This window comes from Phacochoerus africanus, chromosome 1, assembly GCF_016906955.1.
Source record: "Phacochoerus africanus isolate WHEZ1 chromosome 1, ROS_Pafr_v1, whole genome shotgun sequence".
Taxonomy (NCBI): Eukaryota; Metazoa; Chordata; class Mammalia; order Artiodactyla; family Suidae; genus Phacochoerus; species Phacochoerus africanus.
Window position 1 is genome coordinate 240,943,157 of NC_062544.1, and position 72,089 is coordinate 241,015,245.

The window sequence follows — 72,089 nt, forward strand, 5'->3', positions numbered from 1 at the left end:
TCCAAGATCTTTCAGTATCAAAGTTACAGGCAAAAACTTCTGCAAATTCAAGACTGAGGCAATTAATACTCTCTATTATGAGGCCTTACCGAAGTACCCCTCCCCAAAGAACAAAATTGACCCAACCAAAAAATGATCAGTAAAACTTCAAAAAAAATTCTTGGGGGTGAACATGAATATATTTTTATTTTATTAATTTTTATTATTTTATTTTTATAACATTTTAATTTATTTTTGACATTTTTTTATTAAATTTTTTTTTCTTTTTAGGGCCACATCTATGGCATATGGAAATTTCTGGACTAGGGGTCCAATTGGAGGTACAGCTTTAGGCCTGCACCACAGCCACAGTAACACTCTATCTGAGCCACATCAGTGACCTACACCATAGCTTGTATCAATGCTGGATCCTTAACCCACTAAGCAAGGTCAGAGATTGAACCCATGTCCTCATGGACACTATATCGGATTATTAACCCACTGAACCACAGTGGGAACTCCTGAATGTACTTGACAATAAAATTGGACTAAAACAAGGGCTAACATAAGCCTTATAAAATAAAATGTAAATATGATTATATTTATATAAACTTTCTCTATGGAGGCTGTTATATTAAAATTTACCGTCATTATATTTTTATTCTAGTGATTGCTTTTACAATTAGATTTTTATATAATAAAATTTTTTCATTTTTTGCTTCTAATATTGGTGAGAAAACTGTTATTTATTTTTTGTCTTCTGTCTTTTTAGGGTTGCGCCTGCAGCATATGGAGGTTCCCAGGCTAGGCAGGGAATTGGAGCTGCAGCTGCTGGCCTACACCACAGCTCATGGCAATGCCGGATCCTTAACCCACTGGGCGAGGCCATGGATTGAACCTGTGTCGTCATGGCTACTAGTTGGGTTTGTTAACAACTGAGCCATCACAGAAACTCCAAGAAAGATGTTATTAATGTCAGTTTTTCATAAGTGATGATTCATCCCTGATGCTCTACAATTTTACTATAATGGATCTGTCTCAATTTCTTTCCTCCTGCAGTTCTAATTTAATCTTTTGTTAGAAGTCCATGTCTTAACATTTTACATATCATTTCTTTACTCCTTGGTCAGAATTTCTTAGCTTACTTCCAGATCGGTTATTTGACCAGCTGTATTTTTTGACTATTCAGCCCATTTGTTAACTTGGATATTTCCAAGATATCTAATTGGTTCTTTCTCATGATCATTGGTTCTTATTTCAAACAAGATGCTTCTAATATTAAATATTTTAAGATTCTGTTTCAATGTCAGTGAACTGTTTTCTTATTGAAAGTGCTTCTTCTTTTTGTCTTTTCTAGGGCTGCACCTGCAGCATATGGAGGATCCCAGGCTAGGGGTCAAATTGAAGCTGTAGCTGCCAGCCTACACCACAGCAACGTGGGATCCGAGCCACATCTGCAACCTACACCATAGCTCATGCCAACACTGGATCCTTAACCCACTGAGCGAGGCCAGGGATCGAACCTACAACCTCACGGTTCCTAGTTGGATTTGTTAACCACTGAGCCATGACGGGAACTCCAAAAGAGTGCTTCTGTTACGTATCAGCTTTCCTCAAGTTTAAGAAGTGATGCTATTTATTATACAAATAACAGAATATGTAATCTGAACAGGTGCTGATTTTAGATAATTTACATATTTACTTCATCCTTTTATTAACATTATGAACTAAATAATATTAATCCAACTTTACAGATGACTAAATTAGATCAATGAGTGAGGTAAATAAAAACTTATTCAAGGGAGTTCCCGTCGTGGCGCAATGGTTAACGAATCCGACTAGGAACCATGAGGTTGCGGGTTCGGTCCCTGCCCTTGCTCAGTGGGTTAACGATCCGGCGTTGCCGTGAGCTGTGGTGTAGGTTGCAGATGCGGCTCGGATCCCGCGTTGCTGTGGTGTAGGCTGGCAGCTACAGCTTCAATTTGACCCCTAGCCTGGGATCCTCCATATGCTGCAGGTGCAGCCCTAGAAAAGACAAAAAGAAGAAGCACTTTCAATAAGAAAACAGTTCACTGACATTGAAACAGAATCTTAAAATATTTAATATTAGAAGCATCTTGTTTGAAATAAGAACCAATGATCATGAGAAAGAACCAATTAGATATCTTGGAAATATCCAAGTTAGGCCGGTGGCTACAGCTCCAATTCAACCCCTAGCCTGGGAACCTCCATATGCCGCGGGAGCGGCCCAAGAAATAGCAACAACAACAACAAAAAAAGACAAAAGACAAAAAAAAAATTAAAAAAAAAAAACTTATTCAAGACCATGGAGCTAGTAAGTGTTGGAGCCAGGACACAATCAGTAGAGCCTCTTTTCTTCCCAGGTGGTACTAGCCACTTGAAGTCCTTAGGTCTGATGCAAGCTTGCACGCTCATTGTTTGCTTCTGAAAGCAATTACCCCATAGTTGATTGTTGGTCCACAGTGGAGGGGTAGGGTCATCCTAACACTTGTCTCTAGAGTCTTAATTACCTACATACCCTCCTGTTCTCTATGTCTACACCTCCAGCTATGGAAGGGCACATGGATTTCAGCTGTTCACTGTGTTTCTTTCAGGTGAGGCTCACATTTTCTAGGCCAGGCATTGTTGTTTAAGTTTAGTTTTGCTTTCAATTAGAAAACCCTACTGTTTTGTAAACTGAAGTATGTCTACAAGTTGTGGGGAGGAGAACATGAACATTAGTGAGACCTAAGGTTTTGCTACTTAATTTCTACTATATCCATTTGGACTGGTAGAATATACTAAATCCTGACTGGCTAAGTGTTGCTGGAACCACAGGAGAAGCTCCCACTTTTTTAAAAGTCTAATGCATCTACTTCTCCCTCAGCTTTCACCAAACTCATATTGATGGAACTAATGCTTCTTAGCTCCAATGCAATCTCTTTACACATAACTATAATGCAAAACAGATTTATTTGTATGCACAACAGTGAGATTAGGATCAGAGATGAAAAGGAAAGCAGTCTTCTGCCAGAGAGATAAGATCAAGATTTTTTAAGTAGCTGACTTTGGGACCTGCTGTGTGGGAAGACTTGCTGTGTTGCCTTCAGATGTTGTCTATTTACCTGATGCTTCAGATGTCTCAGCAGACTTTTCACCCTGTCCTTCACTCTGGGCTTCCTTTTCTAATTCCTTATGATATCTAAACTGATATTCCAGATAGTTTATGTTCCTGTTCTGTTCATCCAAGAACTTTTTCATGAAGCGTGAGAGCTGCAGGGAAAAAAAAAAAAAAAAAAAACTTGAAAGAACTCATTGACGACCTTGTCTGCAGTGGGAGATGATCTAAGATCTTGCTGCCCAAATTATAGGTTATGGACCAGCAGTCCTGGGGGCTTGTCAGAAATGCAAAACTTCGAGTCCCTTCCGGACTACTACATCAGAATCTGCATTTTAAGGGTTAGGTGATTCACATGCGTATTGAAATTCAAAGAACACTATATGATGTTCAAGACCTCCAGATGAGTACAAGTATCCACTTTCAATGAGTGTTAAGGCATCTCATCAAAAGTACCGATTCATTTAAGTAATAAGTTATCACCGAAATGGTTCTCCACCCTATTTGAATCACATGTAAGTTTCAAGTAGGCTCCCAGACCCCATTCCCAAGAATTTAGATTTAAGTGTTCTGGAGTAGGGCTCAGGAATTCAATCCTTTTTTGAGCTCCTTGGTGTGTCCAACTTGCATCTAGGTTGGTAACTTTTCTACTAGGGCATTTTCTTCACTTTGACTTCTAGAGAAGCTAAAGGGTTGGTGAGAAGTAAGTTACCACTGCAAAGTAGAATGTTCACTATTACCAACAAGACTTCAGAAAAGTCTATAGAACAGGTCGTCATTAACATTTGCTTTTGCAGGAGCAGCCTAGGACAAGGGTTCTCAAAGTGTGTTTCTTTAAATATCCAGAGTGCATTATTGCTGAAAAACTTTCTCCATCTTGTACCAAGTTGCTTTTCTTCCTACCAGGGAACCGATTCCTCCAACCTCCCAAGTATTCCAAGAAATAAGTTCATATACTTCCTTGGGGGAAATAAAACACATTAGATAATCCATTGCTTTAGGCTTATTTTCCAGAAGCAAGTCATAACCAGAAGTGAAAGATGACACTGGAGTCCCCTGGTGGCATAGCGTGTTAAGTATCGAGCATTGTCACTGCTGTGGCTTGGATAATTGCTGTAACACAGTTTTGATCCCTGGCCTGGAAACTTCTGCATGCTGTGGGTGCAACCACCTCCCTCACCCCCCCCCCCCCCCAAAAGAAGGATGACACTGCTTTTAAAACCAGTTTACTACTCACACTGGTTTCTTTATTCTTGGAAGCCAAAGCTTTCAGGTCTTGCAGGAGCTTGTTTAACGTGTTCTCCAACTGCAGAGCACACTCTATAGCTTGTTTGCCAATTCCCCAGTTTTCTATATCAGGCCTCTGTTGGAGAGAAACGGAGTCATTATCCTGCTTCCTGCGTAGAATTATGACCGTGTCCGCAGAGGCCAATAGTTCCCACCTTTCATGGCACCACGGAATCAGCAGAGCAGCTTAAATACTGACATTTGGCTTTCAACTGCAGACATTCTGACTTAACTTGTAGGAGGAGCAGGATTTTTAGATACTCTCCAGGTAACTTTATTGTTCTACAAAGTAAGGACACAGCTAGTACAGTTGTATCCACTGATCCATTAGCTTTAGGATTTCATTAGCTTTGGATGGTGGTTTAGTTCAATTACCACCAGACATTTAGTTTTCTTTATAGACCTGGAGTTAAAAGAACCCCTCTGATAAGTAGGAATGTTTCTAAATGTTTTAACACCTGCAATTAAGTTTCAGATTGTTTTTTTTGTTTGTTTGTTTTTTACTGTTCTAGTGGGGGGAAAGTTTGTTTTACTACATTGAAGAGGCAGTTGTATTAAATACCAGAGCATGCATGTGAATTAGTCTAAAGGTCTATTAGGATACTAATTGCTCTAGGAAGAAACCATTAGAGACGTGCTCCTCACAAAGGATTAGAATCATCTGGAAAGTTTAAGATACAGCTCCTTGGGCCCCAACCTTAGAAAGTCTGATTCAGTTTATCAGAATGGGGTTCATTAATTTGCATTTCTAATGAGTTCCTCGGGTGATTCTGGTGCTGCTGGTCCAGACAACACACTTCGCATCATATGGTTCACTGAGAAAAGCCAAACAGGCATTTAGAGGCTGAAATTTACTTCAAATGATTGGAAGAGACTACAAAGACGCGTTTGCCCTCAAAGTCAGTTGCTACAATCCCCTGTAGGAACACGAGCAATGGGAACAAGTTAGGTAGCAGCAAATAATTTTAGTTCTCTAGACCCAGCAAAGGCCCCATGTAAGGTCATCAAATCAAAGTTATATAATCACCTTAATCACCGGAAGGCAGACTTTACACTTATATTTTCTTAGGTATTTTATGAACTGCTTTGCATGCTCCTTCTTCACCTCAGCTTGGTCTTGGAAGAATGTGAGAAAATTAGGTGCTTCTGTATCTTCAATGTAATAACAGGCCTGGGATAAGAATGGGGAGAGACTGGAGGTGAGAGAAGCCGATTTTTTAAGACGGTAATCTCACAGAAACTCACTTTGTTGTCTCTGTGGTTGTCCGAAAGAGGCTGCCTTTGTTCAGTCCTGGGTCCTTGGTTTGTCCTTTTAATTTCCAGAATCCCCCAGCTGCTTCCTGAAATCAGGCTACCTCAAAGAGAAGCCACCCAGATTTTAATATGCTAGTGCCTAGCCATTGGCTATTGGGCCTCTTTAAGGGGCCCAGTACATGCTAGACTTACATCCAGTAATTGTGTGGACAACTGGCGGAAGTTCAGCATAAATTAAGTGATATTTTGGAGTTCCTTTCCTGGCTGGCTGAGCAGGAACAAATCTGACTAGCATCCACGAGGACACAGGTTTAATTCCTGGCCTAGCTCTGTGGGTTAAGGATCTGGCATTGCCATGAGGTGTAGTGTAGGTTGCAGATGTGTCTCAGATCTGGTGTTGCTGTGGCTGTGGTGTAGGCAGGCAGCTACAGCTCTGATTCGACCCCTAGCCTGAGAACCTCCATATGCCACAGGTTTGGCCCTAAAAAGCAAAAATAAATAAATAAAACCATTAAGAAAATTTTAAAAATTGAGTGACATTTTAAAGTCGATCTATTTCACTAATCCTACCACATCTACATTAGCTCTAAAATAGCAGATGGGTGAAAAATTTGCTTTTACCACTGTCTGATTCCTGTAAAAGTTTTGGGAATCCTCTGGAGAAAACTGTGGTTCTCCCAATCATAGCCCATAGTTTGAAATCACAGCTCTAAATCACTGGGCCACAGAACACCAAAATCCCAGTCACTAAATTCTTGCTTCATCTAGTATCAAACAACAAATATGGCCATGACCACAACTAGTAAGGATATATAAGATGTATTATCTAGATCTGAGATGAAAATTCCCTCAGAGTGGCTCAAGGATAGATACTAACCATAGATAAATAAGCATCACTGACATGCAGCTCATAAGATGCTATTTGATTAAGAGCAACCCTACACTCTTCACTAAGACAGACCTGTGCCCGGGGTCCCATCTTAGCTTTGGGAAAAACCGGGCATAAAAAGTGGTACCCACTAAACTAAGGGATTTCTTAAATACTAACAGGCATCTAGCCAGCCCACTTCTATCCAGCTGAAACCAAGATGAAACTCCATCCAGCTGAGATTAACAGCTACTAAACTACAAATGAAGACATTGTTTCTAAACAAAAGAACCAATCTGATCAGAGAAAAAAGGTGAAAAAGAAAGTTAATCCTCCTAAATAGTCCATCCAGTTTTTAGTATTCTCCCTCATGTTCACTCTGACTCAGATTTACTTCCTGAATAGGGAAGTATTAACAGTGTGGATGCATTACCTTTAATTTTTTACTTTTTTCAAAATGTCCTTATGGTATATCATGTTAAGTCTCATGGAGAAATCCAAGCAAACTGACTAAAATACTCTTTTTTTTTTTTTTTTTGCTTTTAGGGCCACAGGTGAGTCATATGAAATTTTCCAGGCTAGGGGTCTAATCAGAGCTTCAGCTTCCAGCCTACACCACAGCCACAGCAACATGGGTTCCGAGCTTCATCTTTGACCTACACCACAGCTCACGGCAATGCCGGAGGATCCTTAACCCACTGAACAAGACCAGGGATTGAACCCACCTGCGTCCTCATGGTTACTAGTTGAGTTCATTACTGCTGAGTTTTATGGGAACTCCATAAAATACATTCTTTTTTTGCCTTTAAGGGAGGTAACACCCATGCCATAAATCCTCAACACACATAATTGATCTTAAGGCAAGGTACAATGGGAATTCCGAATTGTCAAAAGCGGATTTAGATGAGGGGATTACTGCAGACTTCACTGAGAAATTGGCATTTGAAATTGGCCTTGGAAGGTGGGTAAGAATGGAGAGAAATGTAAATGGAAGAAGGGCATCCCACCTGGAGGACAGACACACACGGGCTGTAGGACAGACACACACAGGCTATAAGCTGTAAAGCTGGTTTTTCCTGACTGCAATAAGACTGTTCCATCTGGGAATCTTTGGGCTCTTTCTTTCTTAGGAAATCATAGGTGCTGAATCAACGTTTATTAAATAAAAATATATTTTACAGTGCAGTGCTGTAAGATTTCCCATAATCTGGTGTATTCTTAGTTTGAGCCTAGACCAGGTCTGATTGAACTGCAGTGGAAACAGCCTGTCACCAGAGGTCTATCCCTATGGGGCAGTGAGGTGTGAGGGAGTCCCTGAGGGAGAGTTCATCCTCAGAGAAGGAGCTACAACTTCTAAGTTTGGCTCCGTCCCAAAGACAAGTCTTCAAAAATAAGAATCATTATAAAAAGTTCTCCTATATGTCACTTCTGCTTCCCGACCTAATACTGCCTTTGTCCCCAATGAATTTATGCCTTAGGCCCAGCAAGGTCCTTTAAGTAAGTGTTCATCAATCAGCAATTTGTATATGAATCACCTAGGGCTCTTGTTAAACCTGATTCTGATACACAGGGCCTGAGAGTCTGCATTTCTAACGATTCTGCCAAATGCTGCTGGTTCATGGGCCATATTTTGAGTAGCAAGAGTCACAAGACATGGGACACAAATGACACTACTGGGGGACCTTCTGAAAGGAAAGGAGAAGAGAGCATTTGCACCTCTCTACACACCTGTGTAGAACTTTGGCATTTCCTGGACCTCCATGGCAGCATCCTGGGGTAGGCAGCAGTGCCAGGGAACTTGGCAACATGAAGGTTAGAGCAAGAGAAGAGGAAAGATAGTGGTAGCTGACTGGATAGTTAACTGGCTTTACTCATGGTACACATGAAACATTATTTGAACTCCCAAAGAATTGGGGGGAATTTTTCAGGAGATTAGGGTCCTATGTGAGTAGGTGGGGGCAAGTGTCCATAAAATCTGGATTATTACTGTTAACATGTCCCTGTCTACAAGGCGGTAAATATGGAAGATAAGTATTTTATTTATTGGGAGATGATATGAGAGTTTGGGTATATCAGGATAATCTAATCTATAAAATCTTCAATATTCCATGACTCTACCATTGCCTTTAGACCAAAACACAGAACTGGATACATATGAAGAAAATGTTCCTATTATTGTGGGTTAAACATTATTAGGAAATACTGCTATCTAATCGCTTAAAAACATCTTCACCAATATAAAGAAAAAAAGAGAAAGGAAACATCAATAACAGTTGAGTTAAAGTAGTAGCTTTATAGGTAATTTTTTTCTTTATCTTCCATATTTTTCAAACTTTTACAATTATATATATATACATATATATATATATGTATGTTTTTCATTTTGAAAAAGGAACTTAACAGATATCTTTCTAGAGAATTAACACACTGTCTTTCATTGTAGGGGCTCCATGTATGTATGCATGAACATATTTTTTTCTAATTAAAAAGGTAATGCATGATTGTTACAAAAAAAGTATTTCAAAATTACAGAAATAGGTGGCATTTATGCTGCAATGGTGAGCATAGCTGCCTTCCAAAATTGCAGATATATATATATATAGAAACTAAAAACCCATGGTTAACATTGTAGTTCCAATAAACATATTAAAACCTAATTTCATCCATAATGCCACTATTAGATTTTATTAACCTGATGAACTGACTTTTGAATTATTGGACATGATCAGACTAGTCCATGTACCCTCTTCCCAGGAAACTTCTAAAAACACAAAAATACTTTAAAAATTATATGCAACCCTTCTCAAAAAACTTCTTTAAATTGAATACTAACTTTCTGGCACTATGGTGTTAATTTACTTAACTCTCTCATGATTACGGAAGAAACAAGGGTGTTTTCTTCTCAATCTAATTCTGACCAAGAAATTCTCATCTTTAAATATAAAATATCTTTAGCAGAGATAAATATCTTTATCTTTTATATTTTTAAATATAAAATATCTTTATTATCTTATTTATTGTGTTCTTTGTGTATGTTTCCTTTATTAGTTTATAAGCTTCATGAAGCAAGGGTCTCATTCATTAAAAAAAAAAAAAGCACTCAATAAATTACATTGTCTGAACAGTTTCAAAGTATAAAGAACCCTAAAAGTTCAAAGTCATTGGCAGTCAACAAAGAAACAGTGAGCAGAGCCAAGTGAGTGCTTTGCATTTTGGAAAAGCAGATTCCAAAAGTTCCCAAAAATCATGGCAGAGGGAGAAAGCAGAGAATTCACTGAGTCTTTAAAATAAATCTTTAAAGGAAAAGATGGAATATAATTCATCTTGGCACTGAGTGGGTCCTTTAAAATGTTTATGAATGAAAGAGTAAAGGTAGTTCAATGGGAAATCTTAAAAGCTAAGATATTGGAAGTGATTCTGACGAAAATAAGATGACATCCACAGAAATCCATGTGCCTGCACACATGTCCTGCAGTCCAGACTTAGCATGGCTATCATATCTTCCAGAAGATGCTTTCTGATTTTCACAGTCTGGGTTTGGGATCCACATCTTTGTGCTCCTTGGCTGTGTAGAAATTCTTCGCACACGTTTGCAACTACTTGCTTACCTCTGTGTATTCTGTACTAGTTCATGAGCTCCTTGAAGGCAGTTGCTGGATCATGGCTTGGGATTGCCACCATCAAGCACAAACCAGGACACTGTGGGTTGTCAATAGATATCCATTCACTGCAAGTGAGTAAGTCAGTGGACAAACATAAAAAGATGGAAGACAGATGTGTGGGGGAAGAGGTAAAAAATGTAAAAGAAATAGGAAATGTGTTAGGTATCATGAACATAAATATACATTTAAAGCTTACACCAGCAAAAAGAGTTTTTGAGGAGGGAAATACATGGTAGGGTTAGGAGATGGAGATGTTTTTGACCAAAAAAAAAACAAAGTTGAGAGAGAAACACACACTAATGGGACAAAAAGTGCAATGTTAGACAAGGACAGAGAGAAAGCAGAGCAACTAAAATGGTATATCAAAGAGAAAGACATGTCAAACAAAATCTCAAATGTTAATAGTAGTAGTAGGGAAGGAGGAAGCAGAGGGAAGTCCAAATAGACTGTTAAGAAATCAAAGTGTACCTAGGTAATTTAAATCAGGGGTCATGTCCAGATCTAGGTGAATTTTATTCTTTGATTGGAATAATGTCCTCTAGAAATGCCTTAGGAAGTAGTATTGGCAGTGTTTAAAGAATATTGGAGAGAAATGCCAAAATACAACTGAAGAGTTTTATATCTTGGTGGAGAAAAGCTCAGATTGCACTAGGTGATAATATGTATATTTATACCAATTGGCATCTGAAAATCAAAGGTAGATTTTATTGGATTGGGAACAACGTAGCACAAGGCTTGGTGACATGTTACAAGGCATTAAACTCCACTTTATCTTCTTTCCAATTTATCTTTCTGAAGTCAACAATTTGGATGAACAGAATTTTATACTCTAATCAAACTTACAAAAATCACAAATCTGGACATACATGATGGCATACCAAAGGCCAAGAGAACTCATCTGGTTAAACCCAATTGACTGAAGCTAACATAATGAAACATAACTAAAGATGAGTATAAAATTCTATATTTCAGTTCAGTGAATCGATAACTCATAAACCAAGGGAGATCCTATTGAACAGCGGTTCATGTAAAAAAGACTTATGTTTTTAATTGGTTGAAAGTGCAGTATGACCAAAGAGCTGAGGGCAAAATAAATGCTATTCACTGTTTTGCCCTCAGACAGATAAAGAGCTGCTCTATTGGATGTTGGATCTATACAATTGCAGAGGCCACTATGTACAGAGAAGAGATGAGGAATTTTAGCTCTTGGTCTCATTCCTCAGAATCTCCTCTTGCTTGGCCTGGAGTTGCTCCTCAAGGTGCTCCCTTGATTTTAGACCTGCAGGTCTCGGTCTGGTCTGCCAGCAGCTTCTTGCTGGGCTTGTCTGTTTTGGGGTTGTTTGTTTCACATTCAGGCTGTTGTATATCCAGCAGTGGTCTTATATTCATGGTATCTACTGAGCAGCCATGGCAGAATTCTCATCCAGGCTACCTTCTCAGCAGCATTGAGTGTGGATAGTACATTTTGCATGCTATGTCCCCATGATTGCCCTCAAGACAGGCCAAGGTGTTTTCCCAGCCTTCAGCCTGAGAATGGACAGTCACAGACTTCCAGATGATCAACCCATCTTAGATCAGCTTCCAAACCTACTGCTGGGAGTTGACAATGGTGATTTCACTGGTCAACTTTGGGTCTAACCAGACCTTTTTGGTGTGGTGGAAGATAGTAGAGGTGGGCCTCTTCTGAAGCCCCATGGCTGCAGTTCAATTTTCAGTAAGCCATTTTCGTGACCAGATCACAGGAAATAACTAGTTCTCTTGTAACTGCAATGACTCTTGTTCTCAGGGTGCACCATTCAACACACATCTAACACTTCCCAAAGTAGCTGATTTGTGCTATATGGTAAGAAAGGTAAACAAAGACTTGGGAGCTTTTTGTTTAACATTTTTGTTATATTTGTATTTAATTCTGGTGCTACATTTTCAGATATTGGTGAACTATTGCATAACTGAATGAAGGATAGTTTCATTTATTTCAATATTTATGTTATAAAGTAATAGGATTTAGAAATGCTTAAATGTTGATGAAATAGATGGATAAAAATCCTTTACAACAACCCAGCAAAACAAGGTTCTTAGCTATGTGAAAAGCAAGATCTAAGAGAGGTTAAGTCATATACCTACAGTCATACAGCTAATTAGCAGCAAAGTGAATTTTGAACTCCTCTCCGTTTGACTCCAAAAATCCAGGCTTTTTCTAATGTGTCATTCATCCCATTGGATTCATATAAATGCTTTTTTTTTCTGATTTATTTATGTAACACTATGAAAAGACCTATAAGGATACAAATATTTAAAATACATTTAGTAATACTTATGGGCTCATATTGAAAAAATGAAAATATAGTATACAAAATATAGAATTTCATATTTTATAATATCAACATATTATAAAATAATATATCATACCAAATAATTCTGGGTACAGTATGATATATGAAATTTCTTCTCTAATTCTTCAGATATGCCTATTATTTCTAAATTGTTCCCTATAGGCTGGAACTTTATTACATATAATTCTAGTAATAGTATATGAAATTATAGCCTTCAAAATAAATATGGTTTTTATATATGAACTCTAAGGAAAATAATAATCGTTTACTTTAATAGACTCAAGGAAATAGCAATAAACATGCATTGTGACTTCATATGATAATGGATATATAAACAAATATATTTCACAGAAAATAAAATGCACAAGCAATAAGAATACATTAGTACGCTAGACTGCATCCGCTTTAGACTACATCGTTTCTCTGGAGACATAATCACAAGTGTAGAAAACTTGTATCTCAAGTCACTGTAAAAGCCATTACCATAGCTTTAATTGACAAATGTGGTTCACTTAAATGCATGTTTCAATGAAAAAAAAAAAAAAAGAATCCTACTTTTGTATATTCCCCTTGCCCACCAAAACAGCCTGGCCATCATTCAACAGAAGGGAAATTATGATCTCTAAAAGAGATTCGATTATATGAAATCGTTCTTAAAATGAGAGCAGACAATTGCATGAACTTTTCAACATCGGTTTCAAACACACACACACACACACAATCACCACCACCACCACTAAGAATAGCAACCCAAAACTTCTAAACAATGATCTGTGGTCTGGACAATTCTTAGTTTGCATCTTAAAGTGCTAGAACTCCTGGACTGCTGGGGGAAAATGCTTGGTATTTAGTGTGAAAGCCTTGGCTGTTTCTTAGAGGAACATGTGTTTGGTTTTGGATTTCAGCATTATACGATTCAGTGGCTAGAAACAGGACTGCTGAACTAAGAGCCAACATGAACATGTGTTTCAGCTGGGAGAGGGTCATGCAGGGATTAGTCTCAGGTGTTGGGAGAAGAGTTATGAAAGTGGGTTTCTGTGATCTGTGAAGTTCATTGGCAAAAGCTAAAATGCTGGCTGGAATGATGGGAATATGATCTTAAATAAACCTTGTGGGGACAAAAAGTATTTTAAAACATTCCTCAGGGCTTTGTTTTTTTCCCATGCCCTTTTCCTCTAAGAAATCTAGATTAATGGATAACATTTTATAATTTATTTTTATTTTTTAAAATAAAAATGTATTTTTAAAATTAAAAAAAAATCATTTTCCTATACTTTTATTATCTTCATTCTCACAAACTGGACCAGAATAGGAGACTTTAAATGAATAACATTATGAGCTGTATTGTTAAGAATGTAGGCTTTACAAAAGGCAGCATGGGTTTGAATCCTGTTTTGCCACTTTATTTAATTAAGAGGCACTCTTCTAGGCCCTGGGAATGGAGCAGTAAACAAAACAGACAATTCCTGCCATAACAAACCACACCTAGTAGCTTCAGGACATTAACTACACTGTAACTCAGCTTCCTTCCCAGTGGGGGTTATAAAGGTACTTATTTCTTGAGCATGTTTCAAGCTTTAACTGAGTTGCTTTACATGAAATGCCTAGAACAGAGCAATGCCCATAGATAACACTGAATAAATATTAGCTATTACAATAAGACTTTGTTGTGGTTAACTTGTTTTACTGCAAAGCATAGCACACACACAAGCTCCTCTAGCCAAGCCTTTTCCTCAGGCTCTGCTTCAGGGGAACCCAAACTTTGACACAGCCCTTCATTGACTATGCATGTTCTACATATCTTCTTCCTCTCTGTGGCTTGCATTTTACTCTTATTTATTTATTTTTTTATTGTTATTTCCCAAATACATTTTTTTTTCTACTGTACATCATGGTGACCCAGTTACACATACATGTATACATTCTTTTTTCTCCCTTTAGCAAGTGACTAGACATAGTTTTCAGTGCTATACAGCAGGATCTCATTGCTAATCCATTCCAAAAGCAATAGTTTGCATCTATTAACTCCAAGCACCCAATCCATCCCACTCCCTCCCCCTCCCCCTTGCAACCACAAGTCTATTCTCCAAGTCCATGATTTTCTTTTCTATGGAAAGGTTCATTTGTGCCATATATTAGATTCCAGATATAAGGGATATCATATGGTATTTGTCTAGGCTCTTTTGATTAAAAGAAGTTCTTGATTTTCATTTAGATAAATTTCTCAATCTTAAGTATTTTTTGTGTCTTGGTCATGAAACCCTTCACTACCCCAAAATCAGAAAGATGTTCTTCTATATTCTCTTCCAAAAACTTAATTTTTAAACTCTGGTATTGAGAGTTGTAGCCCATCTGGAATTGATTCTGTGTGTGGTGAGTGGTAAGGGAAAATTTCTTACTTGTTTCATAGGGTATCTAGTTGGCTATGTTGGGAGAACAATGGCCCTGCAAAAATATCCTTGTCTTAGTCCCTGGAACCTCATAATATGTTAGCCTCCATGGCAAGGGAACTTTACAGATGTGACTCTGAGATGAACAGTTTATCCTGGTATGTCTGAGTGGGCCCAGCCCAACCAGATGGAACCCTAATATAGAATCTTTCCAAGCTGTGGCCAAAAGGAGACTTAATTAGGGAATTATAGTCAGGGAGATGCAATATTGCTGGCTTTGAAGATGATGAAAGGGGCCAAAAGCTGATGCAGACTGGGAAATGTGGGTATTTTCAGGAATCTGAAAATGGCAAGGAAACAGATTTTCTTCTTCTAGAACCTCAAGAAAAGAACACAGCCCTGCTAATATTTTGATTTCATAACAGCGAGGCCTGTGTTGGACTTCTGACCTAAAAAATTGTAAGGTAATACAATTGTTTTAAGCCACTAAGTTTATGGTTATTTGTTATGGCAGCTACAGAAAATTAATATATTGACCCAGCACTATTTATTCAAAAGACCATATTTTATCCAGTGTAGCTTTGCTACTTTGAACAAGTTCTGGGCCAGAGATTCCAAAGTTCCAAAGTTTGCCTCTCTTTCTATTGGAAACCCTTCTCTGGATCTAAATTAAACCTACCTCTCACCCCTCACATTCCAATTTGTCTTGTTCTTGACACACTGATCCAACTCTGAAGAAACCATTAAGAAAATCCTTTCCAAACTCTATTCTCTACCATGCATTTGAAGAATAACATTCAATTTTATTTCTATGCTCCCCCCTATTGCTTTTACACTCTATTCAAATTATTACTAATTCTCTAGGACTCATTTTTTTTTGTCCTCTGTAAAATGGAAGAATTTGTTGAATCGTAATTTTCAGATTTCGCTCTTCTAAGTCCTAGGCAGTGGAAAAATTAGTTTACATCATAAGTGTTGGAGGTGTGACAAACAGGGGAGGCACTGACCAGCCTGAAAACCTCTTCAGTCAAAACTGCTCCACTTTCTCTTCACATATTAATTGAACTTCTTCACAGGATTTCATTTGAAGTGGTCTGATACTAAAACAAATTTGAAAACCATTGGATTAAGTTTTTTCTGGCTATAAGCAATCCAAGACAATATCCCATGATTCCGCAATCTTAATAGAGAGAAGAGCTGTTTTATCTATTTATGCTTTGCATGTTTCAGAGACTTAGAAACATATGTTTCTAAGAAATGCAATGACTAGGTACGTGCATGATATATAAGGTTTGGCTGAATGCAAGTAGTAACTGATCTGGCAGAGGGGACCTGCAAGTTTTGCCAAGGGAGGAATGCACAAGGCCAAGGTGATAAAGTGAGAGAGATTTACTAGGGCATCAGAGGGAGATGGGCTGAGTTCAAGATGGTGTCAACCTCAACTGTGAGGAGGTGCTAGGCTTATAAAGGATCTGTAGCAGGAATCTGTGGCTGAAGTTCATGACGGTAACTTCTGGCGGGAACAATGAAGAAGGAGGAGGGGAAGGTCAAGGGAGGAGTAGGGGGTCGAGTGCCAGGACAGAGGGCAGTTAATCCTTTCAGGTGCTTCCTCTATGCAGGTGGTTGTTTTCTGCAGGCGATTGTGGCTTTCTGCCCTTGAGCATCCACTTTCCCGGAAGTGTGTAGATCTTGTGTAGGTCTTGTGCCAGGTGGTACAGATGTCCGCAGCAGGTCTCCAAGGTGAACAGCCATGTTTGGGGGGTGGGGGTAGGGTCTGTCTCCATCCTCCTGGGAATCTAATAGGCCCCAGAGATGGATTCTTTTCTCATAAAATCATTCATAGACACTCCTCAGGAACTAGAGAAAAGACTCATATTGCTATTTTCCCTAGCACTGTTGACTCTTCTAATCTGATGGCATTAGAACAGTGTTGGTGAATTCTAGGTAAAGCCAATGAGAATGTGACTAGCTTTCCCCTCCTCCTTCACTCCTTCTGCCCCTCCCCTGCACACCCACTCCCGCTGCAGCTTTTCCCATTCTGTCTGTGGATGTGATAGAACAGAACTGGTTTATTTTAATATCTCCTAGGTCAGACACTTCAAAGCTGCCATGGTTCCTGGAAATCTACTCCAACCTCTGCAGGATCACCAGTCGAGATACAGATTGTGCCCCCTTGGCAGCATCTGATGTGTGGAAAGCAGTCCAGTTTTATCTTGGTGACTGCATAGCTAATGGGAGTGTTTTTTGCTGGACTGGCTACCTCAGAATCTAGGGAGAATAAATGCCTGTTGGGTACTGCATATTCTACGGTGTTTATAAATCACAGGGTAGGGTGGCAGCAGAGTGGGGTTTTTTTAATTAATGATTTTTATTTTTCCATTATAGTTAGTTTACAGTGTTCTGTACAGCAAAGTGACCCAGTTACACACAGACACACACACACACACACACATATATTCTTTTTCTGACATCATCCTCCATCATGTTCCATCACAAGTGACTAGATGTAGCTCCCTGTGCTATACAGCAGGATCTCATTGCTTATCCACTTCAAATGTAATAGTTTACATCTATTAACCCCAGACTCCCAGTCCTTTGACCTAAGAAGAAAGGATTTATAAGGTTTAAATTGTTAATACTGGAATCAGTAACGTGAGTAACCACAATGCTTTCTGGAGACCCACTCCTTAGGATGGAATAGGAGTGGCATTGCAGCTAACCATGCCCCCCCCCCACCAATCCATCTGCTTCCAGCCTCACCCCTTACATTCCATCCCTCATTCTGCTTACAAAGTGATGTATCTCATATATAAATCTGATCATGCCATTTTCTGCCTCAATGCCTAGATGAATTTCCACCGACTTCTGAATAAAGTACAAACTCTTTGGCAGAACATACAAAGACCAGCTTCATCTTGCTCCATTCTCCACCCTGTACCTTTGGTTCCTGTCATTCCCTTATCAATTGAGCTAGGGGTCAGATCCTGAAGTCCTAACCTGGCTTGGCAGAATGTTGAGAATATCTTCTTTTTTATTTTTTAGATAGTCTCATGTTTCTCAAGTGTGTTTCTCAAGTTCCCCTGCAATAAAATCAGTGAATATCTTTATTAAAAATAATACTTCTAACAATAGAGTGAATATTTATTTCTGGGCATTAGGTAGCATGTTCTAGGTTAACTCTTTTAATCATTAAAACAAGCCTAAGGTTCTATTTCTAACTTCATCAGATGGATGAGGAAACTAAGGCACAGAGAGGTTAAATAATCATCCAAGTTTACAAGTGGCAAAGCCAGGTTTCAAACCCTGGCAATCAGGCTCCACGAGCTATCCTTTTAACTATGCTCCCCTACAACCTCTTACCAAAAATTCAGATTCACAGGCCCCTCCACAGCCTGAAGGTATACATTTTAAACAAGATCCCTAAGTGATTCTTCAATGCACTCGTTTGAAAACCATTATTGTAAATTTTGTTCAAATGGAAAATAGTAGAAGGTGAGTGCCCTCTATTGTATACACATGAGTATTACACATGAGTATTACACATTTGTTGGTGTTGAATCAGGTCATTTATCTGTTCTTTACAGAAAAGCCAAATTTCATGATATACAAATTTTAAGGACTGTATCAGGATAAATTATTTCCATGTCAGTGACTTAATTGATTAAAACTACATTTAATTTTTTCACAAAAAATTACATAAATATTGGCAGTAACTCCCTCTCTTCTCTCATCAGACCTCAATAGCTCTCAGAAATTTGATAAAATTATTGGAAGCCTCCATCCCAGAATATCTGGTTACTAGGAGTTGAAGCTCATAGTCTTAGTGCACAGTAACTGATAAATCTGCAGCAGGAGTTCCCGTCATGGCTCAGTGGTAATGAACCTGACTAGTATCCATGAGGATGTGGGTTCTATCTGTAGCCTTGCTCGGTGGGTTAAGGATCCAGTGTTACTGTGAGCTGTGGTGTAGGTTGCAGACACAGCTCGGATCCTGAGTTGCTGTGGCTGTGAGTAGGCCGCAGCTGTAGCTCGCATTCGACTCCTAGGCTGGGAACTTCCATATACTGTGGGTGTGGCCCTAAAAAAAAAAAAAGTCAAAAAAAATATGAACTGCCAAATCTACTTTGTGGAGTGGCAGGTCTTACTCATCCTATCTGTGGTGGCTTCATTATATCATTAACTGTCTTTAGTAGGTTCCACTCAATTTATTCTCTCAGAAGAGAATTAGACTTAGAGCCTTCTGATTTTTTTCTTATCCTCTCTAAATTGAGATTGGAAATGGAGAAAATCCACTAACTATTTAGTGTGATGTATATAAATCCCCTGTATTACTGTGTTAGGCCTTTGTTTATTCCCAAACAGAAAACCTTCCATGTATTTTTTAGATTAGAGTTAAATGTCTGAAACAAAAGATGCCAAAATGTAGTGTCTAAAACAAGATTGAAGTTGATTCTCTCTGATCTCGCTGACCAGAAATAGTATCCCTGACATCTACACTCAACACATAGATTACACTTGGGGTTCAAAATAGCTGCTCCACTTCCTGCTCTTACGTCTGTTCCCCTATACGTGCTAGTTCTTTCTGAATTTCATATTTTTGTTCATCTTAGACCGTCATTCTCAATACCTGAAATCATCATCAAGATTTTCTCACTAAAGTGAGCATTTATGATATTGTCTGCTCACTATATCTCCCTTTTTCTAGAAATGACATCCTACCCTCACTATCCAGTCTCTCCAACACTCCTACATGTTCTAATATGATCCCATCTCCTACCCCTAACCTCTGTTGATTGGCTCCATGGTGGGCATCTGAACAAAGAAGGACTAATTAGAGTATTAGAAAGATCAAAGCTGCAAATAAAAGAAACCTGACAGCCAGTAACTTAAATTTATTTTTTTCTCATATAATAAGAACTCTAAAAGTAGGTAGCCCCAGACTGGTACATCTGCTCAAGGATGTCATCAGGACCCAGGCTCCATCTATCTTACTGTTCTCCAGTTTTTTTCATGGGACTTTCTTAACTTGGTCACAAATTGTTGCCATAACTCCAGATTATCACATATATGTTACTATAGGGAAGAATTATGGAGGGGCTAAAGGCAGATCATAAAGACATAAAGGGCAGGCACCACAGCCTTCTCTCTTTTATAAAGTTTTTCTGGAATATTTGAATGGAATCTATACTTCTACAAAAAACAAAATTTGAAAAAATTTAAATTTTTATACATTTTTTTTGTCTTTTTTTTAGGACCACACCCGCAGCATATGGAGGTTCCCAGGCTAGGCGTCGAATCGGAGCTGTAGCCACCAGCCTACACAAGAGCCACAGCAACTCGGGATCCAAGCTGTGTCTGCGACCTACACCACAGCTCACGGCAATGCTGGATTCTTAACCCATTGAGTAAGGCCAGGTATCAAACCCACAACCTCAGGGTTCCTAGTCAGATTTGTTAACCACTGAGCCACAATGGGAACTCCATAAATTTTTATACAATTTTTAAAAGTAATTTTCCATTTATAATTATTACAAAATATTGGCTATATTCTCTGTGTTGCACAATATTATCCTTGGGCCTATTACACTCTATAGTTTGTATCTTCAACTCCTCCACCTCTAAAACGCCCCTCCCATCTTTGCTCACTGGTAATCACTAGTTTGTTCTCTCTATGTAAGAGTCTCCTTTTTTATATTCACTAATTTTTGGTATTTTTATTTATTTTATTATTATTTTTTAATGGACACACCTGCAGCATACGGAAGTTCCTGGACTAGGGATTGAATCCAAGCTGCAGCTATGACCAACCCCACAGCTGTGACAATGTCAGATTCTTTAACCTACTGTACCGGACCAAGGATTGAACCTGTGCCTCTGTAGAGACCTGAGCTGCTACAGTTGGACTCTTAAACTACTGTGCCACATTGGGAACTCCTAATGTGCTGTAGTTTTCAATTCCACATACAAGAGATATCATATAACATTTGTCTTTCTCAGACTTATTTCACTAAGCAAAATGCCCTCCAAGTCTATCCATGTTGCTACAAATGGCAAAATTTCATTCATGGCAATTCTGTATTCAGATTCAATACAATCCCTATCCAAACACCAATGGCACATGCAAATTGCATATTGTTATACAATTATATATAGTGTTATATATTATATATATTGCATCTTCTTTATCCATTCAATTCTTGGTAGATAATTAGGTCGCCTCCATACCTTGGCAATTGTAAATGATGCTACTATTAACATTGAGGTCCATGCATCATTTTGAATTAGCGTTTTTGTTTCTTTCAGATACTTTAGGAGACAGATCCAAAAAATGTTGTTGCGATTTATGACAAAGAAAGTTCTGCTTACGTTTTCCTCTAGGAGTTTTACAGTGTCCAATCTTACACTTAGGTCTTTTGGAAGGTCCAATTAGGTCCAAATTGGAAAGGAAGAAGTAAAACTGTCACTGTTTTCAGTTGGCATGATACTATACATAGAAAATCCTAAAGATACTATGAGAAAACAACTAGCATTCATTGATGAATTGGTAAAGTTGCACAATACAAAACTAATATACAGAAATCTGTTGCATTTTTAGACATTAACAATTACAGTGAAGTATCAGAAAGACAAATTAAGGAAACAATCCCATTTACCATCACATCGAAAATAGTAAAATACCTAGGAATAAACCAATCTAAAGAGGCAAAAGATTCAAAACTGTAAGATGCTGATGAAAGAGATTAAAGATAACACAAACAGGTGGAAAGATATACCATGTTCTTGAATTTGAAGAATCAATATTGTTAAAATAACAATACCCATGGCAATCTACAGATTTAATACAATCCCTATCCAAACACCAATGGCATTTTTGACAGAACTGAAACAAATAATTTTAAAATTTATATGGAACCACAAAAGACCCTTCATAATCAAAACAATCTTGAGCAAGGAGAACAGAGAGAACAGAGAGGGAGGAAATACATTTCCTGACTTCAGACTATACTACAAAGCTACCATAATCAAAACAGTACCAGACACTACTGGCACAAAAACAGACACATAGATCAATGGAACAGAAGAGAAAGCCTAGAAATAAACCCATGCACTTATGGTCAGTTAATCTATGACATAGTAGGCAAGAATATACAATGAAGAAAAGATAGTCTCTTCACTAAGCAGTGCTAGGAAAACTGGACAGCTGCATGTAAAATAATGAAATTAGAAAAACTAATTTTAAAATTACTTCAGTTGCAGAAAAAGCGAGTCAGCAACACCAAATAGAATTGGGTATTTAGCCTAAATTTAGTTTTAAAAACAAATTATTTTGGAGTTCCCACTGTGGCTCAGTGGTAACAAACCTGACTGGTATCCATGAGGATGTGGGTTTGATCCCTGGGCTCACTCAGTGGGTTAAGGATCTAGCATTGCTGTGAACAGTGGTGTGGGCCACAAACATAGCTTGGATCTGGTATTGCTGTGTTTGTGGCATAGGCCAGCAGGTGCAGCTTCAATTCTACCCCTAAACTGGGAACTTCCATATGCTGTAGGTGTGGCCCTAAAAACACAGAAAAAAACAAAGCAAAACAAAACAAAACAAAACACAAATTTATTGATCTATGTAAATATTTGTCTCTAAAGACCTAAAAGTTTAAAATGCAAATTCTAGGACAAAAGCAAGAGTAAAAATCTCAAAACTCTACTTCTTTGCTAATCTTACTATTATCACCCTACAACCACCCTCCACTAGAATTTCTGATAAATTGGCAGAGGTATGCCAAGGCAAACATATCTATTTGGCAATACAATATTTTGTAAGTAGTTAGCCTGAATTTCTATATCTTAACTTAATGTAACAGAACTGAGTCACTTTAATAACATATTTCTTAAGTTTGGTTCTCAAAATTTAGGCATTAGTGAAAATAGTACAATTTAGTAAAAGTAGTGGGAATTATGACTGCATATATTGTTCAAAGGCAGTAAAGCTACTAAAAGGATGTCAGAATCCCTTCTAATTTCTTTAGAAAAGGGCAGACTAATATATCATTAGCAGGTCTATAGTCAGTTATGTTCTACAAGGCTTTGGGGTAGAGCAGGGTGGTGTTTATAAGAATGCTGGGAAGCATGTGGAGTTTGAAAAATATACTTTATATACCTATAACTTGTGATTTGGGGTATAAGGCTAATCAGAATATCTTTGGCTGGTAGGATCACACAGAACATAAAGCAGTGCAAGAAACTGGGTTCAAAAAGGATGAGGAGTTCCTGCGGTGGTGCAGCAGCTTAACCATCTGGCTGCTTAGCTCTGTGGAGGTGCTTGTTCAATCCCTGGCCCTGCACAGTGGGTTGAGGATCTATCATCACTGCAGCTGTGGTGTAAGTCACAGCTCTAGCTCAGATTCGATCCCTGGCTTGGGAACTTTCATTTGCCATGGGTGCAGTAGAAAAAGAGAAAAAAAGAAAAAGAAAAAAAAAAGGGTAAGAACCCTGATGTTGCACCTCATGTTTTACTACTTACTATAAACATACAATGTGTCCCTATTAGCTTTCTGATGCTTGAAATTGCTTGACAAGGGAATGCCTTTTATTCCACACTTAGAAATAAGGTTTAAATACAAGGATCTTCCTTGGAGATAACTTGAATCCCAAGGAAGTATAATTAAACTCCCATTAAACAGGCTGTTAAGGTCTTTCTTAAGCAAAATAAGTGAGGGTAGGCAAGGCACTGGAAACCAGAGGAGGAAATGACAGTGGCCCTGTGCACAGAGGCTAAGGATGGGGAGGGATGGAAACCTGGAAACTAGCACAGTACTCGAGACCAACTATCTGACTGGGCAAATGTTCAAAATATCCAGTGCCTGCTTATCTTTTACTAACTTTATGGGTATTCTCAGAATTAGAGCAATAATGAAGGGGGCTCTTAAAGAAAAATGGGCCAGAGAGATTCCTTTTCATTAATGAAGTTCGCATATCACTACCAGGTGCAGTAAACCCTATCATACACATCTAGAAGAGGCAAACAAACCCTTCCTTGAGTGACAGTTTTTTTTTCTGTTTCTTTTAAAATTGAGGTATAATTGACATATTAAATTAATTTCAAGTGTATGACAATGATTTGATATATCTATCAATTACAAAATGATCACTACAATATACTAGTTAATTTTTTTATATAGTTATAATTTTTTTTCTTGTGATAAGGCTTTTAAGATCTCTCTTAGCAACTTTCAAATATACAATATAATATTGTTAACTCTAGTCACCATCCTGTGTCTTACATCCCCAGGACTTATTTATTTTATGACTCAAAGTTTATATCTTTTGACCCCCTTCACCCATTCGACCCTCACTCCCTTCCCCAATCTCACTGTCTCACAACACTCTTCTTGATTCCTTCTGAGCATCTGACAGTTTCTTTTGCTCAGACTACTCTCTGTTCCGTCATTCTATATACATTCAGAGCCAACCACATGCCAGGCACTGTGGTAGGTGCTGGGGATACAAAGACCCTGATCTCATGAAGCTCAAGGTATAGGGGGGCAGACAGACATGTTGTCTGTGGGACAAGTGTTTAGGTAGGGGCAAACTCAGGGGAAAGGCACACGAGGTTGGCAAGGTAGAGAAAGGTTGGCAGGAATAGAATTAGGAGTGACCAAGTGATTGTGGGCAGGTGCACAGGCCTTGGACCCAGGATGCATCGAGGGTATCCCTGCTGGAGTTGAGGCCCCCAGCTGCCCTGTGTATCTCTCTTCTATGAACACAAACATCACCTGCCCTTCATCTGCTCTCTTATACCTTGAGGTTTTCTTTTCTCTCTCTTTCTTCTTCCTTCCTTCTCTTTCTTTCTTTCTTTCTTTCTTTCTTTCTTTCTTTCTTTCTTTCTTTCTTTCTTTCTTTCTTTCTTTCTTTCTTTCATCTTTTTAGGGCCACACTCATGACATATGGAGGTTCCCAGGCCAGGGATCAAATCTGAGCTGTAGCCACCAGCCTATACCACAACCACACAACGCCAGATCCCAGCCGTGTCTGCGACCTACGCCACAGCTCAGGGCAATGCCGGATCCTTAACTCACCGAGCGAGGCCGAGGACTGAACCCGCAATCTCATGGATGCTAGTAGGGTTCGGTAACTGCTGAGCCATGATGGTGGGAACTCCAGGTTTTCTTTTCAATGGTCTAGATTAGTCAAGAAGGGTTGATGCTCAACTAACATTCTTTCTTTCTTCCTCTCCTTCCCTCCCTTCCTTCTTCCTTCCTTCCTTTTCTCTTTCTTCAGCCGCCTCTGCAGCATATGGAAGTTCCTAGACCAGGGGTCAAATCACAGCTACAGCTGCCGGCCTATGCCACAGCCACAGTAACAAGAGATCTGAGCCACATCTATAGCCTATGTTGCTTGTGGCAATGACGGATACTTAACTACCGAGGGAGGCCAGGGATCCAACTCACATCCTCACAGACACTATATCAGGTTCTCAGCCCCTTGAGTCACAAAGGGAACTCCTTTTTCTTCCCCTACTTAATGTTTCTTTATTCCTCTCCCAAAGAACTCCCAGACCCTCCCTCACTTTGTTGAAGGCTGAACCTTCTCCAGGTTGCTCAGTTCTGGTGTCTCCCCTGCCAAAGGAACTGCCAGGCTTCTGGGCTGGGTTTGGTTCCCTCTTAGTGCTCACTCAGTCCCCACATTCCTTGCAGTGGCCACATTCTAGAATGGCAATTTTTATATTTCCTTTGCCAACACAGTCTCACAGCTAAAGCATCCTCCAAAGTAGTTTAATCACTTCTTAATCTAAGCTTTTACCATTTACTGAATCTCTAGAGAGTTAGGTTTGCCCACCCAGCTAACACTCTGCTCCCATGTGAGAGCTGCCAGATGCTGCTGTAATTGGATAAAATACACTGCCCTAAACAACTGGTCAGACATGTAGCCATGGAAGTTCCATAATTACATCTAGCCACTAAGAAAAAGCTTGTAGAAACTACCACTGGTGGCTTAAATAATTATCTGCTGCTTGAAATGAAAATCATCCTGGAGATTTAAGGGACAAAGGAGCCCATGACAATTGTTCTTACACTCATATGCAGACAACATGGAACTGTGGTACGGTTACAGGGGAAAAAAAACAACAACAACTATGAAATCTATGTTAGCTTCGTTTCTCATTTCTTTAAAAGCATGTGTGCGTGTGTGTGTGTGTGCGCGTGTGCGCGTGCGTGCGTGCGCGCGCCTGAACTCATGTGTTTTGGGAATAAGGAGAAGGAGTGTGTCCTGCCTAGTTTACAGGAGTTATTGGAAGTATTAAACGTGACATATATTTGGCAGCACCCTACAACTGCAGGATGGTAAATATTTTAAAGTTTCTTATTCCTCGATCACCCAAATACAACAGGTCATGAGTTTTATGCTGGTTTAGAAAAACACTTTGCTTTTCCTATTGCTAGAACAATCAATTGTACACTGTAGGAGCAAGGCCTGGGAAGATTTTAATGATAGAAATGTGCTATGGTGTTGATCGCAGAAAATCTTTTCCTAGGATTTTCTTAGGACCATTTTCATTAGCTTTTTCTGACTCCTTTGAAAAACTAGCCCATAGGTTAGGAGTTTCCCAGGCTCCGCCCCCACCAATCCTACAAATTTTAGAAGATTTAGAGAACTGGATCCGGGACCTTCTATACATAAAAAGAACCAGAATTTGCAATGCTGTTTAAAAGTTTTAAGTCAGGGCAGGAGTCTCTGGGCATATTTCGGCCCAGGTTAGTCCTCAGTCCGTCCAGCCCTACTTTGCCTTCTCCCTGTGGCTGGCTGAACCACAGACCAGAGGTTGTACGTGACAAGAAGGCTTCTTTTATCTCTTCCAGCGCTTCCACGGCCCTCTCCTACCACCCCAACCCGGTTCTCTTCCCGTGGGACCCGCCCTTCTGGCGACGGTGGATTCTTTTATCTCCCGGGTGCGCCCCTGCAGGCGGCGATAGGAGACAGAACTACAGCTCCCGGCATCCCCCGCCTCCCTCCTGCCGCTGGCGAGCCGACCCGGTAGTAGCTCTTCTCCCGCAAAAGTTCCCTCACCCGGCGCTGCTCGCTCTTTAGGACCCCAGGGAGCACAAGGGCCGCTCTCTGGGAGGCGGGCACTGTCTGGGGTGACAGCGCGGGAGCGGGGCTATGCACTTGGGCGGGCTGAGCGCGGGCCCCTGCTGGCGTGCGGCGCGTGCCGGCTGCGGAGAGCTAAGCGCTTGGTCCCGGCGCTATGCTGTGGGACGCCTCTGCCGGCCGCCTGGCACCACTTGCCCCCAGCAGAGCCGCGGGCTGGGGCACGGCCCCTCGACGGGAGGCAGCCCCCGGCTGAGGACCGGGGTGGCGGCGGGGCTAGCGGGGCTGGCAGGTCTGGCCGCTGCCGCCTTCGGGCAGGTGGAGCGTGCGGAGATGGTGCGCAAGAGCTCGGGGACGCCAAGCACCTTGCCCGGGAAGCCGGAGGAAGACGACGACGAACTCGCCCGCCGCTGCAGCTGCTTCATGGCCCCGCCTGTGACTGACCTGAGCGAGCTGCGGACTAGGCCGGAGGACATGAAAACCAAGATGGAGCTGTTGATACTGGAGACCCAGGCCCAGGTGTGCCAGGCGTTGGCACAGGTGGATGGGGGTGCCCGCTTCTCTGTGGATCGGTGGGAGAGGAAAGAAGGTGAGGAGGTCGGCCCCTAGAGGGAGGTGGAGATAGGGAAAAGAGGTCGGGCTGGTAGTAAATGATTCAGAATAGGGGATGGAAGTAAGGAAAGGGTACCTGTAACAGCCTTTGCTGGGTTAAAAGGGACACAGTTAAAAAGACTGACACTGACAGGGTTATCAGCCCTCAGCTTGGATTTGTGGATCTAGATCGGCTGTCACTCTAGTACTGGACATTTTTTAAATCTTCTCAATTTTATAATGGCATTTTCCGCAGAAATCAGTAGGTCGCTTTTAGCCAACAAACTTGGATGTCCTAGGTTGTAATTGAGCATAGATTTTTTTCACATTTCATCTGCTTCTCTGGGTGCGTTTACCCTGTCTCCTTTGGAGCTAGGAAAAAAAAAAAAAAGCTAGCTCCTCTTTACTAAGTGTAAGCCGGTCTCTGGTCTCCTCCAGCTGAGGGAGTTACTGTGTCCTTGTGTCCTTTCCCCAGGTTGTGCAAGAAGTATTTGATTTAGCTTGTCAGTAGTTCTGCCAGATGCGCCATCAGATTTCCTGCCAGGAAAATCTTTACCTCCACTGGCAAAATACTTCAGTATTAAAACCAAGTTTTTACAGAGTCCTATATTCATGACCATGTTATTGCCTATGCAGTGGAACCCTACATCTTGGTCATAAATTTAAAGGATTTCTGATTCTTCTTACCTGGGAATACTAACAACAACTTCTCATTAGCTGATTTTGGGCTGTGATATGCCACACTTATTTTATTATTTTATTTTTTTTTGCTTTTTAGGGCTGCACCTGTGGCATATGGAGGTTCCCAGGCTAGAGGTTGAATCGGAGCTGCCGCTGCTGGTTTACACCACAGCTGCAGCAATGTGGAATCTGACCCGAGTCTTCAACCTACCCCACAGCTCATGGCAATGCCGGATCCTTAACCCACTGAGCAAGGCCAGAGATTGAACCCGCATCTTCATGGATACTAGTTGGGTTTGTTAATGCTGAGCCACAATGGGAACTCCCCAAACATTTCTTTTAAATGAAATTAAATCTGGTTTTCAATGGGTTTTCCATTTTGTAATATTTTTAAGACTGTTAAACCAATTCACAACCGTAAATACTAGACTAGCTGTGTGACCTTCAGCAGTTACTTTTTTTGTGCCTGTTTCCTCATGTATGAAATGAGATTATGAATAATTCATAAACGTATTCTAGGAATAAAATAAGATGAATATAGGTGAAGTACTGAAAATTGTTTGACACTTAGAATGCATTGAAACAATAGTTTGGGCCACTTGCTAGCTGTGTGTTTTTGGAGGTGTTTTGCTTTTTGGTGCCTCAGTTTTCTCATTTGAAATATACAGGTGTTGTACTGGATCATCTTATGTCCCATCCAGCTCTAAAAATTCTTAGAAATAAAATAAGCCAGACATGAAGTTTCATAAAACAACTGCTCTTGTGCTAACTCTCATGTCTTAAAAAACAAACCATCATCTAAAGCTCAGATACTTAAATGTTAATGTGTGTCTCACTCAGTTTAAGCTTCTGAACCCCTTAAGCATTCAAATATTTACTGTTTTTTAATTACCTGTAAACAAAATTAAAAGGCAAAAGAGCACACTGAGAAAAAAAAAAAAAAACATTTGAAACAATATGGTGCTCCTAAATTTGGTAAAAACGGAACTCCCTTCAGATATTCTCATTCCTGTTTTTATTTTATTTATTTATTTATTTGACTTTTTTTTTTTAGGGCCACACATATGGCATATGGAGGTTCCCAGGCAAGGGGTTTAATCGGAGCTGTTGCCACCGACCTACGCCAGAGCCACAGCAACACCAGATCCGAACAGTATCTGTGACCAACACCACAGCTCATGGCAACGCCGGATCCTTAACCCACTGAGCAAGGCCAGGGATTGAACTGAAACCTCATGGTTCCTAGTTGGATTCATTAACCACTGAGCCACGACGGGAACTCCTCATTCCTGTTTTTAATCTTAACTTTTTCTCTTATCCAGTCAATGCCATTCTGGACAGTGTTATTTGAAGGTAAACTTTTCCAGTGATTGATTTTAGATGATGACATAAGGATGTAGACAAAATGGTGCAGTAGGGTGTTAAAATATTCACCCACTGTCAGTAGCAACTGTCAGAGCTAAGCTGGTTATCTAATTTTATTGTATTTAAAAATTATAAATATACTGGTATTGTGGAAGATTTGGAAAATAGAGGGGGGAAATAACTCCTAATCCCACCTTCATGTAACAGTTGTTTTTAATTTTTCATGTATCCTTACATTCTCTCCTCATTTTACATTGCTATAAACAGGAGGTGGTGGCATCAGCTGTGTACTTCAAGACGGGCATGTTTTTGAAAAGGCTGGGGTGAGCATTTCTGTCGTTCATGGAAATCTTTCTGAGGAAGCAGCAAAACAAATGAGAAGCAGAGGAAAAATGCTGAAGACAAAAGATGGTAAATCAGACAATCTCACAGCCTTTAATAGCCCTGCAAAACTCTTCTCCCCATAAGTTCTATTGATAAAATAAATATTGCTTCTGTAAAATTACATTTGGGTGCCTATGCCAGATGAACATGTTCACAATTACTTTTTAAGAATTATATTTTGAGACAAATTAAAAAGTAGGCTTGCAATTCCTTAGTAGTCTAGTAGGTTAAAGATCTGGCATTGTCACTCTTGTGGCCCAGGATTCGGTCCCTGGCCCTGGAACTTCTGCATGCCACAAAAAACAAAACAAACAACAGTCTTTGAAATTTGATTCAGAAACCATATTGGAGTTAATTTGTGTCAAGTCAGGTGATGGAGTGCAGCTCACTATGTGTTTTACTTTCCAGGTAAACTACCATTTTCTGCTATGGGTGTGAGCTCTGTTATCCACCCCAAGAATCCTCATGCTCCTACTATCCATTTCAACTACAGATACTTTGAAATTGAAGAAGCCGATGGTAAGGGTCTCTGGAGCCGTAGAAAGTATTCTTGAGCAAAATATGTATTTTAAAACAGATTGGGGGCCTAACATCCAAATCACAATAAATACAGTCTGAACCACGTTTTTCAGAAGGCATGTGAAGTCTTATTCCTTGGCAGGTGCAATGGATTATGCATTAGATGTGAAAAGTGAAAGTGGTATTGGCTGGAGTCTGATGTCCCCATATTTCCTCCAACACACAAGGAATGATTGGATGAACCCAAACATAAAGTGTACATGGGGTTCTTTGAAAATACAAATTCATGACATCCAAAGGAAAGCCTCATGTGCAAGGTTAAGCTGACACTGAGAACTTGCTTTTGGAAAATATCTTCCAAATGTGTTGCTTTGCCAGTCACCAGTGCATTATCAGTGGGCTTAAGATGATCATGGTTGGTTATGTTGGTCTAGGTCCACCCTGAGTTTTCCATTGGCTGGGCCAGCTGTTACCCTGACAGAGCCCCTGGGCAGTGGATGCCACTCCTGTTGGTGTCTCTGCAGGTGATGGCATTTAAAACAGTGTATTTAACTTTTCCTTTTGAATAATGTGCTACATCTCAAAGTTTACATCAGAATCACATGTCTTGATTTGGTAGGTAACAAGCAGTGGTGGTTTGGTGGTGGATGTGATCTTACCCCAACATACTTGAACCAAGAGGATGCAGTCCATTTTCATAGGACTCTAAAGGAGGCTTGTGACCAGCATGGTCCAGATCTCTACCCCAAATATAAAAAATGGTAAGTAAAGGTATTGAACTTGACCTCTAAAGTGTTTTCCATTCCTTCTGTAGGTCCTAAAGGCACTACTATGTATCTTTTTCAACTTAGGAAGGTTGAACTATTCTTTGCCCACGAGAAGTGAGATAGATATCAGTCTTAAGTAGTTTAATAAGTCACTTTCTTAGGAATATTTGAATATCTATGATAAAAATTGGATAGCAGCCTCTTTTTTGATCACAGATGATAAACTTGGAGGTGATGTATGTCTGAGAATCAGAGACTTTTAATACTAGAGGGGATATTAAATTCTCATCCCACATGAGGATTATAATCTTGATTGTTGCCATGAGAAAGTTTTAGGGCATAGGAAGGGATGGAGAACAATTAGGAGAGATGCAAATACACTGGGATTTTGGATAAGGAGAAAAGTAGGGTGGCAAACTTTGTGAAAGTTTCTTGTGAAAGAAACTAATGATTAAGAAAAGAGTTGTGAGGAGACGAAGATATTTGGTAGATGTGAAATGAAGTCTGTACAGAGGTTGTAGTAAGAATAAAGTATTCAACACTGCTTGGAGCTACTTGGCATTCTAGAAAAAAGAGAAACAGAAATGGTTTGGGTTTTTTGTTTGTTTTGGCTTTGCTTCTAGAGCAAATATTTTTGGAATCTTGATGTCATTTATGAAGAATAGAGAGTTTAGCTTTTAAATCCTCCAAAAAGATAAGACAGTAGGTAATCTCCTTTTGATTTGATATTATCCCTGAAAACTGCACAGCCATGGACATAGAGATGTAAGAAGGGTTGTTTTCCTCTTACAAATGAGTTCCTTTCAGGAGGAGGATTTGTGGGGTAGACTTTCTCTTTTTTTTTTGTTTTCTTTTATTGCTGTTACTGAAGGACTTTATCTAAATAATATTAATAAAATATTTAGGATGCAGGACAGCTAAAAAGTGTTTAGTTTGAGTATTTAGTAAATCTCATAATTTCATAATCTCATGAAGGGATTAAATAATATAAATTAGTTAAAGCTGGTTTTACAGCCTTGCTCACGACATAATTTAACTCTGTCAATAAAATGTACCTGTGAAGAAAAGCCATGAAGTCATAATCAAGGTGAATAAAGTGAATTATACCAGTACATTGGTTCTAGGGATTTGTATCTGCTCCCCCCACCCCGCCCCCCCATTTAAAAAAAACTTTAAGCTATCAATGCCTTTTTTTTTTTTTTTGCTTTTTTAGGGCCGAACCTACGGCATATGGAAGTACCCGGGCTAGAGGTTGAATCAGAACTGCAGCTGCCGGTCTACACAGCACCTCACAGCAATGCCAGATCCCCTCACTGAGTGAGGCCAGGGATTGAACCCAAGACCTCATGGATACTAGTCAGGTTCTTCACCCACTGAGCCTCAACAGGAACTCCAAGGCTATTTTTAACACAGCAGTTTCAGTAACTTTTAGCTTTTGTTTGTATGATTTTTCTATTTACAGACCCTCATTTATAGAGATCATGAAAAGAACTATTTCCACAATGTAAACTGTTCTACAAAGTTAACAATTAGAAAGTGACTTAGGAAACCTGCTCTATTGGGCACAGACAGGGGGAGACTCAAGCACAGGTTGATAGTGTGCTGGCTCACAAGGGCAACCTTTAATGTTCTGAAGACTCTTATTCTCTGAACATTTCCTTCCACCAGCCCTTCTCTGAATCATGCATTACTGAGCCATCAAATCTATTGCTGCAAGAGACTTTAGGGATAATTTACTGTGAACCTTCCTTTGGTGAATAAGAACTGATTCAGCGAGCTTAGGGGTTGGCACCCAGTCATGGGCCTGGTTTTGGTCATTGTGGTAGAGGATTCCTGCCTCTTGCAAAAGCAGCAGTGCTTCTGAGGGCAACAGCATCATTAAGAAATACAGTATTTGTAGTGGGCTCTTTTTCTTTTCAGTAAAGATCTTAGAGTGCTACTTCTTTAGATAGACATGTTAAATTGCTTACTTGCTTTACAGATAAAAGTATGAACATTTTCTGTGGTTGATGATAGTTGCAGGAAATCTGTCTAAAGCCCTAATTACATTTTCAGAGTTGGACAAAAAGTAAGGGCGCTATGCTGGCATTGGTTAAGGATAGTGCTCTAAGCTAAAATGCTCACATTGATTTTCATGTCTTTTTTTTTTTTTTCTTCTGCTTTTGGCCTTGCTCTGTTTTCCAGGTGCGATGATTACTTTTTTATAGCCCACCGTGGGGAGCGGAGAGGCATTGGTGGTATCTTTTTTGATGACCTTGACTCTCCATCCAAGGAGGAGGTATTCCGATTTGTGCAGAGCTGTACCCAGGCCATCATTCCTTCTTATATTCCCCTTGTGAAAAAGCACTGTAATGACTCCTTCACCCCCCAGGAGAAGTTGTGGCAGCAGCTCCGGAGAGGACGGTGAGTTAGCAATGGAGAATGAACTGTCTCATTGCATAATTCAGGAAGTACGGAGAATGTGGAGCAGCCATAATAATAATGGTTATAATATAATAATAGAGGTGCTGTGTTGTCTTATACAGATACTTTGTCAGAGTTGTGTTAATACCCTAATTTCTTTTCATAGCTAGATGAATGTTAAATGAAATAAAAACATTGTGTAAAATAGTATTATAAAAAGAGCAAAGTTTGTCTATACCGTAGTTACTTATATTAAGCATGTACTAAGTACTTGCTGAATTTAATTCAGCTGATTTCTTGTAGTTTGTCTTCTAAAAATGCCTTTTGGCCTTTAGGCCGAGATAGGGTTATCATGTCATGTTTTTGCTGCTTTGTAAATTTGGAGTCACACCTTTTTTCATTTATCTTTAGGTTTTCATGGGAGTTGTTATAATGAAAATAATTTTAGAAATTGTTTACACTTGATAATATTTACTAACTATGGAATTATTAATATGTGCTGGCCAATGTGTTAGGCAGTTTGCAATGAATGCTCATCACAAACCTGTGAGATTGGTGTAATTATCATCCTCTTACAGATGAATGAACTTGGTTTCAGCAAAGTCAGTCCCTTGCCTGAGTTTACAGAGCTGGTAAATAAATAGAAGATCCCAGATGTGGAACCAGGTCAGGACTTCAGAACTTACAGATTCCCTTAGACATGAAGGAAGTTAAGTAGTTCATGTGTCTGACCATGGTGCTTACCTTAGCCACCTTGCTGTGTGCACAGCCCTTGGTGAGCTCGGTTGGGTCACCAGGGTGAGATCATTTTCAGCTAGGGCGTGATTGTGAATCAGCTCCAGTTACTTACTCTTCCAGCTCACATCAGTTGCTCATTTTCATTTTTTTTTCAGCCTTGCAAATAATTTTTATTTTATTTTTTTAAGCTTTTTATTAATTTATTTATTTTTTCCCACTGTACAGCAAGGGGATCAAGTTATCCTTACATGTATACATTTTTTTCCCCCCACCCTTTGTTCTGTTGCAATGAGTATCTAGACATAGTTCTCAATGCTACTCAGGAGGATCTCCTTGTAAATCTCATTTTCATTTTAATTGCTTGTGCCCTACTAGTAGGTCCATGGCTATACAATGGATTTCCTCATTTATATTAATTCTGTCTCAGGCATATGAAGCTAATGCTCTAAAAAGGTCAACTTAGATGATGTTCCAAATCTAAAGATAAATGTTTGCTGTTTATCTTTTCTTAGAACTGCCTATGCTTGATTGCTCCCTGTTTATAAACTTGGGAAAAATGAGAATCAAGTTTCCGTTAGAATTTTCTTAATGCATTTGTTTTAGGACTTTTTTTTTTCCATCCCTTGATTTCTCAAATATCCTTTAGAACTCCTTTCTTTCACTTGACATTTATCATGTGCCTCCTATGACTTGGCCCTGTGCTGGGGAAAGAAGCTCACAGCTGAGTGGGGAAGACTGTCCTAAGAGGATAATTTAAAACTCTGTGGAAAGTGCAGTGTTCTGTGTTTTGTATAAGTTTTGCAAAGCCACATTATAATTTTGCATAAGGTTTCATATGCAAAGCCGGCCGGTTATGTGAATACTAATGAGGTAAAGCCTTTAAAACGCCTTAGACTGGGGGTAATGTTTTGTTTTGTTTTTATTATTAATTGACAACATATTTTGAAAGTTCCATTTGTGTGTATCAATGCATGTTCATGAGTTTTGAATTAGGCAGAAGTGTGGGGTGTTAGGTCAATTTTCTGTGGTGCGGTGGGCGACTGTACTTTCAAAGGGAGGTTCCTTCTGCCACTTTTATCTCTGGGCCTTAACACAGCAGTCAGCTCTGGGGCTTGAGATAACCCCAGCTCTTTGCTGTGGTTATCGGCTGTCTTCACTTTCTTAACACGGCACTCATAACCTAATATCTGTATTACTCTTCCCCACTTCCTCCTGCCCTAACATGACTTTCCCCTGCAGTGGTCAGGCTGCTTCCATTTTGACTTTACAGCCTCTTCCTTGGCAATCTCAGTCTCCTGACCTCAGTTACTACTCTTCTCTCACCAGACCTTGAACCTCTAGTCTTCTTTTTCATAGGAGGACAGAAACTAAAGATCTTTAACTTGTTTGGTTGCATTTTGGGAAAGTAAAACAGGACACAACTTAGATATCAGTTAAATTGAAGGGAATGGTTAAGGTTCATAGTTTACAGGTGCTCAGGGGGATAGATATATGGAAAGGATCAGGAAGATCAGATCTAAGCAAAACCTGGTGGGAGTCAAAGGCTAACGGAAAGAGAGGAGCATTGTTCGCTCAAAACAGGAAAGCAGCACAGGGATCTTGCAGAAGCTCACCTTTGAGCTCCTTACAGGGGGCTTCGAAAAATACATCGGTACATATAGAGAATCAGAGCCATCTTTTTTTTTTTTCTTTCTGTCTTTTTAGGGCCTCACCCGTGGCATATGGAGGTTCCCAGGCTAGGAGTCTAATCGGAGCTGTTGCTACCAGCCTACACCACAGCTACAGCAATGCCAGATCTGAGCCGTGTCTTTGACCTATACCACAGCTCACAGCAATGCTGGATCCTTAACCCACTGAGCGAGGCCAGGGATCGAACCTGAAACCTCATGATTTCTAGTCGGATTTGTTTCTGCTGTTCCACGACAGGAACTCCTGAGAAGAGACCCTTTTGCAAAGGATCTCATATTGTTAAAGGCAATGGCAGGTGTTTAAGCTAGACAGAGTTTAAATATGACTCTGGCAATTAATGCAAAGCTAACATCCTTAACTAGGTTTTAGTTGATATTAAAGATATTTTTCTAAGAAAATAAAACTGAGCACTGCAACTCAATCACTGCTACCTTTTATTATGACATTTGCTATTGATCTGCAGGAAGACTGAATTATATGATTGCTTATTAATGCTGTTAACTATTTTAAGAGAAGGAAATATCTAGACCGTATTGGTAATTATTAATAGATTTCTATTATCTGTACTTGGCTTTTCATTCCAGGAGTTTTACACTGTCTTAGTACATGTGAGTTATTAGCAGTGAAATGAAGTCTCTGGCTCTGAAGCATCTCAGACTGTAGGGGAGGGCCAGAAAGAGCTTTTCTGTCCTTTTCTTAAGTGTTTTTGTGTCTTCAGGTTCTAAGCTTTGTGTTCATTCAGTTTATTTATTGGAAAACATAACCTTGTTGTTTCGTAACTGCTCTATGTAGAGGCCGAATCTATATCCTATTGTCTGTTGGATATAATGCCCTTTTATTTATTCCTGTCCAGATGGAGAAAACTCAGCTGACTAGAGTGTCCCTGTACCAACTCCAGCTGATTGGGGGTGGGTGGTGGGAAGATGCTCCCTGCCCCTTTAAATATTTGTTATGGACTAAGCTTGGAAAGAGTTTACTCAGCCAGCCCTTAATGTTATTTGATGTCTTTATGTCAGGTATGTAGAATTTAACCTGCTGTATGATCGAGGTACAAAGTTTGGCCTCTTCACTCCAGGATCCAGAATTGAAAGCATCTTGATGTCTTTACCTTTAACTGCCCGGTAAGACAAACTCATCCTAATAATTATTCCTCACCCCACCCCCAGTCCTCTAAACCCCCACAAACGTGAACATTGACACTACAAATTTCTCATTAATTTTGACTTTGCTGCCTTTATAAGAAAATAATAGGCACACAGTTAAGGAAAATCAAATTGGCTTTTTTAAGTGGTGGCAGGATAAATGATAGGGTTTATGTGTCAGAGCAAGGAAGGGGTAGAGGGAGTGAGAAGGGTAGGGTGTATGGTGGTGTCTAGGGTGTCAGATTGACCTTCCCTATTTGGTAATTTTCTCGGAAGAGCTATGGGCAAAGCAGATTTATATGAACATCTCAGTTTTTTATAAACTTAATTTTATTCAAAATGATTGCACGTATGGGGAAATGTCTTGTTCTCTACTCTGAAGCATTAAGCTTATGTGAAAGTATGAGGGATCAATTCAGATTCTTGGCTTTCTCTTTGCACACACTTTGCGTGCTGCTTTGGTGACCTTCTGTAAAGGTTAGTGGAATCTCTGGGGAGTTTTAAAGTGTATTTATGTCGGTGCTGTTAGGTTAATAAAGACCTAGAGTTGGCTTTTTTTGGCTATGAGAAAGTGAGAATGGTGTGCGTCCAGAGTAAAATAGAAAAGATCAGAAAAAAGCATATTACTGTCGGTTTTAGAAGAGCTAGAGTCTTCTTTTCTCCATGCATTTGTGTCCAAATGAGGACTGACTACTGGCTGGACTGAAGGTCTCTGCCTTGCTGCATTCTGCTGTCCAGATCAAGCCTTGGGAGATCAATACCCAACATATTTAGAATAGCATTGGCTCTGCCCTCGTTTAACTAGTATTCTTGGAATCTCATGTCCTTGGAAGCTCAGGCACATCACTGTTAGAAGTTCCCACTGCCCTAGAGGCAAAATGTGATTAAAAAGTAGAAATGAGTTTTTAAGGCCTCAGGTAGTCTACCTGATCACAGCTGGCCTCTAATTGTAATGCGCATTCCAAGCTTCAGATGTGGGTGGGTTAAAAGTCAGTCCCTTGCTGAATTGAATAACATTAACACAACAGGTCATTCTTAACTTCTTAAAGTCTGCACCAGGGATCTGCAAACTTAAAGCGTCTGGACAAATCTAGGTCCACTTGTGATGTGTTTATGCATAGCCCTTGAGCTAAGAATGAAATTTACATTTTTAAAGGATTATTGAAAATAAAAAAGAACTATATAAAAGGACTATTCAATATGTATGTGGCCCCCAAAGCCCAAAATATTTATTATGTGGCTCTTTACAGGAAAAGTTTGCCAACCCCCAGTCTAAACCATCATTTGCCAGATTTCATCCTACATCTTGACCATTTTGACCATACTTGTATGTTTGTATGTAATCTGAGGCATTAATTAAATTTTATATATTTATACTGATAGTATTTATTATCTTATTTTTCCAAGAGAATTAAAGACAAACCAGTATTGTTGTCACAAATAGAAAGTAACACATTCAAATAAGTACATGAGTTATTAAGCTAAAAAAAGTTTGCCATGGATCATCTGAAGTTCTATACTTCATAAAACCCTGGTTTATAGTGAAAGTATATTTTAGCTCTGGAATATGAATGTTAGCCAAAGTATGCCCAGGAATTATTAAGAAACTTGATTTCTTTAGCAGCAAATATTTTTTAAAAGATTTTTTTTTTTTTACTCCTCTAGAATTTTTCATTTATTTTAGATAAAGAGGTATGTGTGCTATTTTTTAAAATGCTGTTACATATTTGCTTTTCTTTTGGATCCGCATAGATGGGAGTACATGCATTCACCCTCAGAGAACTCCAAAGAAGCTGAAATTCTGGAAGTTCTGCGCCATCCGAGGGACTGGGTGCATTGATGCAGGCAGAGCAGCCTTCCTGGGGTTTGGGGACACACAGTGTGTACTCCCACTCCACTGACAGGCACCACCACCACCACTGTGTGGCACGTAGTAGTTTCCTGTGTCTTAGAGCGCCGGTCTTCTCCACCCTGGAGTCTGCCTCTTTGACAGGTGGTGAAATGTAATTTAAGCATCACAAGGTTCTCTTGGTTGCTGTTGGTGATGGGTTGGTGAGATGACAGCTGTCACAATGAATTGGTTGATATAAAAAACTCATTTATACCTTTGGAATCATTTTATATGACTAGTTTACAAACAATGACATAGAGTGTACAAGAATTGGTCAAGGGGATCTAAATACTACAGTTTGTATAGGAAACGTCTTATGTTATTTTTGTTTCATATATGTTTTAAAGGTTTAGTTTCTGCCACATAAATCTGTTGTGGAATAAATTTTATTTTCCTTAATTCAGTGAGACTTACTAGTAATTTTAGAATGCAACTGGAGATGAAGGTAAAAACTTCACTTTGTCATTACTGAAGTTTTCTTCAGTCATTGATCATAATTTTTATACCTTTATCTAGAGATTGTAATATTATAAAATATTCATCTTTATAACGATAGATATTTAGAAACACTTGAAATGTTCTTAATCTCTGTGTTACAATGGAATGATTACCTGTAGTTGTTAACTCTAAAGTGACATCACTGTTATTTAAACAAGAGACATTAAGTTGTAATGTTTAGGAACTACAATTTGTTGATGTTGGGGTTCTCTGTACCTTTGAATGTGAAAGCTTATAACCTTGGATTCTGATTTGTAAAGATTTCTGTTCCAGACATTTCTATATGGAGGTGTAGACTAAGAACAATCCTGGGGATGTGAATTTAGAAATGCTTCTCGTTAGGGAAATGAGAAATGTTTACTTCTTTAATTAAAGCAGACATGAGTATGAGAAGCACATAGGCATTTTACAAATATATTTCTTTGGAGATGGACTAATTGAAATTGTCCTTTTTAATAGAGATTCTATAACTCTTATTTTTGCTCTCGAGAAAATCACAACAAAGTTCTTAATAAGACTTCTTTGTTCATGTAGTAATATGAATGTATTTTATTCATACTATAATGAAGTTTGTAAGGAATAGAAAATCTTCCTACCTGTTATTAAGCATTATTTTGGAATATGTTGAATATATGATTGTATGGGATTCTAGGGCTAGAAAATGTATGAATTCTTCAGCTGTCTTACGAGATGCGCTCATAAATTTTATTATGAAATATCACTAAGAAATGTTTCTATTTTTCATTTTTTTGCAGGATAATTGATATAGGGATGATAAATATTTCTTAGTACTAAAGCCATGGTCCCTCCTCATTCTTAGGTATTTTACCCAAGAAAAATAGAAGTTTTGTACTTGAATTTTCATAGCTTTATTCTCAATAGTCAAAATTTAGAAACACCAAAAATGCCCATCATCAGGTGAACAGATAAACAAATTATAATATATCCAGAGGTTAAAATACTCCTCAGCAATGAAAAGATAAATGCAACAATGTGACTGAATATCATAAACTCATTATGCCAAATGAAAGAAGCACTCACTTATGGTTATATTACATGCATGAAAAAGCAAGCAAGTCCAAACTCATAATGAGAGAAAACTGGGGTGATTGCTAGGGGCTGGGGAATTGCTTGTGAAAGGGAAAAAAAGAATATTTTGAGGCGACAGAAGTGTTCTATGTATTGATTGTTGCAGTGATTACCAGACGGTATACATTTATCGGAAGTCATTGAGCTTGATACTTAAAATCATGGAATTTTATTATGTGTATGATTTATATTTCAACAAAGCTGATTAAATGAAAAAAAAAAACCTCATAGTATTAAGCATATAGCAACAAATGTTCAAATCAACTTCAGTTTGCCTTTTACAGTAAAAAGTCCCTGTCATAGAGATCCTGCCAGCCTTTTTAGTTGTGTCTAGGGCTGTTAGGGTCTGGGCATTGGGCTAAGAAAAATTTCAGAAAATTTCTGTGCCTATCAGTTTTTCATGCTCTTCAGTAATCATGTATGTTTCTTAGAGATGATACTATGGGGGAAAAAAACCAGAATTTTATCACTATTTGAAAATCATTGTACTATTCAAAGTTAATTTCTGTTTCAAATTTGTATTGATGTCTAAGTCTGTTGGAGGTCCAGGGTACACTTCTAAATGCCTTGAACATCCAACTGCTGCTGTCTGCACATGTATGTTGGTCATCAGGGATGGGAATTTGGAGGGAGGAATATAAATGCTTTAGAGCAAATTTCTAACCACTACTTTGTGTCCATCACTATACTCTGCTTACCCACCTATTCAACTGAGTAATGAGATAAAAACTTATGGATGTTAAAGAGCATCAGATGAGACTGCCAAATAATCTCTTTTTTTATGATTTATCCTTCCACAAGTTGTTTGCTGTTACAATTCATCAAGGCTGGAATCATCTGCAGGTGTTTTACTCATGCTTCTGTGCCTCAGCTAGGACAACTTGAAGGCCAGGCTCAGCTTGGACTAGCCCTAGTGCCTATAGGTGGCTTAGAACAGACGTTTGGCCCAAAAGGCAGAGGCAGGTGCCTTTTGATCTAGTTGCAGTGGGTATGCAGTGTCACTTCCTTCACATTCCATTGCTTACAAATGAGTCACTAAGACCAGCTCCCAATTCAATGGGGAGGGAATTAGGCCCCAATTCTCAATGGAAGGAGTGTCAAGGATTAGTGGTCATCTTCAAAACCACCTCATAACCTTTCACACCTAAATCACAAAATAAATTCGGCATTCCCTCCTTCATTGTCCTGATTGAATCCCCTTGAGTCTACCTTTGAAATGTTTCATATTTCCTGCCTCTGTCCTCTGCCACTCGGGTCCCACATTCCCTCTCACCTGAATGCCTGCAATACCCTACCTGCCTGTGCTCACTCTGACTTCCTTTCTTGCCCTTCAGAATTGCTTTACTGAATCCCATTATTACTGACTTCCTCAAATCTTCTAAGCATCCTCTCCTCTATAGAAAAGTTTCTAAACTCAACCTGACATTGAGAGCAATCCTCCATATGACCCCAGACCTCTCTCTTTTCAGCCTTATCTTCTACATTCCTTCACTGCACTTCTGCCTCAAATTGAATGTCACCACTCTGCATTTTTCAGGACATTCCCTAAGTCTCTTCCATCTCACCTCTGCTCAGGCTGATGCTCTCTCTGCTTGAAATCTCTTCGTTCCCTTTAGTACATTGTACCTTTAGTATTACTATCATCACAGTCTTTATTCATATAGTCATTCAGTGTACACTGCACTTATTTCAGAATATTTAAGGAAGGTCTTTCCTTATTTATAAAGTCTGCTACCTTATGAATGACCTGTTAACTTTTGTCTTCCAATATTGTTTTGCAATAATATAGTATCGAGCTTAATATTGTTTGCCTTTCTATAGAATTGTGTCATTCCTAGTCTGTGATGACAAGTTCCCAGTATACATTTTTGAAGAACCCATTTAGAAATTGTTTTCAAGGATGTTTGTATTATTCCTGCCACAAGTATTATGTGTTTAAATACCCACATTTAAAGAAAGTTGGTCTTTCTTTCCAAAGAAACACTCATGTAAATTCCAATTTCATAATAAATCTAAATTAATGCTTTTAAGTTAGTGAAGCTTGGGCATTTACAATATGGCTTGACTACATACCTTTGCATTATAACCTGAAACTGAGTCATAGGTCGTACAGTGTGAAACCTCACAGACTTGTTTCTACAGGTGGTTTTATGCCAAATACATACCAGCATATACCAGCAGAGCAAGGTAATTAAACTGCATTCCCATCCTTCCAATCAGTATAGTTAATTTTGATTTTAGAAATTAAACTCATCAGTATGTTAAGGTATCCTTCACCTATTAATTCCTGTTCACATTTCAAAACATGTTTGACCATAAAACTTGGCATAATATAGTCCACCATAGTTTCAATGGGTTGACACAAATTCAGTCACTTAGGTAAGCAAACTGGCTTTGTGGTCATTTAGAGTTGCAACATCGACTCCGTCATGGAAGTGTGTGTTTGTGAGATGGTTTGGAAGGTATCAAACTAAAGTTCACAATTAAGTTGTACTAGTTGAATGCCTCTTATTTAGCAGCAAGTGAATAATGCATTTTTACTTTTCTTTTTCTTTTTTGCTTTTTAGGGCCAACTCACGGCATATGGAAGTTCCCAGATTAGGGGTTGAAATTGGAGCTATAGCTGACGACCTACACCACAGCCACAGCAACGTGGGATCTGAGCCGAGTTTGGGACCTACACCACAGTTCATGGCAATGCAAGGTCCCTGTCCCACTGAGTAAGGCCAGGGGTCAAACCTGCATCGTCATGGATATTAGATTCTTTTTCACTGTGCCATAACGGAAACTCCGAATAATGCATTTTTAAGTAAAAGTCTTCATAGTGATTTATCTATGCTTAGGTCCAGTCAAAGTTGTTTCCACTTTATGATTTGATGAGCTGCCCAAGGCTTTTAGAATAATCCATGCCTACTGCTTGGCATCCTTCTAACTTTGAGTATAATCTGCAAAATTTCAACCCAGTTAATCAATTTCTTGTAGTTCAGGTTGTAGTTTAATTATTAAAAATAACTAGGCATATATCTTCAAAGAACATTTTAAATCCTATCAATTTTGTCAACTGAAAAATGCACAACCTTAAAGTTGAGAGTTGTTTTATTCAGTGACCTTACTAAACACAAGATGGCAGCCACTCAGAAAGCTCTAAGGAACAGAACCAAAGAGATCAAGGAGGAGTTTTTGCTGAAAAAAAACAAAAAGCATATATATATATATATATATATATGCAAAATGTTACTGGTAATCACAAAAAATTCCCAGATAAAATCTCAATGTAATGATTTTGGTGCCTTTCTACATAGGGGAAGATATAAGAGTCTGGGCTCCTTGAAATTACTCCTTTGACATACATCTTTATCTAAGGCCAGAATCCTGTTTTTCTCCATCCTGAATTCCCCTTAGGGTGCACCACTGGGTAGGGGGCGCAGTGGCTGATAGCTATATGGCCAAACATCCTTTGTTTACTGAAATCTGAAATGGCAGATGGCATTGCCCACAACATTAATACAAATTAACTTATTACTGCTGAAAGTAATTTTTAATTCTTCAATGTGTACTTGCTCTTACATGCTCTTCAACGAGAAATTGGTGCTTACAAATAAATGTGAATATCTCTATGAAAGAACAAGTACCCCCTCTTCATCTTTACCTCTCTCCATTTTAGTAATGTGAGGGAGAGACAGTATCGCCCTTGTAATAGGAAAAATGGTCTGCTCAGCTCTAGATAGCTGTCCTGTTTTGCTCTTTCAGAATTCCTTACTCACAGAATCCATGAGCACAATAGAATGGTTGCTATTTTACATCACTATTTTTTTTTTCTTTTTAGTGGGGCACTTGCAGCATATGGAAGTTCCCAGGCTAGGGGTCGAATCAGAGCTACAGCTGCCAGCCTACACTGCAGTCACAGCAGTCCTGGATCTGAGCCGCATCTGCCACCTACACCACAGTTCATGGCAACACCAGATCCTTAACCCATTGAACAATACCAGGGCTTGAACCTGCATCCTCATGGATACTAGTTGGGTTCGTAACCTGCTGAACCACAACAGGAACACCCTATGTCACTAAATTTGAGGTGGCTTGTTAAGCAGCAGTGGGAACTGAAACAGGTTGGATGCCATTAAAAAAACCCAAAAAAACAAGGAGAGTGAATTTGATGAGCTTGACATGCCTGCAAGGCCTCTATAGCAGTATCTGCAGATGTGAGTCCAAATTTCAGGAGAGAGAAGTTTAGTCTAGAAACATATTTACCAGTTGTCTGTGTGATGGTGATAATTGAAAAAATTAGGTGAGCCATCCAAGGAAGTACATGCTGTGTAATTAAGAAAGAGTCAAAGTGAACTGGAAGCAGAATACCGAGCAGGGAAAGAGGTGTCAGGAAAGAATCCTGAGAGAAGCCTGTTGAGAAAATGGAGTGGGGAAGAAGGAAATCAAAAGGGACAAGCTGGGTGGTCATAATATGTGTTAAAAAAAAAAAACTATGTTTCTACATATATTAAAATAATACATGCTCCAATTAACATGCTTAGTAAATCAGGAATTAAGCTCATATTTTTAGAAATCATATTCTGTAAATTACCAAGGTCTACTCAGGTATTAAAATTTAGGTAATAAAATTATTTCCATTGACATGTCAGAGTGTCCAGTTTCTCGTTGTGTTTGAGTATGAAGTTCCCTAAAGAACCAGTAGGTGGAGCCCGTTTGCTCAAGAAAATCGAGTCCTGAGTGTTGTGTTTTTGTTTGCAGAAGGGTGAGGAAGAGAAGTCCGTAGAGAAGTGAAGAAGTAGGAGGAAGAGAAGAGGAAGGGGAGAGGGAGATGGGGTGATGAGAGAGAGACAGAGAACAGGACAGCAAAAGAGGAGAGGAAGACAGGCAAGGAGAGGCGGTGAGAGAATGGAGATGTTTTCTTCATTGAACTCTGGTATTGGAGAGGTTATCTAAAGGAGTTATTACATATTCAATCAAGCACAGTTCATTTGACTGTGACGTTTCTCTCTTGTCAAATGGCTCCACTATGTTTCATTTCCCTCTTTAGTACAGAGAGATTCTGAAGTGGGCAATGTCTATAATCGCAATAATTTTGAATGTGTGAAGCCAAGTCCTCATCCTGAATTCCTAGGGAATTTGAGTGAGTTTCCTGAAATCATGAGAAAAACCCTGTGTGCATTTTTCTTAGAGTCCATAATGTTAATTTGACTCTCAAAAAGTTGCATGATACAGAAAAGGCTGGGGTCTACTCCTCTAATTTGAGGGGATGTCTATACCGTAGGGGATGCATGTGAAAATTAAGTGAGGAAAGGTAAGAAAACATTTTTATCCTTTCAAAAGTTCCATTTTTTGTGTGTAAATTTAATTATTTGTCCATCATAAATCAGTATATTAATGCATATATTGAATTCACAAATAAGCAAGGATATTTGGAGGAGTATAAAATTACACATCAAACATGTCAAAACTTGCATATACAAATAGTGTACATTTTTATACTTTTAAGAACTAAAAATAAAGTTGGAGAAATAAGAAGGCAGAATATCTTGATAAATCAAAGATAAATAAAGTAAGATAAATAAATAAAGTTTGTCTTCTGACCCCTGGCTGGAGTAATGGGAGGAAATGGAAATATGCTAATTTCTCATAAGTTTTAGAGGAAACTAAGGGATGCTGTCTAATAAAATGGAGAACCAAGATGAAGATGTAGTAACAGAGATGTTCATTGGAATAAAAATATGAACCAGAATTATCCACAAAACTCCCAAACATAATATGGACTAAGAAAAGCAACCTGTGGACTAATACATGCAGTATGATTCCACTTGTAGAAAATTTCAAAAGATGTGAAGCTAGGCCATAGATTGCTTAGGTCTATAGATTATTCAATAAAACTCTATTGAAAGTTAAGGACCAATACAAGTTCCAGTGAGTAAGGAGGACTTAGGCGAAACTTCCACAATGTTGCAAAGCTAGCAGTGTCCTATTTCTTAATCTGGATCCTGTTACACAAGAGGCCATTTCAATATTTCAGTGTATCAAGAGGATATTTCTTAATATCCTCATATTTTCTAAATATTAATAAATAGTAAATGTTTAATTATACCCTTTAAGTTAGGGCAGAAAAACTCTTTTGCTTTGATACCAACACGTACCTATTTATGTGGATTTTCCTTTTGGCATTCTGATTTGTGTATCTTTAAAAATCAATATTTAAATCAGTATTTAAATGAGTGCCTATGCTCTGTGGAAATTTTTGGAAAATAGCAATATCAAAAAAGAAATAATCAGAAGTTTCCACTGTGGCTCAGCATTAACAAGCCAAATTAGTGTCCGTGAGGACTGGGTTCCATCCCTGGCCTTGCTTAGTGGGTTAAGGACCTGGCATTGCTATGGCTGTGGTGTAGGCTGGCAGCTACAGATCCAATTCAACCCCTAGCCTGAGAACCTCCATATACCACAGGTGTGGCCTTGGAAAAAAAAAAAAGAAATAATCATCACTTTTATACTATCTTTCAGGAATAACCATAACCATCACCATCACCATAACTACTCAACATTTTGGTATATATTTTTTTTCTAGCTACTTTGTGTAAATTTCAATTTGTTCAATCATACTGTGTATACACTGTGGTAGCCTGATTCCCCCCCACCCCTTAACTTTATAGCTTCAGCACTGCCCCCTGTTATTTAAAACCTTCAAAGCCAGAGACCAGGCTGGCACTGCAAACAGGGTTTTCTTGAGCTCCTGACACAATTATCTTGGTGCTACACAATTGTCCACCCTTTTCCTTCAAGGGAAGGGAATTTGGCCTCCAGCTGGACAGGAGATTCAAGGCCTCTTTTCTAGAAAATGATTTTGTAGAATAATTCTAAACAAAAACAAAAAATAAAAGCTTTACTACTGGGAGGGAGCTTTGGCATTCTCACCACACACTGAGCTGTTTCCTTACCTCTCCTCATTGTCCCCTACACCTAGCGCTTTTCATTCAATTTTTAGTGCCTCTTTAAGGGCATAGATCATCAGCTATTTGAGGGAAATCTCCAAATACATAAGAGAAAGAAAGAGAAAGAATTAGAGACAGTGGACAAATGAATCTCTAGTTAATATCCTAAGACAGAAAAGAGATTTTAATAATGCATTTAGTAAAGAGAATTTAGTAATGTAGAGGTAAACAAGATAGATCTAAAAGATTAAAAAATGCTTACTTTTGGAGAGCAGGACTGGAGGTAGATACCCATGAGACATAGAATTGCTGTTTTTCATTAATAAGTTTTACTATGATTTGATTTTTTGAACTGCTGGCATTTCTTAGGTTAATACAAAAATTAAAAAGTAAAGGCTATGAATTTTTTTAAGATCTCAGAACTTGTTTTCATGATGCATACTTTTCCATCAGATGGGTGTTTGTTATCAAAGAGAAGTTTCCATTCTGTTACATTGATTTTTTTTTATCATGAGTTGCCATTACCTTATCAGTGTTTTAAAGACCTCTTCCTGTTTTTAACCTCATGTTAAGATTCATTAGATGTATGTTACCTTCGAACTAGTCTGAGATAAGATGTGCTCAGAGAGAATAATTTCTTAACAGATTCTAAAAATTCTTCAAGATTCGTGGAACTTCTGATATGGTACTAAAGTATCTTTTCAAATTTATGCTAATAAGTAAAATTATTGTTCATGAAATAAACTCTACAGTCACAGATTTCATACACTTCAAGGTATACAGGGAAGGTATTTCAAAGGTGTGTGCTAGACAGGATCCCAGATGTGTGACCTTTTTAAAGTTTCTGCTTGGGAGATTAGAAGTTATATTGAAAACAATGACCATCTAAAAATTTGACCACTGTTTCTGGGGTTATGTTTTCTAAACATAGCAGCCGTATGACTCAACCACAAAAACATCTCATGAGTTATAGAGGAACTTGAGCAGGGTTGTTTTTGTCAAGAAAGAAACCTAAAAAAAATAAACATTCTCGTTTTTATAGGTCTACTTCATTTTCTTCAAATTATATTTTAATGAGAACTTGAACAGCTTGCTACCAATGGCTGAAAAACCTCGACATGGTTTCCCTGGCAATCACTAGAATATGAAATGGAAATGAAAGTAAAGTTACCCGAGAAAAGAACAAAACCTCACAACTTCTCACTGCTCCCCCTTGGTCTCCTCCAAATTAGAGCAAGTTCAGAAGAAGGAATGAACCAGACTGGGGCTTGGAAAAAATGTCTGGCCTCCTGCCAGGACTGACAGTCACATCATATATGTGGTGCCACTACAGCACCATTATCTCATTGTTGGCTTGGTACAAGACACAGCACAGGGGTTTGAGGAAATCAGATTGAAGGACAATTTCTGTTTAGGAAAAATGAGTTACTAGATGAAGAATGCTTCCTGCTGAAGTCTGTGGGCTTCCTCTCAACGTTGTCACGTGGTTTGCTTTCACCCTGGCCAGGTTCTGGTGTGGCCAAGTGGGTGGAGCCCTCTCATTCCTACTCTCCTTTTTTGGTGAGACATTTTGTGTTCATTGTTGTTTGTTCCTCATGACTTTTTAGTGCCTTGCTATAATCGTAAAGTCAGAAATGCCCTAAACTCCTCTCATTGACATAGCATGAAATTTTACCTGCATTTTTATTAATTTAGAAAAATGTTTTAGAGTTAGAAGCATATGAAGCACATACATTTTTTTTTTTCTTTTCTTTAAGGCCACACCCGTGGCATATGTAAGTTCCTAGGCAAGGGATCTAATTGGAGCCGCAGCTGCTGTCCCATGCCATAGCCACAGCAATGCCAGATCCAAGCTGTGTCTGTGACCCACACCATAGCTCACAGCAACACTGGATCCTCAACCTACTGAACAGAGCCAGGGATTGAACCTGTGTCCCCATGGCTACTAATTGAGTTTGTTACTGTTGAGCCATGGTGGGAACTCCATAGAAGCATATATATTTTGAAAAGCATATGTCCAAAGACAATATAGCATCATATTTTACGACTTACATGTCACTCCCTTGAATCCTTTAATTTTCTCCCACTATAAAATATTTTTAATTATATAATTTTCATAAAAACTTAGATAGGCAAACTAACAACTCATTTCCCTCTTTTGTAAACAGTCTTTTTTTTTTTTTTTAAGTGTAGAGTTGTTGGTTCTCGCTTACATCTTTGTGGTTTGATGTCTTATTCTCTGGGTTGATTTCAATACTTTCTGTTCTATTACTAAAATACTTTTCTTTGCATACACACTTGCCCTTTTCTATATCTTTTTCATTTTCATAGGTGTAGATAATTCACATATTCCTTCCTTATATGTAGAAGTTGAAATCTAGCCTTAAATAATTTCTTCAAACAGAAAGGATATATTCATTTATTTATACTTCTAAATTATCGTAAAAAGGAATGAAGGTGATTTATAATAACATAAAATATAGTAGGATGTACTCAATTAAAATATGAAAAGTTGGCAAGGGGAAACTAATGCTGAAAAATTAAGAAGCCAAGGAGTTCCTGCCATGGCTCAGAAGTAAAGAATCTGACTGGTATCCATGAGGATGCAAGTTCAATCCCTGGCCTTGCTCTATGGGTTAAGGATCTGGCATTGCCGTGAGCTGTGGTATAGGTCACAGATGCAGTTTGGATCTGGCGTTGCTGTGGCTGTGGTATAGGGCAGTGGCTATGGCTTTGATTTGACCCCTAACCTGGGAACCTCCACATGCAGCAGGTGCAACCCTAAAAAGACAAAAAAAAAAAAAAAGCTAAGAGTATCAGTACCAAAATACTCACCAAATAAAGTCATAGCTTTGCTTAGTGCTCTATTGTTGTTTTTATTTAAATTTTTTTTAAATTAAAAAAAACAATAAAGCTGTTATTTGTTGTCTTATAAGGGCTGTCCTTTAGTCTGTGATTAAGGCACCAGCAGAACTGCTTCCTTTTTCTTTCTTCTTTCTTTCTTTCTTTCTTTCTTTCCTTCTTTCTTTCTTTCTTTCTTTCTTTCTTTCTTTCTTTCTTTCCCTCTTTCTCTCTTTCTTTCTTTCTCTCTTTCTTTCTTTCTATTAAAATGTAGTTGATTTACAATGTTATGCCGATTTCTGCTGTACAGCAAAGTGACCCAGTCATAGATATACAGAGATATACATTCTTTTTCTCATACTATCTTCCATCTTGTCTATTCCAGGAGATTAGCTTTAGTTCCCTGTGTTAAACAGTAGAACTATCCTTGATTTTTGTTTACCAGCTTTAAGTCCCTTTCTTGTAGCCTGAGGGCTACAGCCCACCTGTATTAGTCAGGGTTCTCTAGAGAAACTAAACCTATAGAAGATACATTTCTCTTTATCTCTATATCAAGAGATTTATTTTAATGAATTGGCTTAAGAGTTTCACATGTCTGACCCTAAGCTGTTCAATTTCTAAGGCCATAGGCCTGCAGACCTATGGAAGAGCCAATGCTGCAATTCAAGTCCAAATGAAGTTCATCTGCTGGCAGAATTTCTCCTTGTTCAGAAAGTTCAGTCTTTTGTTCTAATCAGGACTTTAGCTGATTGGAAGGGGCCCAACCATGTTATGGAGAGCCATCTGCTTTACTCAAAGTCCACTCATTTAAATGTTAGTCTTATTGAAAAAACCCTTGAGGAAACATCCAGAATAATGACTGACTACATATCTGGGCACCATGGCCCAGTGAAGTTGACATATAAAATTAACCATCACACAACAGAAGCTTGCTCCTTGCCTTTACCAGGTACTTGCCCCCATCAGCTACTTGCTCCCCTCCCTTTTGTTGTACATTTCTCCGTACATTTTCCCTAACCCCTGAATGTTCTTTTAATCCTTTTTTCTCACCCCTCACACTAAAGAGACTCATAATTCCAAAGGGGAGATCAGGCCACGAGTTCATATTTCCAGGATTGGGTGAAGCTCCTCTCCTTTCTAGTGGCCAAGTGCTGGTGAATAGGCTCCTAGGTTATCTGGAGCTTCCTGATAACTTCTCCTCCAACAGCACAGTCCCCCAGCTCTTTGTAAAAAAATCCTCACATCATTGCAGGACTATCATGAGCCACTACTTCTGCTAAAGCATTTTACAGTTGAGGAAGTAGCTTTTCTGACATAGGCCATATTTTTTTTTGGAGCCAACGAAGGCCTGGGAGCTTTAACAATTTACCTTAATCCCTAAGAAAGATAAGCAATAGGACAGTTCATGGGAAAGTCTCCCAGGACACAGTAGTGTAGTGTATATTTTCTACTAGAAGGGAGTCTTCCTTTACTTCTTGCTCTCCTGAAGAATAATCAGGGATTGTGGGAATTAATTGCTGTCCCTGGCAGGTTTCTAGAGCTTGTGAGGAAAATTAACTCTCTTTTCAGCAAAGAAAACAAAAATGAAAAATGAAGTAAAATAAGACAAATAAATGGCAACACAAAAACACTTACAGGCTGAGACTAAAACATAAATCTGTATTGTCTCCCCTCACCTTCTTTAACCAGCCACCAGAAGGCCCTTAAATGCATAACAATCATTTCTGAAACATTTGCTAATATTCCCATGCCATCCTAGCCCAGATCTCAGACCAGTCACTGCTGTATGATCTAGGGAAGTTCACACAGACTCCACTCTTAAGTTACCACATCTGTAAAATAGAATGAGTAATGTGTTCCTCTCAAAATTACTGTGAGAAGTAACTGAGATAATGCATGGGAAAGAGTTCTGTAGGCTGTGAAGTGCATCTAGACAATACGTATTTAGTAAATCAGGTGAAGCCATATTGAAGACATTAAAATAAGTGATCATATATTACATAGAGAATAAGGTAAATACTTAGTTATTACTTTAAAAGTGGGAAGAGAAGTAAATGAGATTAGCCAGGAAGAAGACTTCAGTCACCTACAGTTACACACCTACAGTTACACTTGCTTCCCTCCCAGTGGAAAATATAAATGTTCATTTGTGTTTACAACATAGATAGATGCCTTGGTAAAGTACTTTTCACTTTCTCTGATCAACATCAAAAATAGTGATTTTTTTTTTTGCCTTTTTTTGGGGGGGGGGGGCAAACACGTCGTATGGAAGTTCCCAGGCTAGGGGTGGAATTGGAGCTGTAACCTATGCCACAGCCACAGCCATAGCAATGTGGGATCTGAGCTGCATCTGCAACCTACACCACAGCTCATGGCAACACAGGATCCTTAACTCACTGAGCAAGGACAGGGATCAAACCCTCATCCTCATGGATCTTAGTCAGGTTCATTAACTGCTGAGCCATGAAGGGAACTCAAAAAATAGTGATTATTTTTAAGGGTGAGTAATTTGAGTAATATGATGGAGGAATTTAGCCGAGAAAGTGGAAAACAATTCAGTGATAGTTATTTACACATATATGAAAACATTAAATACATATTTTTATATGTATGTATGTCTTATCTGGGAAGGAAATAGCATATTACTCCTCTATGTATTTTAATTCTTTTATGTATCTTGTTTCCCACCTATTGTTTAACTTTTTGATTCTCTTTATTTTTTTTTTCTTTGTGATCAAGCGTACATCACAGACCATCTCAGGTTAGCTGAGAACATTATACTTGTGACAACCTTTGAAAGAATGCCACATCAAAGATGGGTGAAAGAATCTGTTTCTTAGCCTGGCTTCTCTCCTCACCTAGCATCCCCTACTGCTCCCACCCATAACCACTTCATCCCACTTTGAACCCAGGCCTCTTTAATATCTGTAACTTTTATCTGATTTCTCTATACTACTCAGTAACATTATTTATCTCTTTGTAAATTTAGATTTACACTTAAGTGCTCCATTTCCCCTCACACCAGCTAATATGAATAGCTAACTCTAATAGAGGATCTCCTATGTGCCAGGCACTGTTCTAATATTACACAAGTTAACTTATTCAATATTTGAAAGGATATGAGAGAGGTGCTATTATTTCCATTGCATATGTGAGAAAAACTGAAGGGTAGATGGGTGAAGTAGTTGCTCAATAGCACAGAGCCAAGTGTCCAGCCACAAGTGGTCTGGCTCCATGGCTGCAACTAAACCACTGAGTTACGGAAGCTCATAGGTGCCAAGACCTTGCTGCCCAGCGCTAGTATTGTCAGTGTCTCACCATGATTTGCATTCAGTAAATGTCTTGTGGTTTTGCTCTGTGAAAACAAATCCCATTGTTATGGAAAAATAAACAAAGGCTAGGGAACTTGTGTTCCAAGAATGCTATTTTCATTGTTTTCTCCTTATCTTTCTTTTCCCATATGAAATTAATTTTTTTTTTAGATTAAGCTGACTTGTGCTGAGTTCAGAATCAAGGAATGTTAATGATATCGAGGCTTTTCTGGCACTGATTTTTTTTCTTAGTATCAGTCTGTGGTTTGGTGACATAACTAGAGAAACATGGATAGAAACTCCCTGTTATGCAACAAACCACTTCCTGTGTCTGTTTATTCATTTTTCTGCAGTGTTTTCGCTAAACCATCTCTACTTATAGGGTCCTATGATTGCAGCCATCTCACTACATGGAGCATAAACATTGCAGAGTCCTGAAGAGCGTGGACTTGGTATCCAGACTTTGAGGTTGGAGTCTTGTATAAATCCTGTGTACATAATATGCACCTCATTAGAGTGGTAGAAAGGATTACCTGTGTTAATCTATATAAAGCTCTTAGGATAGTGCCACCCACACAAGCACTTGTAATAAGCAGTTTTTAAGTGTTTATTATCATTTTTAAAATCCCATAATCTCAGGAAATGTACTTAATTCAGCCTTGTGCAATTAGAAACTTCAACTCAGTTCAACCCAAAGCATAATAAAGCAAAGCCTCTATCCTCATAGATACATCAGAACTTGGATTTGAAAGGAAATCCAATTGTATGCTGCTCACATTTTTCTGTTTTTCTATTTATACCCAACAGGTGGTAATTATGATTCTTCTTGAACATTCCCAGTGATGGGGTGCTTACTACCTTTTGGGAAATTACATCCCATGATTGGATAGTTTAATTATAAATAAGCTTATACTTTATAGAGAAGAGAAATCTATCCTTCTGTAAATTCCACTCATTGCTTACAAGTGATGGATCAGTGGTCTCTCATTTCCTTAGGCAGAAATGCTTCATGAATTCTTAAAACGTTTGATTCAATTTATATTTTTTTAAAAGTACATTTTTGAATTACTTGCCAAATGGAGATACAAGCTATTAGGAGCCTTCCTAAAACTCTGTAATTCTATTTTGCTCATGCTTGCTATAGATAATTCTCAACTATCCTCTTCCTAAACCCAGGGGAGGACTTCTTCCAAGCATCGACCCCCAAACTTGGCTTTAAATAGACTGAGCATGGGTTTTCCTGGGTCTCCAATCTTTTCAAGATAATCCATTAGGAGTGATCATTCAACTCCAAGCAGCTACAGTCCCTGAGGATTTTCCAGGACAGGTGTTCACATGCCCCAGGCTTCCTGGTAGCAGATGCTTTGGGAATCCACTGGAGCCAAGTTTTGCTAACATCAAGGCATTGAGACACTTTCGATAGATTTGTGAACCCATGTAACTGCTGCCTACTGCAAACCCTGCCATTCCTGCACATCCTAGATGTCAGACAAAGGACTCTGTGGCCTCAAGTTTAGGGAGAAATCCACCAAAGAAAATTTCTACTTTGGGGATAATTCCCTTCTCATGTTAATCTAGCTTTGCAGAGACTGGAGACCTGGACACTGGGAAGATTGGTAGCACTCATTCCTCAATTCAGAAAACCATCTTATATTTCCCCCACTTACCCACTCAGCTCCCCCAAGCAGGAGGTAGAGGCTGGAAGAAGTCAGTCTGAGCTTGACTAAAATGATATCCCCTTTTATCTATCTGTCCTATAATATCTCTGAAATATATTGTTAACTAGTTTTAAAAATTATAAATGTGCATAGTAAAAATTTTCAAGCATTTCTAATATGGGTATAAAAGATAAAATAAAAAGTATATATACCTAACCACTCTCGCCTCCAATCCACTGCCCACTGATAAATCTCTTTAAAATTTTTGCAGAAATTTCATGCTTATATACATGTAATTAATTAGTTGGAGAATATTATAAACATATAAATATGTGTTTCACACACTTCATATTTTGGGCATTTTCCATAGCAGTATATATAGGTTGTTTCCTTCTTTTCAATGGTTCTATAACATTTTTATTAAGTTAAAAACATTTTGGCCAGTATTTTATTAATGAATGCTGAAATTCCTTTTTTTTTCCTTGTTATTCCAAAATGTGTAACTAGTAGCATCAGAAGATGGCCTGCAATGAGCTTCAGCACTCAGTATCCATGTCCTTTTGTATTAACTTCCCTCACTGAATTGGGCTGAACTTTGTAACATGGATATTGTGGAAATGGTGATGCATGACTTCTAGATGAAGGTCATACAAAGCATTGTGGCTTTTTGTTTTCTCTTTCTTGGATGGCTCATACTGGTGGAAGCCAGCTGTCATGTCATAGGGACACTCCAATAGTCCTGCTAAGAGGTCCATGGGGTCAGGAACTAAGGTCTCTTGCAACTTGTCAGCTATGAGAGTGAGTCACATTGGAACTAGATCATCCAGCCCCAGTCAGACCTTCAGATGACTGCAGCCTCCTCCCACACCCTGACTATAGCCTCAGGAGTTACCCACCCAGCTAAGCTGCTCTCTAACTCCAGAGACAGACACTGCATGAGATAGTAATGTTTGCTATGATGTTAAGCTTTTAAGTTTGGGGGTAATTTCATATGCAGCAATAGATGATCTTGTTCAAACACTGCCATAATAATCATCTACATCTGATCACTTTTGTGAGTCTTTGAAAGTCTATGAAACAAATTCCTAGAAGTAGAATCACAAAGCTGAAATGAATGCAAATTTACTTTATTTACTTATTTACTTAAGGACACACCTGAAGCATATGGAAATTCCAGGACTAGAAGTTGAATCTGAGCTGCAGCTGTAATCCTACACCACAGCCACAGCAATGCCAGGTCCCAGTTGCCTCTGAGACCTATGCTGCAGTGTGCAGCAACGCCAGATCCTTAACCCACTGAGTGAGGCCAGGGATTGAACCCACATCCTCAAGAACACTATGCTGGATTCTTAACCCACTGAGCCACCATGGGAACTCTGCAAATTTGAAATTTTACTTAATAATATCATATTTAATTTAACAATGTCCCACAGTAAATGAATAGTCTTCCCCATATCTGCCCTCATTATCACATCCCACACTACATTTTTGCCACTTTATAGGTTAAATTTTTTTTTTTTCTGTTTGGACTTCTTAGGCATGAGGTTGGGCATTTTTTTTCATATATTTGTTGGAAGTTATATTTATATTTCAGTTAACTGTCAATTGAGGTCTTTCACTTATCTTTATATTGAATTGCTCATCTTTTCCCTATTAATTCATTAGAACTTTTGTATAACAAGAAAATTAGCCCTTTTTATATGCGTATGTATTTTCATCCACTTTTACATTTATAGTCAACATGACTCAGAGAGTTTTTTCAGAATGGAAGATTTTCACTTTTTGTAGTAAACTGTACCTTTAAGAAATGTTTTGGACTTTTATAAAAAGTTTTCTCTACCATCTCTAAAATTATTAACAGTAAAACACTCAAATTTTCTTCTGCTTCTTATTTTATTTTTTTTCCTCCTACCAGGTGACTGGAAAATTGAATCTCGAAAAGCAAAAACAAAAGCCCTGATTTGTAGTATTTGCCAATTTCTGAAGTGTAAACACTCTCACCATGCCCAGTTGCAATTTATCAATGTAAAATCACTGAACATAGAGTTAGGAAATGATGGGCACGATTGCTCCTTACTGACAGTTGTGTGCCAGCTCCAGTACCTCACTGCACCAGGCATGTAATTTGACATAAGGAATGAAAGAAATCCAGCTTCTCCCCACGAATATGTGTTTTTTTTCCCCCAAGTGGCAAATTCATTTTTTTCTGAACTGAAGTGCTCAGCTTGATCATATTCATATTTCCTATGTATATTTGAGTCTATCTTTATTCTCTGTAGTCTCTTTCATTGATTATTTATTCCACCACACATACAATGTAATTACTAGTTTTGCAGCCTCTTATAATACCTGGCAAAGCTAGTCCTTTTATAGTTTTTTTTTTTTTTCCCCAGAGTTTTCCCTGGCTCTGTTCATATATACATACGTGCCCTTGATTTAGAAAGGTTTATAACTTTGCACTGGTCATTTAAAAAATTAAGCCTATAAATAGGCACAGCTGAAACTATACCAGGATCATGCTTACATGATCATGCTCCTGGCAAGACTCAGGAATGTTTTTTAGTGAACTCTTTCCCCATGAACCAATACGATAAAATACAATGGGATAAACACACTTGAACACATAACTTGGTCATATTTTGATAACATTTTTTACACAGATAGTATTAATATTGACAAGACATTTTAGATGTGTGTTAGACTTTTTTGTTTATACTAAAGAAAGCAAGAAAGTTGGTCCCTTCAAAACTTCTGATTCATTTTAATGAAAATAGCCCTAGATGGTATTTTTTTTTCTTTTTTGTCTTTTTAGGGCTACATCTGCTGCATTTGGAGGTTCCCAGGCTAGGCGTCTAATCAGAGCTGTTGCTGCCGGCCTACACCACAGCTCACAGCAATGCTTGATCTTTAACCCACTGAGCAGTGACAGGGATCGAACCTGCAACCTCGTGGTTCCCAGTTGGATTCGTTTCCACTGTGCCACGACGGGAACCCCCCCTAGATGGCACTTTTGAGTTCTTTTAAAAAATCATTTGCAAATATTTGTTATTATGAACTGGATTTTTCTCAATGCCATTAAACTAAATCAAAATTTAAACAATAGACTGGAGGAGTTCCCGTCGTGGCCCAGGGGAAGAGAATCCAACTAGGAACCATTAGGTTTCGGGTTCAATCCCTGGACTTGCTCAGTGGGTTAAGGATCCGGCATTGCCTTGAGCTGTGGTCATAGATGTGGCTCGGATCTCGCATTGCTGTGGCTGTGGTGTAGGCCGGCAGCTACAGCTCCGATTAGACCCCTAGCCCGGGAACCTCCATATGCTGTGAGTGTGGCCCTAGAAAAAGACAAAAAAAAAATAGACTAGATGCTGCCAGTTGAGGTAGATACTGAGATGCACATAAGACTATAACTTTCATAAAAATAGCTAAGCTTTCATACTAATATAAATGTATATCAATTACATTCTTACTATATTATGTGTAAAAATGTAAGCTTTATTTCAATGTAGGTTTTCACCCTTAAAAATGTTTTGAATCCACTGAGCTGAGTCTTCAGCAAGGTGTGAAGATGGGTGGGGCAGAGAAAGGTGTGTCTGACTCACGAAGTTGCTTGAGTTTCTCTTAAGGTCTTTGATTTCTCAGCCACATCATCCTGTATACCTTAGGACTAAATACGCTCATCTTTTATGTTTTTTGCTTTAATTCCCCTCCATCAAAAATTAATATCACAGTAGAAATTCAGTAATTGCCAGGGGCTAAGATGAAAGGAGGGAAGAATAGGAGAGAACAGAGGATTTTTAGGGCAGTGAAACTACACTGTATGATACTGTAATGGTGGATGTATGTCATTATACAACACCTATAAACCTATAAAATATACGACACCAAGAGTGAACTCTAATGTAACCTGTGATTTGTGGGTGCTAATGATGTGTAAATGTATGTTCATCAATTATAACAAATTTTCCTCTCTGGTAGAGGGTGTTGATAACATAAGGAGGTGGAGGCAGTGCACGTGTGGGGACCGGAGGTATATGGGAAATCTCTGAACCTTCCGTTCTGTTTTGCTGTGAACCTGAAACTACTCTAAAAAATGCCTGTTAAAAACAAACAACTGGTCTCAGACCCTTTGTTATACTGAAGTGTAAATGATGGATGGAAAATTAAAACTCTATCGCTTATAAAGACCTCTGTTTCTTAACATGGGAAGAAGCTATAAAACTGATGGGCTACAGCTTCAGTTCTGACTGCAGATGGACCTCAAAGTTGATGAATGTCACAGTCTTCTCATGAATCATAAGGAGAGGAGGGGAACAGAGATGAAAAGCAAAGGGAAAAACTGAAAGAGTAGGAGAATTAAGGGCACAAATCTGTGTTCTCATCTTGGCTCTGTCATTTCCAGTATGAGTGATCTTGAGAACTCCCTGAGACCTGTTTTTCTCACCTGAGTAACAAACTTCATAGGAAGAGCATCCTATTCATGTTTTAAGGAAGACGAATCAAGATAACATATGAGGACAAGCTTCATTAATTGAAAAAATACAAAAATGTTAGTTTTCAGTCACAAAGGGGGCAGATGTGCTTTTGAAACACTTGGACTCCAGATTGACAATGGGATCAGTACACCCGGATTCTATCAGTTTTATTCTCCTTTTCCATTAACTTGGCTTGATGAGTCTCAACTTTCTCATCTATAAAATTGGGATAACAATATTAACTTCTCCAGATTGTTTTAAGGATTAAAATAAATATGCTTGTAAATTATTTAGAATAGTATCCATCCTCACTCCAATCCCAGTAAGTGCTGTCCAAAAGGTTTTTGTTGTTTCCAGTGCCTTCCCAAATTCACGTGAAAAGACATGAAGTGTTAAGTCTCTGAAGTTCAGCTCAACCAGCAGTCAAGTCCCATTGGCCCAGGACAGCAGAATCCCTGACTTTCCCATGACTTCTTTTAGGGCATTTATTACTTTCTGCTTCCCTCTACTCACTGTTCCCAATGCTCACTCCTCAACCTTTGCACGGGTATGTGGCTTTTGCCCTTACCACACTATTAAAATTGCACCTGTTTTAGAGGAAGTAAACTATAAAGGGTTTTTTGGACAGTTAAAAGTAAGTGATGCATTTAGACACTTTAAAACACAGAACAACAATCAATTCTATTTTAACTTGCTATAATATACAGTTGAGACATCGGGTATTGGTGAGAAGTAGAATAATTCTGATATATTACCATTGGTAAGGTATCTTTGAAAGAGAGGTTTATTCTTCTTTTCTTCACGTTTGTATTTTCAGTTACCACCTGTCTTCCTTTCTACAAAGCTGCTGGGTTTCTCTGGGAGTGGGGACTTCTGAACCTTGCGTGTGATTGCTTCCCTCAGTTCAGTAAAGAGATCAGTCACCAAGTCACCCTTTGCTCTCCAGTGATAGCTGCCACCTCTTGTTTTCACTCGAAATGATAAAGTAAATGAGTCAGCCCCATGGACCCTTCAAGAATGGCACGCAATGCTAGGCCAACCTCAAATTTAATTGGAGCTTAAGAGGCTTCAAAAAAAGCCTTGAGAAACCCTTCCAAAAATACAGGCATGCACCTGGCTTCCTTTCTCTCTCTCTCTCTCTCTCTATTTGCCTTGCATTTGGGCTTCTGGATTTTATTTAACTTTTTAAAAACACAAAGGTATGATTTTTAGTTTGAATTAAAAAAATGATATAGTAGCCTGTGATCTTCTTCAAGGTAAGATTCTGCGTATTTATGTGTATTTAGGTGTTTTGAATAGTAGAAGAGGGCGGATGTGTTTATTCTCCTAATCATCAGTCACTTTCTAGTCAAGCAGTATAATACTAGAAAGATATTTTTGCTTATGCTGCATTGTTGGGTTCCTTTTCTTCTTGAGATATATTTTGCTTCAGTGATTATTTTCCTAAACAATGCTGTTTTCTCCTCTGTTGTTTTTCTAAAGAAATTTAAAATATCGCAACAGTTTTTTTTTTGTTTTAAGTCCTTGAAATAATACGTACAGTAAAATAATTGTTCAGTAATAGTAAGTAAGAAAAACAAACTATGCAACTGAGAAATTCTAAACAACACCCAAGTCCCAAATCTAAATTACTTCTTTTGAACAGATTTGTACTGTTCATTTATGTGGAGGTGTTCAATTATGTGGTAAAAGGGAGAAGGATTTTTTCCTTTGACCTTTTGTTATTGCTTCTGTATGTCTGCTTTAGAAAGAAAGCAAACCAATGGCATTTTGGAAATATTTACTTATTATTGTATCCATGGGCATTCCTTCTTTTTTGCAAGTGTTCAGTGTACTGTCATCAGAAGGCATAGAGTGATGCTATGGAGACAAGAACAATGGGCAGCAGGAGAGTGGATAAAGTTGGTGGAAAAGGAAGCTTTGATATTAGAGAAACTGGCTTAACCCAGGATAAGGACAGAAAGAGTCAACCACGAATTTGTCCAAAGTGGTCATCTTAAAAAATATAGAATTTTAATCAAGTGAATAGGTAAGACTTCAGGTGGAATGTTTATTTATGTCTGTTTCTACATCCCTTATAGTCACTCAGATCAAAGGGTTTGGATTAAGCAGCATTGTGGTTATCAAATCAACATCCACAATAAAAATGTTATTAAGACTATAAGAAATGCCATCTGGGCCAGCTTTATGATCCATCCACCCTAATTCCACCTTTTTCAGACTGATCCAGGGTTAAGATGTGCAATGACCCGGTGGTTGCCCTCAAGACATCTTCTTAATTTTAGGAAGAGCCTATAAACAATGCCAATAACAGTGCCTGGCAAATGATTGCCTTGGGAGTAGTTAATATTTGCAGAACAAATGAATGAGTCCATAAAGTCAACCGTTGTATAATTATCCACATTCCCTTGAAGCTAATCTTAGTTTATGTTACCACTTGTACCTGACAGTTTCTTTGTTTTAATTGCCTTATATTATCTTAAAAATTACCTATCTTAAGCATCAAGAAAAAATTTTCCACCAACTTTGGTATCCTAGATTTTTATTTGATTAGTCTTTAAGTGTAAGACAGAGAAGGAGGGCTAGAGCCACGTAGTTGATGTACTCCCTGCCTCAGCTGAACCCGTTTCATTCAGATGTGGAAGAATTCTGGCTTCGGTCATAGACAATATTCCTGTAAGAAAACAAACTGTTTACCAGAGTATTTCAGTATGACCAGCCTAAAGGATAAATGTTCATTATTTGTGACTACTCCTTTACATGAGGGATGATACAAGATTAAGGGGAACAGATAAGAAAAAGAAGCATGGTTTATAAGTAATGCTGGTGGAAGAGTAATTACAGGGAGTGAGCTATTACTATGTGTTAATGATTTATTACAATAGACCCTAACAAGACTTTTATGGTATATATTCACACCATTTTGAAAGGCCTGGAGGGACAAAAAGAGGGAGGGAACAGAGGCTCATTCCTGTGGCCAACAATTTGTTGACAAGACACTCACCACCATATTTTGCAATTTACAGGAACTAGAAATGGTTGATTTGTCAACAGCTGTTGAGTGTATGTGGGAGTGAAGAGTGGAAGAGCTTTGCCTTGATTGCTAGCCCAGATTAGATGTTGCAGAGAATTTGCCTTATTCTTTTGAGTAGAAACACAATTAAAATAATAGCTCTAACTGAGGGAGATTTTTAAATAAAGAAACACACCCGATAAAGCAGGACACAGTGTAAGAGTCTCAGATTGAAACAGCTCTGTGAGGAGACAGTAAGAGTTTGACCCTCATGGCCTCCTGAAGCAATACTGGGCATTTAAGACAGCTAAGGTGGGTTCCCTCCAGTTTTGAATCTAGGAATTTGGTCATGGGATAAGTATACTCTCAGAGTGTACCCAAAGCAAATAAATTTCATGTATTTAATTAATGAAAAACAAATAACGAATTTTAGAATTTTTTGAAAATCTCTGGCAGAGGAGAACATTCCAGGGGAAAGGAATCACGTTAGGTTTGTATACTCACACCTATCCCACACCAAAAAATTTACATTGCTTTGAGAGTGCATTAGTTAAAAAAAAAAATCTCCCATCGCTTCTCAGTAGGGATACACTTTCAACAGACTGGAGACATTAAGAGAATTACATCAGAAAGTCCTTCAACTAACAACAACTGAGATGTTTTCAAAATGCCTTGTATTGGTTTCAAGAGTATTTATTCCTCTGGCTCCCTGGCTGTGGGGTTGCTTCTCCTCTTCCTTTTGGGCATAGATATAAGCTCTGTTGTCACCCATCCCAGGCTACTGCACTCTCCTTTGTAATCACCCTTTATTAAGCCCTCGTTACATTATCCTAATTTGGGGATGCCATCTTTTTCCTCCTAGGAGTCTGATATATCACCTAATATCATGAAAGAATATGAGGCATCTCCTCTGTAGAGTGAGAGTTTTGTAAGTAAGACAATCTGAGAAAGAGAGAGAGAGAAAGAGAGAGAGAGAGAGAGAGAAGGAGGGAGGGAGAGAGAGAGAGAGAGAGAGAGAGAGAGAGAGAGAGAGAGAGAGAGAGAGAGAGAGAGAGATTCCATTAAAGGATCAGCCAACTTGTGAGGGAGATACCAAGGTCCCAGCTTGCCTAGTGGGACCAGCTGCCTGGGAATGGCTTGGTCTGCTGTAGTTGCAAGTCTTCCTTCTCTCTTTCCATGTAGGATCATTTAATACAGTAACACTTTCCTTAGGAATCTAGCACAAAACCCCTCTCCTTTTCTTTGGTAATGTCACCATCTTTTCAGTCAGGTTTCTTCTTTCTGTTCTTCTCAAAATTAACGTACAGTATGAGATATTGCCCTCTTCTATTGTGAATTTAGAGTCAAAAGCGATAGGATTTTCAAGCTGTAAGTGTTGTTTGAAGCCAAATAGTACAACTTCCTCCTTTCACACATAAGAAACTGAGGTTTCTGTAGCCAGCTGCAGAAGGTGCTTGTGCAAAGCCACACATCTCATGGTTATTGCCAGTGTTAGAGCCCATGAAACCCACAGCCCTGTTTTCTCCGGTCTAATCTTTCTGTCCAGAGACTTTGGACTTGACACGTGACACCACTCAGATTAGAGGCCTCGGGCAAAGACCTCTGAGGGGAGTTTTGCAGAACAAATAGAACAAATAGACAGGAGAGAAAATACAAAAAAGGGAAACTGTTTCTAACTCCTGTGGGAATTTTCTGAGGTATGCTTTGAGAAATGTGCTTTATCAGGAATCTAACTACAATCTAGCCACCAAAAATTTCTGTCATTTTTTAACAGGATGGACATTTTAAACAAAAAATCAGTATGTTAGGGTTATGCATGAGGCTGGTAGCCCAGGAAAGCAGTTCACTTCCTCCTCTGCTTTGCTTTAGTCACCCCCAGTAAAGAGGGCACCAGTGGGGCTCAGAGGCTGGAGTGTGCAGTCCTGAGCTGGACTTAAGCTTTGACCTGTTATTTACTGGAAATAATCCTGAGTGGAGCTAATAAATGTTGTAGGTTTGCTATTATTCCTTGGATCCAGGATTATTCATCATAATTAAAATTTATTCCTTTTTTTTTTTTGACTGCCCCCCCCCCAGCATGTGGAAATTCCCAGACCAGGGACTGAACCCAAGCTACAGCTATGACAGTGCCAGATCCTTAACTCATTGAGCCACCATGGAACTCCTTAAAATTTTTTCTTAATATAGCATAGCTTATCTCAAACTCTAATATTTTACTTTTAGATGTGGCAACCTCAGAAGCAGAATATACTTGTGATCCCCCTTCAGTAAAAGAGATGCTTCCTTAACCATTTGAAATAAGAATTGGGAATACTGAAAGGGCTTCCCTGTCATTTTATTTTCTTTGTAGCTTCATTTTGTGAGGTTTTTCTGTGAGTAAGTTCTTATTAACTTCAAAAGGCAGGCCCTGAGCTTTGACAGGCTATTGGAAATGGGCAGAAAAAAGTACCAGACAAATATTTTAATAATTTGCATGTTTGGAGGGGCATACTTTCATAGATGTATTAGTTTTCTAGGGTTACCATAACAAAGTACTATAAACTGGGTGGCTTAGAGCAATAGAAATTTACTGTCTAATAGATCTGAAGGCCAGAAGTCTGAAAGCAACATGTCAGCAGGGCCATGCTCCTTCAGAAGGCTCGAGGGAAGGATCTGCTTTGGGGCCTCTCTCCTAGTTTCTGGTAGCTTCTAGCAGCTTCTGGCATTCCTTGGCTTGAAGATGGCCATCTTCTCCCCATGTCTCTTCATGTCACATTCCCTCTGTGTATGTCTGTGTCAAAATCTCCCCCTTTTATAACTACCTCAGTCGTAGTGGAATAAAGCCCATCCTAATGACTATTTTAACTTGATTATCTTTGTAAAGACCCTGTCTTGAAATAAGGTCACATTCTAAGGTTTAAGGAGTTAAGACTTCAACATACCTTTTTTGGGCGGGGTGGGGGTGAGGGACAACTCAATTCAACTCATAGCAACACAGTCTTTGAAGCTGAATGGAATTGCTACTCAAGGTTGCTGAGCTACTCAGACCCAAACATTCTGACTGGGACGTTTCATCAGCTCATTTAGGGCCCACCTTTATTTGGTGTGCTGTCTACCATAAGTAAGGATAAAAACATGGGTTTAAAATTAGAGGTCTGGGAGTTCCCGTTGTGGCGCAGTGGTTAACGAATCTGACTAGGAACCATGAGGTTGAGGGTTCGGTCCCTGGCCTTGCTCAGTGGGTTAACGATCCGGTTTGCCGTGAGCTGTGGTGTAGGTTGCAGACGCGGCTCGGATCCCGCGTTGCTGTGGCTCTGGCGTAGGCCGGTGGCTGCAGCTCCGATTCAACCCCTAGCCTGGGAACCTCCATATGCCGTGGGAGCGGCCCAAGAAATAGCAACAACAACAACAACAACAAAAAAGACAAAAGACTAAAAAATAAAATAAATAAAATAAAATAAAATTAGAGGTCTGGGAGTTCCCATTGTGGCTTAGCAGTAACAAATCCAACTAGTATCCATGAGGATGAGGGTTTGATCCCTGGCCTTACTCAGCGGGTTAAATATCCTTCATTGTGGTACGCAGATTGGATCTGGCATTGCTATGGCTGTGGCGTGGGCCAGCAATTGCAGCACCAATTTGACCCCTAGCCTGGGAACTTCCAATATGCAGTTGTGGGTATGGCCCTAAAAAGACAAAAAACAAAAAACAAAAAAACAAACAAAAAAAGATAAGTGGTCTTGGAGTTTCCACTGTGATGCAATGGGATCGACATTATTTTGGTAGCGCTGGGTTGCAAGTTCAACCCCCAGCCTAGCACTGTGGATCAAGGATCTTGGGTTGCCACAGCTGCAGCTTAGGTGGAGACTTCAGCTCAGATCTGATCCCTGGCCCCGGAACTCCATATGCCATATTTGGCCAAATGTGAAAAAACAAAAAAAAATAAAATTAATGGTTTTGAGGTATGGGCTGGTGGGGCTTGCTGTGTTCTTTCTGCCCTTTCTGAGTTTCATGTGCAAATGAGATACTGCTCAAAATGACAATGATGTGCTTGTCTTGTACTCTAAGTCATTTTAAGATTGTGATTTCAGGCAGAGATGTAAGAGTTGAAAAATCACAAAATGAAAATGATTGCGTGTTTTTGGAAATTAGGTTAAAAAGTAGACAGGTGTTTTAAAAAGTAGTAGGTGTTTTATAATTGTTATATACTTTTTTTTTTTTTTTTTGGTGGAAGTTCCTGGGCCAGGGATCAAACCTGTACCACAATAGGGACAATGCTAAATACTTAACCCACTGAACCACCAAGAAACTCCCAGTACTCATTATATTCTTATTCAAAGTTCCTAATAATGTGAATTTTTTAGAAGTTAAACATCCTCCTTTCTTTAAAAATAAAAGATAAAGATATTCCTAATTATATATCTTCTAATTATATGAAAATGATGTTCAACATTTCATAAAAAGTTTCATATGGCTAAAATACAAGAGGATACAAAAATTATAGTATTATTTAAGGATTCTGGAGGTGTTTTGATTCAGTTAACCATATTCAAATGTATAGAAAAATTTTCTTTTTTATGCCTGTAAAATCAGAAACACATGGATTTGCAAAATGATACATATCTCAATGTAATTAAAACTGTTTGCTGTTTTGCAATTATCACCCAGCAGCCTTGGTACTCTTGCTATATTGCTATTCATGCTGACATCAGTATTACTAATAACAAAAGCTGATATTTATTGAGCACATAGGTTGTGCCAGACACTGTTCCAAGTGCTTTGCCATGTTTTGACTAATTTTACTTCACAACTCAATGAGGTAAATACCATTATCTATAATTAAAGAAACCAAAGCCTCAAGTTATACAGTAAGTGGCAAGGCCAGAATTCACATCTGGACTCAGAGCTCTCAGTCTTATCGCTAACACAAAACAAAACAAAACAAAAAGCTTCTTGTGCAGAACATTCCAAAGCCAGTGCCATAGAACATCAAAGTTATTAAAAGCTCCTAAAAAAAAGAAAAAAAGGAAAATGCTTATGCAGCTAAGTATATTTGGGCATTACTGCTATGTAAACCCATAACGTATGCTATATTAAACATTGTAAGAATTTTCCCAGCACAGAAACCTATAAAATAGAATGTAAGATTGAAATTTCAACTAGGCATCCAAGATAAAGTAAATGCAAAAGTCCAAGGTGAGTTGCTAAGTCACCATATGCAAACTGTAAAAGCTTAGATCTTTTAGAGAATGGAGAAGTTTTGTAAGATTTTCTTGGGGAGACTAGTAGCTACGCTGTGGGACCCTGACTTTTTTCACTTGGGAAATTTCCTACCTCCTACACCAAGCCCAATAAGCAAGGGCCGCAGTGGGACTGCTGGAGGAGCTTAGTGTATATCCCATATGTTGGGGACACTGCAGACTGGAATCAATTCCCTCCTAGGAAATGTGGATGCAAAAGTTGGCTCATCATCAATTTGGTGGCCGATCTAGAGCCTTACTATGTGGGAGCAAGGATGATTCATTGCTTTCCATGGACCAATGGTGGGCCATAGGGAGTGATAGCTGCTATGGAGTCTCTCAGCTGATGGTCTAGAGGGTGAAGGGAGGTGGACATCCTGAGGAACTGAGAAATATCACTCAAGTCTTGAGAGTCACTGCTAGAGAGGTCCCCTATGATGGAATGTTCAAAGAACCTTTAAAATCAACCTGTATGAGTCACATTCACCATCTCCCATGCCAAAAGAACATGCAGTCATTCAACAAAGTAAGGGCTTTAAATCCCCTTACCTTTTCTCCCTGTTCTCACCTAGGGTTACTAAATAAAATACAAGGTCTTTAGTTAAGTTTGAATTTCTGAAGAACAATGGACACTTTTTATTTAAAGTATATCAGATACAATATTTGGGACATGCTTATATTAAAAATTATTTGCTCTGCTTCTGAAATTCAAATTTAACTATGCACTCCATATTTTCATCTATTAAATCTGGCAAACTTACCCTACCCCATCTTTCCCTAAGGAGCTGGCAAGTAGGTGAATAGTGAGGGGAGGAAAAGAACAGAAGTTATATTCTCTGAGTTAATGCTTTGTTTTTGAGATTTAAAGCTCTTTCCAAAAAATAAGTGGAGAAGTCAACAGACTTGTCAGGGTCTTCAGGCTGGGGGCAGAGGATGATTGCTCTAGTGTATAAATTAGAAAATGATTAGATGAGAATAAAAAATGAAAATTATATTTTGAGTATACCACAAATCTTCTTTGTTAGACAATCCAGGTGTATTTTATATGACTTTGTTTATGGAGCTATTCCTCTCCAGGACCATAATAACTATTAACTTCTCTTAGAATTGGCGCTCTTCAGAACACATTTTGGGAAGTTCTACTTTGTTTTCTATCTTTGTGGTATAATTAACTAAGGTGCCATACTGGAGAATTTTGGCAAAACTGCTGGCAGGACCAGCGTATGAGTATATGAGGCCTTTTAAAATTTCAAGTAAAAGAAAACCCAACTCAAATGGGCAGAAATAACAAAAGAAAACAACAAATAGACTTAGGTTCAGGTCACTGGAAAATCTAGATGTAGAGAGGACTCAGTGTTCATTGATCCAGCAGTTCAGCTCTGCCACTAAGATCTCTGACTTGAAAGTTTTTGTGCTGCTTTGTTTTTCCATCTTTTAACTGTCAACCATATACATTTTATTCTGACTGGCCTCCTTGCTGTTAAGGTGGTGGCAAATTTCCGTAGATCCTGGTCGGGGAGAGAGCAATGCTGACCTGGCATTCTGAACAGTCTGGTTGACTGGTCACATGCTCATCCTGTTGTGACTGTGGTAGTGGTTGGGAGGGGGGTGGTAGAAGGGAGTGAGGAAAATGATTAGATGATAATAAAAAATGAAAATTATATTTTGAGTATACCAAAAATCTTCTTTGTTAGACAATACAGGTGTGTTTTATATGACTTTGTTTATGGAGCTATTCCTCTCCAGGACCATAATAACTATTAACTTTGTTAGGGTTTTGCCATGGGGCTGAAAGTGGGTTCAAGTTTTACCAAAATCCATGATCTCTGTGAGAAGGAGTGAATAGATGACTGTGTGGGAGTGGGAACAGAGTGTGTGAATGGATGCTGGTTTAAGCAACAAATGTTCAGTGCAGCTGGAAATATAAGTTTCTCTAATTGCCTTCATGCAGGGCCGGTGCTCAGAACTATAAAACCACATACATCCTCATGGACATTAACCATTCTGAAAGCACACTGCAGCTGGCACAGGAGCTTGGCTCCAAAAGTCCTCCTGCTTACAAAGTGTTAATCCTTTAGATTATTGATTTTAAAGGGTCCAGGATCTCCTAATGAAGGTGACAGGGGCCACAATATGTGGGCATTCAGAGGACTCAGGGCAGTGGCTAATTCCCAGATGGAAGAGAAATATATCACTACCTTAACAAGGTTTATAATTGTACCCATCTGTATCAGCTCAATGATTTTTAAGACACAAGAGACTTTTGCTTCTGAATGATTCTTCGCTTAATTTCCTCATTTGAAAAACGAGTGGGTTGAAGTAGATGATTTTTCAGTTCCATTGATAGAAATGCTTGTGTTGTGTTCTATAAACAATTACTTAAATAAGCCTTTGATTCTATCCATCATGAACATTGTGATAAGCCGTATTAAGTAGAATATTATAACCAGTTGTTATGAATTTTTAAATGCAGAGAAACAAATTTCCATTTGAAATTTGGCACATTAAATTTAAAACACCTAGAGAAAAACATATGCAGGACGCATTTTGACATAAATTGCAGCAATGATTTTTTTCCCCTAAAGCAAAGGAAACAAAAGCAAAAATAAACAAATAGAACCTAATTAAAGCTGTGCACAGAAAAGAAAACCACTGACAAAACAAAAAGACAATCTACTGAATGGGAGAAAATATTTGCAAATGATATGATAAAAAGGGGTTAATATCCAACATATATTAATAGTTCATACAATTCAACATAAAAAAAACCCCAATAAGCAGGAGAACTGCATAGACATTTTTCCAGAGAGGAAATGCAGATGGCCAACAGGTACATGAAAAATGCCCAACATTACTAATTATTGGGGAAATGCAAATAAAAACCACATTTGAGACATCACCTTACACCTGTCTATTATCAAAAAGAACACAAATAACAAATTTGACAAGGATGTAGAGAAAGGGGAATCCTCATACGCTGTTGGTAAGAATGGAAATTGGCGCAGCCACTGGGAAATCAGTATGGAGGGTTCTCAAAATATTAACCATATGACTCAGCAATTCCACTCCCAAGAATATATCTGAAAGAAACAAAACCACTAATTTGAAAAGATATACAAGGAGTTCCCACTGTGCCACAACGTGCTAATAATTTGGCTTTTCTCTGAGGAGGTACCAGTTCTATCCCTGGCCCAGTGCAGTGGGTTAAGGATCTGTCATTGGTGCAGCTATGGCATAAGTCGCAGGTCCATCTGAGGTTCAATTCCTGGTGTGGAAATTTCCTATGCATTGGGTGCAGCTAGAAAGGAAAAAGAAAAGAAAAAAAAGAAAGACACATGAACACCAATGTTCATAGTAGCATTATTTACAATAGCCAGGCTATGGAAGCAACTTAAGTGTCCGTCAACAAATGAATGAGTAAATAAGACATGGTATATATGCACAAGAGAATACTGCTCAGCCATAAAAAAATTTTGCCATTTGCAGCAACATAGATGGATTTGGAGGGTATCATGCAAGTAAAACAAGTCAGAGAAAGACAAATACTGTATTATGTCACCTATATATGGAATCAAAAAAATATACAGCAAACTAGTAAATATGACAAAAATGAAGCAGACCCACAGATATAGAGAACAAAGTAACAGTTACCTGTGGGGAGAGGAAAGAGGGGACAATATAGGGGTAGAAGGGGAAAAAAAGGGGTTATTATGGGAGTATATGAATCATGAGTGTAAAACCTTTGAAAATTGTAAAGCACTGTAGGAGAATTTAGAGGGCCTTTAATTCAGTTTAAAAAAAAAAAAAAAGTAGCACTGTTTTGACCTTAATGGAAAGCAGAGAGGCATAAAAAAAGAAATGGCTAAAGAAAAATTAGAGTTAAGATGGAAGCCATACATTCATGTAGA

The 72,089-nt window shown here is 38.7% G+C and overlaps 1 protein-coding gene across 1 annotated transcript; it reads left to right on the forward strand.

Moving 5' to 3' along the window:
- Positions 1–26,924: 26,924 nt before the first annotated feature.
- On the forward strand, positions 26,925–42,771 carry CPOX (coproporphyrinogen oxidase). Its single transcript, XM_047794009.1, has 7 exons — positions 26,925–27,564; positions 29,880–30,023; positions 30,405–30,515; positions 31,135–31,276; positions 33,467–33,685; positions 37,129–37,233; positions 39,007–42,771. The coding sequence occupies exons 1-7, from the start codon at positions 27,048–27,050 to the stop codon at positions 39,092–39,094; spliced, it is 1,326 nt and encodes a 441-aa protein (XP_047649965.1). The 5' UTR covers positions 26,925–27,047; the 3' UTR covers positions 39,095–42,771.
- Positions 42,772–72,089: the final 29,318 nt, after the last annotated feature.

Coding starts and splice junctions, on each gene's coding strand:
- CPOX (XM_047794009.1), top strand. CDS start 27,048: ATGCACTTGGGCGGGCTGAGCGCGGGCCCCTGCTGGCGTGCGGCGCGT. Junction 27,565..29,879: donor TCGGTGGGAGAGGAAAGAAG/GTGAGGAGGTCG, acceptor TGCTATAAACAG/GAGGTGGTGGCATCAGCTGT. Junction 37,234..39,006: donor TCTTTACCTTTAACTGCCCG/GTAAGACAAACT, acceptor GGATCCGCATAG/ATGGGAGTACATGCATTCAC.